Here is a 72089-nt window from a genome sequence, read left to right as displayed (position 1 = left end):
CATTATTTTTCTAGTTTGTACCATCAATTTTTTTTGTAAATGCATCAGAACAGTGCAAATTTTAAGCCTGCAGCCCAAATTCGCATTGTTTTGGCACAACTTCCCCAGCCCTTCTCAGGAGCAATTCCGATGCATTGGATGACAAACAATGTATTGTTACACATGATTAAAGGTGTTTTTATCTTATAAGTTATTGTTTTTCATAATCAATGTACTCAACTTTACTATAGAGCCCAAATTCGCATTGTTATGGCATAGCTTCCCCAGCCCTCTCCGGGAGCAATTCTGATGCATTGGATGACAAATAATGTATTTTTACACATGATTAAAGGTAGTTTTATCTTGTAAATTATTGTTTTTCATAATCAATGTACTCAACTTCATTATATTGCATCATAAATAATCCTGAGTGGCTGGGGAAGCAGTGCTAGAACAATGCAAATTTTGAGCGTGCACCGCCGCTGTAGAGCCTAAATTTGCATTATTCTTTCTTAGCTTCCCCAGTCCTCCAGGAGCAATTTTGATGCATTAGATGACAAAAAATGTATTTTTACACATGATTAAAGGTGTTTTTATCTGTTTCTCACAATTAGTGTACTTAACTTTCGTTATAAATGCATCAAAAAAGATCCTGAGTGGCTAGGAGAGAAGTGCCAGAAGAGTGCAAATTTTGAGCCTACACCGCCGCCGCTACAGAGCCTAAATTTGCATTGTTCTGGCAAAGCTTTCGAGTCCTCCAGGAGCAATCCTGATGCATTGGATAATAAACAATGTATTTTTACACATGATTAAAGGTGTTTTTATCTTGTAAACTATTGTTTCTCACAACAATTAGTGTACTCAAATTCATTATAAATGCCAAAACAGTGCGTTTTTTTAGCCTACATCGCCATTGCAGAGGCCAAATTTGCAGTGTTTTGGCACAGTTTTCTAAGTCCTCCAGGAGCATTTCTGATGCCTTGGGTGACAAACTAGCACATGATAGACACTCTATGTTAAACAAACATGATGACACTGAGACATTGTAAGAGAAACTTAAAATTTTACTTATCAGAAAGTTACAAATGAAAGCCGGATGATAGGCTTGTTACAAAGGGGGGTTTGAAATAAAAGAGTTGCTTCAAAAAGAAGGTTAACATCTAAGATCTCTAGATCATGTCTCGCTCGCCTCGAATATGCTGAGCTAGTTGCATGTCCTTGGGCAGAAATGGTCATCCTCTTTGCAGGTATTGCAAGGAGGTTGGTGTCTTCGAAAATCCCAACAAGGTAAGCCTGGGAGGCTTCTTGCAATGCTTCAAGGGCAATCCCCTGCACACAGAACTCTGTTCTATAACGTTGGAGAATCTCCTTCACTGTGTGAGCGAAAGGGGCTCTTCTTAGCACACGGAACTCTGTTCTATAACATTGGAGAATCTCCTTCACTATGTGAGCGAAAGGGGCAACTCAATGTTCCTTTGATAAAACTTGATTTCTTGTAGAGCCCTATGCCCCTCGTGCATCCTTCTCCTTGGAGCTCTCTCTGTGTTGTGCTGGTGCATTGACGAGGTTGGGACTTCCTTGGTTTGAAGAGCTTGATCTTTCTACGCTTGCACGCACTTGCAGGAACCTCCTCTTGGTCTCTCTCATAGTCTGAATCCTCCTCCTCATGGTTTTGTGGTACCTGTGTATCAAGTTTATCCCGGGTAGGTAGGGGACCCTATCCTGGTAGTAGGGTCTTGCCACCTGTGGTGCTGCGCAATGTAGGAATGTGTTCACCAACCCAGTCGAACTGCTCATTATCGGCCTCTCTGTCTTGATCTCTGGGGTGGCTGCATTGTGGGGTCTTCTTCACATGCTTGCTCCCACTAGAAGAAGGGCCTGCATGTGTGTGCATTGGTGTTGCTGTGGGAGGAGGGTTGGACTCTGGTGATCCCATTGGGTGTGTCCTAGAATCAAGGGGGTCACTCTCTTCCGTGGTGTCGCTAGTATATGGTCATTGGGTTGTTTTGTGAAGGCATGGTAACACGTGCAGTGTTCTTGGTGCGTGCCATATCCATGTATGACTATGCCTATTGTACTAACGTGGTGATGTGTCGGTGTCCTTAAGTGGGTGCCTACGTAGATCTTGAGCTCAAGCGCTCTAAAAAAGTGAAATGAAAATGAAGTGAGAGAGAAGAAACTATTAATAGTTTTTTTTAGGGCAAAAAAAAAACCTAACTAAACTTATTTGCTTAGCCTTATTACATCTAGATTTGTGTTGGTGCATGCACAACCCAATGCCTCCCTTGTCTCCTCATTCGTGCGCACCAAGCACCATGCCTATGGGGAGCATTCGTCTGCAACCATTCAAGCCGAGCATTCGTCTGCAACCATTCAAGCACCGTGCCTATGGGGAGCATTCGTCTGCAACCATTCAAGCCAAGCATGACTTTTTGTAGCCTTATGTGCCTCTTGCACAAGCTTAGATTGTTGGGCCCGCTCCCTAACCAATACCCTTTCAAAGGTTGTGAAATAAAACCAATTGAACATCTCTTTGTACGTGTTCCTCCTCCACAAGCTCCACCTCCATGTCTTGAATTTTTAAAATAAACCCCTCTTGCTTTATAATGTGATTTCTCCATCCCTTGGGTACTCCACATGTCCAGTGATCCATACTTGTTCATAAAATATGCACCATGCGCATAAACTATGTGTTGTACACATGACAATAGAATTTAATTAGAAAAAGTCCAGGTTAAAACACGAGTTTATTTTTGTATTGTACCACTTACCATATAGTGTGTTACTTTACTCTCTCCCCAAGCACCTACGATATGTTGTTGGTGAATTCTACGATATGTTGTTGGAATGATGCTCGTTCTTGGGCAGTTGTGCTACTTTGATTCATAATGCAAACCATGTTATTGAAATTTATCCAAAGCCGTTTGCACATATTTACAAGAGCTGGCATTGGACAATCTACAATTGTGGTGATTGCACACTGGTCTCTCTAGAGTCCCAAAGTCTTGTTTGAATTCTCTATGTTTGCTGGCTTCTCCAAAAATCTCCTTGCCTTTGCTCTAGTCATGGGAGACCTTTTGAGCTACCTTGTATGACATACTAGAGGTCTGCTTATTCACTTCAATTTTCACGTTTCCACCATGGCAGCCCAGAGAATTCAAAAGATGCTCTAATTTACCAAGGGCTGTAACTTTCCTCTCTTGTGTAGGCATTGGAAATGCATAATCGATATGGCACTTAAACAATCGATCCAAGATTCTCATCATGAATGCATGAAGTGTGCAAAAGTGAATATTCTTTAGTGGAAAATTGATGAGGCTCCAATTTGAATTCCTGTTTGGTTCTCCTAGCATACCAGGAGACATGACACCTTCCACCCATCTTGCATTTGGTTATTCCTCATCTTCATCATCACTTGACTTGGTTGGATCTACTACATCTTCATGTTGCTTCTTCCCTTTCTTGGGACCTTTCGCGGCATCCTTCCCAATAGAACTAACCTTCTGCATACCTTTTTCATTTGCCTTTTTCTGCCTAGGAATATCAATCTGAGCATTGCAGTATGGACAAGGCCATCTTGATGTCGCGCCTTGAGCACAACCCATCATGAATTTAATTGTCTTCAAATCTCCCCCAAGATGCCAATCCACCTTGAACTTTCGGATGTTTTCTACATCTAAAAGTTGACCATCAATTTTCTTTTTGATTACATCTGTTATCCACGGAGTCCTTTTAAACATCTTTGTCAATACATCATGTGTCTCCTTTGGTACCTCGAATGCACCAAGCCACCAGACCTCTTTCTTAGATTGCACACTAAAACTTGGTTTGGTAGTCTTTTCTCATGCACATATCATGGCCTCATTCATGAGCGTAATGCTCATACGTTCTAGCTTCCTGTTACCATATTATAGTAGTGATGTGTGTGAACACACTTAGGACCGCCGGGGCACTTTTTCCCTCACTAGGAGGTTTTTTCCCCCGTGCATTGTATATACGCCCATTATCTTCTAGGGCTTGTTATCTTTCATTTTTGGCACTCATAATACACTACTGTGTTGTGCTCAAGCTTCCTCATCTTCTTGAAGTTGTGTGTGCATTCCTGCAACCCTAATTCCAACAATTGGTATCAGAGCAGGCTTCCTCCTCCCGGGCAGCATCACCGGCACCTGCCGCTTCATCTCCTCCGATTGCGACGAGGTTTCACGAGCGTCTGCAGGTTAGTATATGCCGTGGGTGAGCCCATAGGGCTCGTTCGTTTCAGAATTTTGATCTGAAGTCATTTCGCCCTCCGTTTTTGCATTCCAAGTACTGCGCAGGCAAAATCGTCCTACTGTGCAGATTTTCTGTCAAGATTAAAATCTGCAAGACAGGTGCCCATTCGTCTGTTTTGGGCTGTGCTACATAGCACAAATCGATTTTATACAGGTTTACCTCTTACAGACAGCATTTACATCTAGTAGTACAGTCATTGGCCATGGCTGACAACAATGATGTATTCCGCATGTTGGCTGCTGAGGATAAGTTGGATGGCACCAACTATCCATTGTGGGCATATATGATGCGACATGTATTGGTAGCAAAGGGGTTATGGAACATTGTGCAGGGTATTGATGCACGTCCTATTGTGGCTGGGAATGCTGCAAACACATCAGAAACAGGTACTGTTGATGATGGTGCAGGCACAAGTGCTGTAGCAGCTGTTCGAGAACCACCACTTTCAGCAGAGCAGATTCGTTGGGATGGTAGAGATGCGCAGGCTCATGCCTTGATTGCGCTGTCTGTCAAACGTACCATTATCCCACATATTCGCTCCTGCAGGACTTCTAAGGATGCTTGGGATGTACTTGCCACATTGTATCAGGCAAGAAATGAGGCTCGTGTTGCTTACCTCCGAAAACAGTTGGAGAGTGAGCATATGAACGAAGGTGATTCTATGGATAGCTTTTTGACAAAGATCAAGGATTTCAAAGAGCAGCTCATTTCTGCAGATGAAATCCTGTCAGACAGTTCACTTGTGCAGACTGTTTTGAATGGTCTACCAGATTCTTATCAGGGTTTTGCTTCCACTCTTCGCTTGATGATGAAAGGCAATCCCAATGCCTTATCATTTGAGGAGTTAGTTTCTGTTTTGCTGCAAGAAGACCAGTCAAGGCAAAACAGGAATATTATGCGTGTCGCAGATCAAGCTTTCGTTGCTAGTCAGAGAAGCGGGAAAGGTAAAGCTGGCTTTTCTTCTAGTAAGCAGAAATCTGCAAATGCTGCGCAACCAAAGAAGGAAGACAAAGATGAGAAGAAGGGTGACAAACAGAAGACATTTTGCAAGTACTGTAAGGGAAATGATCATGTCATCAAAGCGTGTCCTAAGCTGGCTGCGAAAGAGGCTAAGAAGAAAGAGGCTGGTATGGCTGTTGCAGATGCCTCTCCTTCTAACAATGAATCTGCTAATGTTGTTCAAGATACAGAATGGGCATTCAATGCGCAGTGCAGTTATGACCCATCTTTGCATGACACGTATGTCTGCAGTAGATTCAGATGTATGGTACTTTGACAGTGGTGCCACTAAGCATATCACCTCGCAGCGCAGTTTATTCACTTTCCTTGAGTCTGCTCCCACAGGGAATACTGTCACTTGTGCCAATAACTCCTCTTATCCCGTTAAAGGAGTTGGACAGATTGTGCTGAATGTTGCAAATTGCAACACCTTTACACTTTTTGATGCATTGTATGTGCCAGGGATCAAAAAGAATCTGCTGTCAGTCTCCGCATTTGCCAAAACAGGTTTGGTTGTAAAATTTGTGGATGACAGATGTACTGTTCATGATCTCTCTTGTGGTGACATCATTGTAGCATCTGGTTCACTATGTCGAGGGCTGTATAAGCTCAATATGGATGGCAAATGTGTAGAGGATTCAGCATGTGCTATTATGGATACGCAGGCTATTTCAAATGCAAAACTGTGGCATGCACGTTTTGGTCATCTGAATTTTGCAAGTTTGCTGCGCCTGCAGAAATCTGAAATGGTGTCTTCTTTGCCTAAGCTTGAGGCACCTGTCAAGCATGTTTGTGAGGGCTGCATATTGGGTAAAATGCAGCGTGCTTCCTTTCCCAAAGATGGATCAGTGAGAGCTGAACGCAGATTGCAGCTTGTTCACAGTGATGTTTGTGGTCCCATGCAAACTCCATCATTTGGAAACTACCTTTACTTCGTGACTTTCATTGATGATTTTACCAGGCATACATGGGTATATCCTTTGAAGGCAAAGTCCGAAGTGTTTTTGTGCTTCAAACAGTTTTTGGTTATGGCTGAAAATGTGTCAGAAAGTAAGATGGGCACCCTCCGTTCAGATCGAGGGGGGGAGTATATGTCTTCAGAATTTAATGCATTTCTGGCTGAGCGTGGGATAAAACACCAATGTACAGTGCCGTATACACCACAGCAAAATGGTGTGGCTGAGAGAAAAAACAGGTCTCTCATGGAAATGGCAAGATGTATGGTTAAGAGTCAAAGTCTACCACATGGTTTTTGGCTTGAGGCTGTCATGTGTGCCACTTATGTACTAAACAGGTGTCCCACCAAAGCATTACAGGTTGTCACTCCATATGAGGCTTGGCATAGCCGCAAGCCATCTGTTGGCCATTTACGTGTTTTTGGTTGCCTGGCATATGCATTAGTGCCTGTGCAACATCGCAGAAAATTGGATGACAAAGCTGTCAAATGTATTTTTGTTGGATATAGTGCTGAGAGCAAAGGCTATCGTTTGTATCATCCACAGACAAAGCGCATTTTGGTTAGCCGTGATGTTGTATTTGTGGAAGATGCAGTTCAGCCCTTGGTTTCATGTACTAAGGAGACAGATATCAGCTCACGTGATGTCTATGATACATTGTTGCCTCTTTTTAGTGGTGCACAGTCAAGTGCAATACCTCATGAGGCAGTTTTTCAGCCTATGCAGGTTTTAAATGATGGCACAGATCAGCCTATATCTGATGCAGATGTGCATGATGCACTTGAGGATGAGAGACAAGAGATTGAGGGCTCTAGGAACATGCCTAGATGGCTGGTGCAGACTTTGCGTGACAGCAAGTTGGATGCCCCTTTGTCTAGTCGCACTCGTTCTGGCTCTCATGGTGCCTCTTATGCGTCAGATTGTTATGCATTGGCTGTTTCTAGTATGTGCGATGAAAGTGAGCCTGTTTCATTTGATGAGGCACAAAGTTCAGAAAATTGGATGGCTGCTATGCAAGCAGAATACGATGCTATTATGAAGAATAGTACATGGTCTTTATGTGACTTGCCCCCTGGCAAGAAAGCCATTGGCACTAAGTGGGTATACAAATTGAAGCGTAAGCCTGATGGCACAGTGGATCGCCATAAGGCTAGGCTTGTTGCAAAAGGTTATGCTCAAGAGAAGGGCATTGATTTTGATGAGACTTTTGCTCCCACATGTCGTATGACCACTGTTCGTAGCATCTGTGCATTAGCAGCTCATAATGGTTGGAATGTACATCAGCTGGACATAAAGACTGCGTTCTTAAATGGAGATTTGCATGAGGAGGTGTATGTATCGCAGCCTCGTGGTTTTGTTCAAAGAGGGCAGGAAAACAAAGTGTGCAGGTTAAAAAAGGCTTTATATGGTTTAAAGCAAGCTCCACGAGCTTGGTATGAAAAAATACATGCATATTTGACTGCACATGGGTTTCAGAATAGTCCAACAGAAAGCACTTTGTATGTTAAACGTGTGGATGGTGTACATCTAATCATTGCTCTCTATGTCGATGACATGCTGCTCACAGGACCAAATGAGAGTCATATTGCTGATTTTAAGGCTGATTTGAATGCCTCTTTTGAGATGTCAGATTTGGGGCATTTGCATCATTATTTGGGGATACAATTTAAGCAGTGTGATGGAGGTATTGCTTTGTGTCAGACAAAGTATATTGAAACATTGTTGCGGAGATTTGGCCTTGAAGACTGCAAGCCTATTGCTACTCCAATGGAGACAGGTTTGAAGTTGAGTCTTCATGATGCTGGAGATCACTTTGATGTCACACTCTATCAGACAGCTGTTGGTTGCCTCATTTATGTATGCATTACGAGGCCAGACATTCAGTTTGCAGTCTCACAGGTGAGCAGATTTATGCATAGCCCAGGCATTAAGCATTGGCAGGCAGTGAAGCGTATCTTTCGCTATTTGAGTGGTACTCGGCATCTTGGGTTGTTTTATCCCAAGGGGGGATCATTGCCGCCAGATTTACATGTTTTTTCAGATTCTGACTGGGCTGGTTGTTATGACACACGCGTGTCCACGAGTGGTTTTTGCTTCATGCTTGGAAGCTCATGCATATCATGGTTGAGCAAGAAGCAGCCTACTGTGGCCACTTCTAGTTGTGAAGCTGAGTACAGGGCAGCTTTCACAGCTACGGTTGAGTGTGTGTGGCTCAGACGCCTTATGGCTGATTTGGGTGTTGGGCAGCCATCTGCCACCACCATCTTCACTGACAGTCAGAGCGCATTGGCAGTTGCGCGGAACCCAGTGTTCCATGCTCGTACGAAGCACATTGAGGTGCACTACCATTATGTCAGGGAGAGACTCTCTGCAGGAGAGATCAGTTTGGCTTATGTGCCAACACAGGATAACCTTGCAGACCTTTTCACAAAGGCTCTGCCTCGTGAGAAGTTCGAAGCTTTTCGCAAAGCTTTGGGCTTACTCCCTTTTGTGGATTCGTCCACATAGCTAGACACTTCCCTATACATGAGTGCTAGCTCTTGTTCACCGCATCACTCCAGGGGGGATTTGTTACCATATTATAGTAGTGATGTGTGTGAACACACTTAGGACCGCCGGGGCACTTTTTCCCTCACTAGGAGGTTTTTTCCCCCGTGCATTGTATATACGCCCATTATCTTCTAGGGCTTGTTATCTTTCATTTTTGGCACTCATAATACACTACTGTGTTGTGCTCAAGCTTCCTCATCTTCTTGAAGTTGTGTGTGCATTCCTGCAACCCTAATTCCAACACTTCCGACCTTTCACAATTTGGCACTCATCTAGCTTGAGCACAAATGAAAGTGTGCTCCCCAAAACTGTAAATAAATGATAATTCACAATATTCAAAATAAAATAATCGTCTTCATTTTCTACTGAAAAACATGAATAGTAGCAGTTGCAAGTTCTCATCTTCTGGTGAAAGACCATAGAAATACACCATATCTTGTTGTAGTCTCTCAATATGAATAAAGATGTTATTGTAAACATCATAGAGAAATTATATACTTGTTGTCTTGATTTTTTTCTGCTCAACCTTGTGTGCTCAACCTTGTGTCTAATGCTAGTGTGCCCTCAAAGTAATAAAATTGTCCTATAGGTTGCTACACATCATCATTATTGATACGCTTGACATTGTGAATCACCAAATAAAGTGCCAGTGATTCCTTGTCTTATAAATGCATCTTTTACAACCTGATAGATTGCTTGGTACCCTTTTATGCTGATTCTAGCCGCATCACAAGCATGTTGAATTAATGAAGAAACGATGGAGGTGGTAATCTCGCTCACCACATTGCTGCCAACAGCTTGGCGTATTTTAGGACGATGATGGTTAGTAATAATTGAGAGAATATCCTTGGTATTCAAAATGGCTTTGACCAAATCCTTCCATCCCTCTTTGTTAGAACCACACACCTCTTGCAAAAAATTCCTGGTAGAATAAAAATCATGACTATTTTGTTTAAATCACTGAGTGCATAATGAAAGTTTATGTTACTTACTTTGTTGTACGAATCCTTTTCTTCCATGCTCCACCTTTAAACGCAAGAGATTCTATACTAGCCAATGTCTTTTTGTGTTCATGAGCACCATTTGGTGTTGCTTTGAGTCGTTGATAAGTTCCCCTAGCGTAAGTTCCTCTAGCCTTTGAGTCTTTGCATCCTTCTCCACATTCTCTGCGAGGATCTGTTTCATTTTATCTGATAATGTTTTAAGTCCTTCTTGACATTGAGAAAGGCCGAATTGTGATGCTTGCAATTGAGATTAGAGAATATGGGTTTTCCAAGCTCCACTTATAGTCAATCTTCTGTAGTATCCTAACAAGCCAAGCTCTCCTTCATCAACAAATTGCATAAAAGATGATAAATCGCAGAAAAGAGGGTTTGCTCTTAATGGAGGGTCAATTGGATAGAGACGTCCATCAATCGAAAGATCTACATTTTTCTCCTTAGCTATCCTACGAGCTTGGATAGATTGTGCATCAGTAGGATGGGTTTTTTTAGAGCTGCCATACTCTTGAGGAATACGAATGTGTAAATCAACCTTCCATTTTTTAGCTTCACAAGGGGCTACACACACAGCTTGCAAAAAGGCTCCATAGCTAAGCAAAGGAAGAAGCTAAAGCAGGGAGATCCTCAGAGGGAGGGAGAGAGAGAGAGAGAGAGAGAGAGAGAGAGTGAGAGAGACTGTTAAAACTTTGCTATTGGAGGTTTGTTGTTGGAGGTTTAACACAAATCCATTTTTCTAAGTAGAAAATGATATTTTTGATATACAAATATACTAACATGGAGTTTTTCATCAATAAATTACATTTATGAGAAAAATTTAAAAAACAATTTAGGGTCCCCACAAATTTGGGATCTCATGGAATGAAGTGGTTCCTGACAATTAGTTATGTTTATGGGGTTGTGGGGACCTGACAGTTAGTTATTAGATGTACTGGCGCCTGACAGGCTTCTGACGTGACCCTTGAACTACAAGATTTTTAGAGGAAAAATTTTATTTTCATCATACATATTCATTGCGTGGTATTTTTTCCACCTCAAAATGTAAAAATTTAAAAAAAATAAAAATTTCACTTTTTGGGGCCCACCTAAATACGAGAATGTTTTGCTGATGTGGAAGGGAGATATGGTGGGAGTTAATGAGAAAGGAGATTTCAAACTGACAAAAGAAAGATTCAATTTGTAGAGAGTGAAGATAAAAAATTTCAAAAAGTAAGAGAGAAAGTATGAGAAAAGTCAAAAAGTAAGAGAGAGAGAGAGTATGAGAATATTCCCTTTAAAAAGTGAAACTAGGGAGGTATGGCTGATGTAGCAAGGCAAAAAATAAGGGTCATCATAGCCTTTGTCTCCCTTAAGCCCAGCTTTTTAAGTTCTAATCTCTTAAAATTAGGAATCCTTAGGAAGCCCTTTTTGGGTCCAAAAAATTCATAATGGACAATGCGCGCTTCAACAATGACGAACCAGTGGATATCCGGCGTGAACAATGGAGACCAACAAGAGTAGCCACAAATGAGGTGATACAACAACCCGAGGAACTTGAGGCGGACTCGAAGAAAATACTAGAACATGACATGGATGACATGATAAATGCCTTACACGATGGAACAGAAGATCAAGGTTTGGAACAAGAAGGGGTAGAAGAAAATACACGACGTGTGGAATATGCTTCCCAAGAAGATAAACAGCTATGCAGGCTTGCTCGTCTTCCACTATATTATGGAGCACATGTGTCTGTTTTACGCACTTGCCTATCCATATTGAACTTGCAATCGATTTTTGGATGGTCTGATATACGAGCGTATCAAAACTTTTTGCGAAGTGATAATATCATATGCAATTAGTGAGTTATGTACCTTTATATGCATCTTCTTAGCCTGACTATTTTGTGTAATAGCTTATTGAAACATCAAATATTGCCAGAAGATAATGAGATGCCAGTGGACCGTAGTCGAGCAAAAGCAATGTTGCACTCAATTGGCATGGACTACAACACACACCACGCTTGTACAAATGATTGTATTCTTTATCGACAAGAATATAACAATGCAGTACAATGTCCGCATTATGGTACATCGAGATAGAGAGAAGATGTGCAAGGAGAAAGGGTACCAGCAAAAGTTTTACGATACTTTTCCATCATCCCTCATACTAAAATAATGTTCAAGTACAAATCCATTGTAGGATTGATGACTTGGCACCGTAACACTAGGTCCATGGATGGAGTTATGCGTGTGCCAGTAGATTCCCCTGGATGGAAGCACATTGAAGAGAAGTGAGTAGCCTTTCAGGAGGAGGCTCACCATATTCGACTCGCACTAGTCGACTCGCACTAGCGATGGATGGAGTGAATCCATTTGGTCTACAAAGTTCATCATGGAGTACATGGCTTGTTTGTCTAGTTAACTATAATCTTCCACCATGGCTAGCGATAAAAAAAGGGCATCTTTTATTGTCTTTGTATGCATAAGGCTTATGCATAAAGCTTATGCAAGCCACACTGGCCTAAACTAAACCATACCCCGGCACTATGCATTAAGCATGCATGCATAGAGCTTAATTTATGCATAGTTTAAGCTCTATGCATAAAGCTTAATACATGCATAGAGGTCTATTCATAGAGCTTAATCTATGCATAGATCTCTATGCATTATGAATGCATGCATAGAGCTTAATATATGTATGCATAAAGCTTAATCTATGCATTATGCATAAAGCTTATGTGCAAACCTACAAAATAAATCCCCAGCACCCAAGGGTGTAATAATAATAGAGGAAAGAGAGGAAAGATAGAAAAGCTCTTACCTCTTTTTTGTGATGCTAAAAGAGAGGATATGAGGACCTACAAAACCAACAAAAGGGTGAGAAAAGGATTAGTAATGCATACATACAAAAGCTTATGCAAGCTATGCCGCTATTATGCAAGCCTTATGCAAACTATGCCGCTATGCAAGCCTTATGCAAGCTGCTAAAGCTTATGCATAAAGCCTTATGCATAAAGCTTTAAGCATAAAGCTATGCATAAGGTCTTATGCATAAAGCATGCATGAGACCTTATGCATAAAGCTATGCATGAGGCCTTATGCATGAAGCACTATGCAAGCCACGCTAGCCTAAACTAAACCGTACCCCAACACTATGCATTAAGCATGCATGCATAGAGCTTAATTCATGCATAGATTAAGCTCTATGCATGCATAGAGATTTAAGCATAGAGCTTAATCTATGCATAGATCCTCTACATTATGAATGCATGCATAGAGCTTAATCTATGCATTAAGCTCTACGAATAGAGCTTAATGCATAGATTAAGCTCTATGTTTAGAGGTCTATTTATAGATTGATCTCTATGATTAGAGCTCTATTCATACATTAAGATCTATGCATAGAAGACTTACAAAACAAAACCCCTCTTTTTGGTAAATAAAAATAGAGGAAAGAGAAGATAAAAAGATAGGAAAGAGAGGAAAGATAGGAAAGCACTTACCTCTTTTTGGTGATGTTGAAAGAGAAGATTAGAAGACCTACAAAACCAATAAAAGGGTGAGGAAAGAATTAGTAATGCATACATACAAAAGCCCTAAGAACCTAATGCATACATACAAAATTGAAAAGAGAGGAAAGAGAAAAAAACATTTACCTCTTTTTGGTGAAGTTGAAAGAGAGGATTATAAGACCTACAAAACAAAACAAAAAGTTGAGAAAAGAATTAGTAATACAAAATCGTAAAAGTGTGAATAGCATGGATACACAAGGAGGCTTAAGCCTTATGCATAAGGAGGTTTAAGTATAATCCTCTTATGCATAAGAGGTCTCTTATGCATAAGCCTCCTCTTTGGCTTATGCATAAGAAAGAGAGAGAGAGAGAGATAGGGAAAATAATACCATTCAAAAATTTTATACATAAGAAGCTTATGCATTGAAAAGATGCAGGGGGGAAGAGAGCTTGAGCTCTTACAAGCACACACACACACTCACAAAACCCTAATAGAGAACACACAAGGTGAGAGGCTAAAAATCTTCTTCTTCTTCACTCAACACTCAACACACCATATACAAGAATAAGAGTACACATAATATAAAAGGTACTCAACCAATACATACACGGGTTCTCTATAGTGTGAACCCAACTAAATAAGCTGGCGCTATAACTAGGCCAGTCTCTAAAATGGCTGTCACACAGCCTGTCATCCCACTGGCCGCATATTACCCAAGATCTCACCAACCATGCCAGTGGTGTAAGTGTGGGGCCTATCCCCGAGGCGGGTCATCAGTGTCCACCGAATCACTAGATAAGCTCGATATCTCAACATGCATGAGAGAGAGAGAAAGAGAGAGTGAAGAGAATACCAATCAAAAACCCTAATTCTAAACATACCATTTAAAAACCATAAATATATGAAGAGGGAGAGATAAGTGGGATAGAGATTACCTGTGAGGAATCGTCCTTGGGAGGAGACTTGGGAGAAGACTTGAGAGGAGACTTTGTGAGGAGAGGACAAAGCGTGAGGTGCAGCCATCATGAGGAAGAGGTACAGCACAGGGAGTAGAGGGAAGGGAAGCAAAGTGAAAATAGTTGCGGCGTCAACATGGGCAGCATTATTTGATTTTAAAAAAAAATAGAGTGTCTATACTCGCGTCTATAGGAGCATCTATAGACGCATATATAAGTGTGTCTATATCATATAGACACGTTTATAGATGCACCTATAGACGCGAGTATAGACGCACCTATAAACGCACATATAGTCGCGTAAACCCCGCCAAATCACAAATTCTCCCATGGCCCTTCTCTCACTTTCATCTCTCTCTAGTTTGCATGTCTAGTTTGCACGTCTATGTTCTCATTCTCTTGTAGTGGTGGTGCGCTAACATTGAGAGGAATACTTATGTGGACTATGCATGATTGGCCTGGCTATGGAGAGTGCTCAGGTAATACTGTAGCTTGTTAACATATTATGTTAGGTCATGATTTTCATCCAAACTTACCGGCTACAATCTTTTTGATGTTCTACAGGATTTTCAGTGGTGTTAGGGTATAATGGATGTCCATTATTTGGGCCATAACTTGAGGCTCGATACTCAAAGTCTATGAAGAAGATAGTATACAAGGGCCACAAGAAGTATCTCCCAATGGACCATCCTTTGGATGAGGGATTTCTAGGGAGGTCTCCTCGCATATGGAAGAGCAGTGATTGGAGGACCTTATGGGAGCTGGATCCAACTGGTACACCTCTAGGAATGAAGCGTGTCTATCCATTTTCCATCAACTTCCATACTAGAATGACCTTCTAGTGAACCCTCTTCTTGACCCAATGCACATTTTCAAGAATATAGCCGAGGTGCTTTGGAAAACTGCAAAGAAGAGCAAGGCACATTGAGATGATTTACAAGAGGTTCAATGCTTGCACCACTTATGGGGCCAAAATAGAGCAGATGGAAAGGTGAAGCTACCAAAAACACCTTGGGTCATGACAAAGGAAGAGCAACGACGTGTAAAGAAGTGCATTAGTGAGTTTTATACCCCTATAGGATGCATGCATTGCTTGAAGGGAGCATTTACAAAGAACGATAAGCTTAGTGGCTTGAAGAGTCATGATTGGCACAAATTCTTGCAATTCGTGCTTCCTATAGCTATCAAGGATTGCCTCAACGATGACATTAGAGCAACAATTTACAAAATTCGTGCAGTGGTGCGTTAGATATCAAGGAAAGAGATTAGTAGAGACACATTGGAAGCATCACAGTTAAACTCCATCGAGGTTGTTACAATGGTTGAGAAATACTTTCCAACAAGTATTTTAACCATTCAATTAAAGGCCTCGGATCAACCCCCAAATGTTTTTGGGGTGTCCCTCAAGCCCAGATCTATGCACACATCAAATTTCGTAGCATTCTGCCAAAGTTGGTTTGTCATCATATTTTGATGCTATTCCTAGGGCCAAACAAAATTTTGGCTGTAGAAGTGTGATTTTTGTATAAATATATTATAGCAATCATGGGTGTAATTTTTTGATAATATCCAAAAATTATTATGTCAAAATTAAAAAAAACCAATATCATATGAAATGTGATAATAATATTGATATTTGAGTTGAAATGTTATCTATACTATACAGAGCTTAATTGCACTTAAGTGTTATCCAAATTTCTTCATAGGATCGATACCAAAAATAATTACTATCACACAAAAATCATGTCTATGAGACAAGTTAAAATTTTCATAAAGTACAAGGTACAAATTTCATCAAACAAAGTACTTAATTGAAATCTGAGTACAAGGTATGAGGGACAAACTCAATTCCCAAAAGTGCTAAAAAAGTAAGGAGTTCAAAGCTTGATTAAGTATGCATAATGTTCGTCACACTAAAATATCTCCTAGCACCACAGGTCCTCATATCATGTTAGGGTTGAGAGTGAAGGCATCGTCATTGTTGCAGGATCATATGACCCAACCATAAATCCTTATCTTTGACAATGATATTCTTGGCATGGATAGCTGCCAATTGTCCATCATGCAATAAATCAACCAGATAATGTTCAGCTGCTTGTTTAAATTGCCATCAATGCTTGGGCTGACCAACGATCAACAAAATTACTGTAATCTTATGCATAGTACCTCCTTGTAGATGTCTTTTGAAGATCTTGCATCACTTCCCTAACTAGCCTTGCACAAGAGGCCTTTGGTATAAGAAACTCCACTTCCTTTTGATACTTCCTTTATCTCTTAGAGGGCAAGAATTCTTGGTCTCCATCATCTCTTTCTGTGAGGTTGACGTGGTGAAGGACCCATTGGAGCTGAAGTTGGAGAAGATCTTGCATTTGCAAAACCTAACGGTGGTGGAGCGGCAACACCATTGTAAGATAGTGTAAGTTCACTATCAATTTTGTTGTTAGGATTAGGAGGTGGTTGTGGTCGTACTTTAATTGGGGTTTTAGGAGCAAACTTCTTCATGCATGACATACTACTTCTAGAGAGTGAAGTGGAGTGAAGTGAGATGACTTTTTATATTCACAAGTTTGATAAGAGATACTAAAGACAATATACACACGTATATATGTGTGTGTGTGTGTGTGTATATATACACACATATATGCATGTGTAAACACACACACACACACACAAATATAAAAAAATAAAGTATCATTATCACAATTTAATATGAATACTAACATTAGCATTATTAAATTTTTATTCAATCGTTGTACCAACAAAGTTTTGCATTTAATAAAGAATACCATAATTAGATTATTCTATACATTTCCATTGACTACCAATCCTTTCTTGAGACTTGAATCAATTTGCATGGTGTGCTTTTTTAATTAGATGTCTCGCTCTATGGACCACTTCTGACTCATTAGGTATGGACTTTCAAAGATCCCTGCCCTCTCCGTGCAACGAATTCAAGGGTGCTAGCAGTGGAAGTAGCACTTCTTGCGCAGGGCAGAGCCTCACACTCGGGGCCTCACCCATGGATATCCGGACAAGAGACTAATTCCTCGATTCTTCCAAAACCAAACCCGGAAAAACTTCCCTCGCCCAGAAAGCACAGGTGATTCCTCCAGGATATTTTTATTCTAACGTAGTCAAGAGCCTTAAGTAACCGAACAGATCCGACCGAGCCCGTAAGTCACATGGTCAGATCAAGGAAAAGACTTGCACTTGGATCATAGAGACCAACGCATTTTTCCTCATCGAGAGGCATAACCGTCGCTGATTATTTTCCATAGAACAAGGACTGTCTTGGATTTACTTCATCTATCATACCATAATAGAATTGAGTCTCATTTTAGGGATCCATCAGTCCAGCAGCCTAACCCCATCCAATCCCATGGGTTAGCCAACCGTCCAACCACTGTAGTGATAGGATCCATTTAGGAATTTGGCTATGTTTTGTCCCGGCGGGTACCAAGGAAAAGAGTTCCCAGGCCCCCTAGCTAGCGCTTCATGCAACTTCAAGATAGTCACACCACTTACACGCCCAATATGAAATTACCTTTTTCCACATATTCAGCTATCTTTAAAATAATCTTTTAATGAAACCATAGTATCAGTGATCATAATCCTCCAAAATATCCGGTTGAATTCTGATTTTTGATCATTCCTTCATCGGTGTATCTATGGCATTATACAAGAACGCTCACCACCTGTCCACTTAGGCGCCTTTTCAATAGTTCCTAGCTCATAGTACCCGGAAATATATTCACTTAGTAAAAATCTAGATGTACTCTCCATTGAAGATCAGCAAGATCAACCAACAGATCCATATAAAAGAGCCATGGACTCATCCGCTGAGGACCAGCAAGGTCAATCAACCAGATCCATGCCCGAGTTCAGAAAACAACTCTAACTCCTTGTTCCATTATCTTTCTCGACGCACGCTGTCGTGACGTGGGCGGTGTTGCTGGGAAAGCACGAGGCTTCTGGCTGTGAGAGTAAGTGGTTGAACTTCAAGGGGCATCACCAGCAAAAGCTAGAACCATCATAAATTTAAGACTCAACCATACATGGGTAGTCAAAGCAAACGAAAGCCTCATGATCCAAGCCAAAAACTGGCATTAACATAGCTTGATTCATAAAACTCAACACATCAAACCCCAGAAAAACATCTCATAGGTATATACATCCAAGATTCACGGCCAGCATTGGCACCATAGTTCATATCAAAGACAAGGCTGACATCATCATAACATGTCATAAACATAGGACCTCAGCTTTATGAACCATCACATCATATTCACAATACTGAGCCTTCAAGGCTTATGCATTCACTTTGCATTCCCTCAGCACTTCCACATCAACCCGGGACAGCCCTTAACAGTAAACAGTCGTGGACTGTTTTCAAGTCATTTTTCCGCGCTGCTTTCAGTAGCATATGCTGTAGGTGCATGGAATCCAGCAGCTCAGAGTGCCCATTCTCACGTGCCACATCATGGGGTGTCTTCTTTTCATGGTTTCTGACATTGATGTCGGCACCTTCTTTGAGAAGAAACTGTACAATTTCTTCAAAACCTGCAGCTGCAGCAATGTGTAGAGGTGTGCAGCCGTCCTGGCACTGTCTATTGAAATCGGCCCCACCTTGAACCAGCCTCACAAGCACCTTAGAATGCCCAACTGTCGCAGCCTCATGCAAAGGTGTCCTCCCTCTTTCATCAACAGCATTCTTATTGGCTCCTGCATCAAGTAACAGCTTCACAATGTTGGGGCGATTCCAAGCTGTAGCCGCATGAAGCCATGTCCAGCCGCGCCACGTTCACAAGGTGGCTCACCTTCTCTTTTCCACTCGTTCCTCTTCACAAGGGAGGCCTACGCCAATCAATCAGAGCCCCTCCTTCTTCACACGGCTGCCTTCCATATCCAGTTGCAGCCCGTCACCAAGTCGACCCAGGCGGCCCTTCCTACCTATCTGCAGAGCTGCGCTGCTCTTCACTGTCGTTTTAGAAGCCCCCGCCTTTTCACTTTCCCGTCTGCAGAATTCCCCTTGGCTCTTCCTTTCTGCTGTGCCAGAGAGCTCCCGCTCTATCACCCGCACCTGTGGCTACACACTCCTCTGCTCCCGAGAATCACCAAGCGGCCATCCTCTCACAACTGGCGCCCTCAGCTGCGCCTGGCTACGAGGCGGCGTCTTCTCTGTGTATGCCCCCACAAGGCGATTCTTCTCTGTATACCTGCAGCTGCACTGCTCCTCTCCTCCCGTCACACACACGGCTTCCTTCACGTGCCCAACGGCCGCTCTCCTCTGCGCCAGCTCGCCACCCTCTAGAACATCACGCTGGCCGGCTTCCACAAGTATGCGCTGGCAGCTGTGTTTATCTCCCAAGTGATTATCTTATAAGTGGCCATATTTTCCATCATTTATTTTATTAAAGCCACCAGTTTTTCCATTTCACACTAAATACCCAAGCCTACCTTGGCCACTTCATCTTTATTTGCCCATGCACCTCATACCTCTTCAAATAGCAACCTTGAGTGCTCATTGTATTATTGATGCGCCCACACATATCAAACGGCCGCGCACACATACGAGCCATCGAACAGCTGACATTATCTCCATCATCTGACCTCTCACCCGACAGGCCTGCAACAAGCTCAAAGCCAATACCGTCAACCCTTAACACCTGGCGACGCCCTTAAAAGCAAAACTCTCCACATGCCATACATCCCATATGTACACAGGCACTTAATCCCATGCATCTGGATTTGCATTTAATAGCCTCACATGCATGGTTTCACACCATAGAGGTGCTGTGGCATGACATCCACCCCCTCTAAACCTGCACATCCTCTGGTATGTGCCACACAGGTCCTGTATCTTAGCAATCACATCTGAATGGTTCTGCTTTCCCACCTGGATCAAATACCAATCGCTTTTGGCATATGTGCCATATCCTTTGCTCATATGAAGCCCTATCCTCACTTAGATTCCCTGCATATGCATAATTACCCTCATCATTCAAAGTGGGATGCTCTTCAAAATGATTTGCTTCAAAATTTTCCTCAGGCCATGTTTGAAGCCTTTGCACCACATATTGTATGGCCACACCAAATAACAACTGCATTAACAGCATGGAACACACACTTGGTAACATCCCATCCAAATCTACTGTGCCCGGATCCAGCTCACCCACTGATAAACATTCATTCTTCTCATCCAAAGACGGAAAAGCATCAACACATACAAAGTCCAACAAGGCATCATCGAGAATAGCCTCCAGATCTGAATCAATCTCATCACAATCATTTGGCTTACATAACACCTGCACATCCTCACTTGCAACCAACAGTTGACTAGCATCAAGCATAGAAGAGCCCAAAGCTGATGGGGATCTATTATATACCATGAAATCATCCAATGCATCATCTAAGATAGCATCCAATCCAGGATCAATCGCATTGAAACCATTATCATCTTGCAATCCCACATGTTGATTATCATGAACATTCATACCCCCATAGCTATATCCATTTGGTTGCTCATATGCAGCCTCTTGAGGCTCTGTGACCACACTTTGCATATCCTGCATGTTATCTCCCAGTATTTCTTGATACCTGTCTGCAGATGGGCTTAGAATTATGGGTCCCTCACCCAAGTACCCTTGAATCTGTATGTCATTGAACCCTGTATGATTCAAAAAGACAGATTCAATTTCCCTCTCCAAATCATCATCATAAACAGGCTTCCAAGCTCGAGATTGTTGCTCACAAATGTGGTTGCAAGGTAACCCTGACACTGATGACATAGCATCACCCTGTTTATTGTTGGAACACCCTGTTAGCATTCCAGAATAACCCAAATCCAAAGAACCTTGGCAACCAGCTTCAGAAGCAACATCACTGTTGGAATCACCCATATCACTCACCCCCTCTAAATCAATCACACATACTTGTGGCCCGTCTGCATATTCATGTACATCATCCTGCTTATAAGCATCGTAACCAGATAAGAATGCAGTAATGATAGCATCTTCTTCTTGTCTTAGATCTTCAAACTCTGCAATCATGCTTTCAGCAAGAAGCATTGGTTCCTGCTGTTCTTCACACATATGATACGACACCTGAGGAATACCCTTCAAATGAGCACTTTCGTCATGAGAATCCTCAAGTTTACACAGCTTACATGCTTCACAGCCCAAGAGGAAACTATTAGCAATGTCCTCTTCCTCGTGTACTGGGTCTTGAGCACCTGTCCTGAAGCTCTCTGAATCAAGTGTCTCCTCAAGCATAGGCATACACACATCATTTGGTATGATCATAGGACCCTGTATGTCTGCACCCTCAAACAAGGAAGACAGATTATACTTGCAGAGTTCACCCATTGCATCTTTATGAGGCTGTAGCAAAGCATCCCTTTTGGCACTGTGAAGGCCTTGTTGCTCACTAATGGCTTTTTGCAGTCCCAATTTAGCATAAACAGCCTCCACAATCTCTGTATCAGCCTTGAATAGCAATTGATTGTCCTCCATAAGACATGCATCGACAACCGCTTCTAAATTGGCTCGGATTGTTGCTGGAACACTATCACAGCTCACATTATACCTGGAACTCGCATAAATAAGTGCATCTGCAAAATCACTCCATCGTTTGGAGTGATACTCTGCTAGTTCCAGCACTTCATCTTTTAAATCAGGACTTACAAGGTATGCAAAAGATGCAATCATCATGTTTTCTGGAACCCCTTGATTCTTCATCTCTGTCTCGTAACACCTTAGATAGCTTTCTGGATCGTAACCATCAAATATATTGACCCTGTCATATACCAATTGCACCGCAATTTCCACCGCTTCCTGATTTCGCTTTTCTTCTTCAATCTTCCTGAACCGCTCTTCAAGCTCTTTCATCTCTGCATATAAATGCTCCATTTTGCTAGCCATCTCTACGTACTCTCACCCCAGCGGTTTCACGTCGGGTTCACCAAAGCTGTCGTGACGTGGGCGGTGTCGCTGGGAAAGCGCGAGGCTTCTGGCTGTGAGAGTAAGTGGTTGAACTTCAAGGGGCATCACCAGCAAAAGCTAGAACCATCATAAATTTAAGACTCAACCATACATGGGTAGTCAAAGCAAACGAAAGCCTCATGATCCAAGCCAAAAACTGGCATTAACATAGCTTGATTCATAAAACTCAACACATCAAACCCCAGAAAAACATCTCATAGGTATATACATCCAAGATTCACGGCCAGCATTGGCACCATAGTTCATATCAAAGACAAGGCTGACATCATCATAACATGTCATAAACATAGGACCTCAGCTTTATGAACCATCACATCATATTCACAATACTGAGCCTTCAAGGCTTATGCATTCACTTTGCATTCCCTCAGCACTTCCACATCAACCCGGGACAGCCCTTAACAGTAAACAGTCGTGGACTGTTTTCAAGTCATTTTTTCGCGCTGCTTTCTGTAGCATATGCTGTAGGTGCATGGAATCCAGCAGCTCAGAGTGCCCATTCTCACGTGCCACATCATGGGGTGTCTTCTTTTCATGGTTTCTGACATTGATGTCGGCACCTTCTTTGAGAAGAAACTGTACAATTTCTTCAAAACCTTGCAGCAATGTGTAGAGGTGTGCAGCCGTCCTGGCACTGTCTATTGAAATCGGCCCCACCTTGAACCAGCCTCACAAGCACCTTAGAATGCCCAACTGTCGCAGCCTCATGCAAAGGTGTCCTCCCTCTTTCATCAACAGCATTCTTATTGGCTCCTGCATCAAGTAACAGCTTCACAATGTTGGGGCGATTCCAAGCTGCAGCTGCATGAAGGCATGTCCAGCCGCGCCACGTTCACAAGGTGGCTCGCCTTCTCTTTTCCACTCGTTCCTCTTCACAAGGGAGGCCTACGCCAATCAATCAGAGCCCCTCCTTCTTCACACGGCTGCCTTCCATATCGAGTTGCAGCCCGTCACCAAGTCGACCCAGGCGGCCCTTCCTACCTATCTGCAGCTGCGCTGCTCTTCACTGTCGTTTTAGAAGCCCCCGCCTTTTCACTTTCCCGTCTGCAGAATTCCCCTTGGCTCTTCCTTTCTGCTGTGCCAAAGAGCTCCCGCTCTATCACCCGCACCTGTGGCTACACACTCCTATGCTCCCGAGAATCACCAAGCGGCCATCCTCTCACAACTGGTGCCCTCAGCTGCGCCTGGCTACGAGGCGGCGTCTTCTCTGTGTATGCCCCCACAAGGCGATTCTTCTCTGTATACCTGCAGCTGCGCTGCTCCTCTCCTCCCGTCACACACACGGCTTCCTTCACGTGCCCAGCGGCCGCTCTCCTCTGCGCCAGCTCGCCACCCTCTAGAACATCACGATGGCCGGCTTCCAGAAGTATGCGCTGGCAGCTGTGTTTATCTCCCACGTGATTATCTTATAAGTGGCCATATTTTCCATCATTTATTTTATTAAAGCCACCAGTTTTTCCATTTCACACTAAATACCCAAGCCTACCTTGGCCACTTCATCTTTATTTGCCCATGCACCTCATACCTCTTCAAATAGCAACCTTGAGTGCTCATTGTATTATTGACGCGCCCACACATATCAAACGGCCACGCACACATACGAGCCATCGAACAGCTGACATCATCTCCATCATCTGACCTCTCACCCGACAGGCCTGCAACAAGCTCAAAGCCAATACCGTCAACCCTTAACACCTAGCGACGCCCTTAAAAGCAAAACTCTCCACACGCCATACATCCCATATGTACACAGGCACTTAATCCCATGCATCTGGATTTGCATTTAATAGCCTCACATGCATGGTTTCACACCATAGACGTGCTGTGGCACGACAACGCGTGGGTATCTTGGGCGACCCAGAGCCCAAGCATCGTATTGTCAACACCCTCTAGGATCCTTCGCACATCTCCTAGCACTTCACTCATAGGCCGCTTCCTTGGTCCCTCATCCATCGTACCGAAAGCTCACCATTTCAATTGAACCGAGACTGGTCAAAACCTCGGCCGACCTTGCTACGCGAGATGTCCTCCATTGACTCTCCGTTAGCTGTTGTGCAACTTTATCACTTAGGTCCCCACGACCTCATTCACAAGATGGTCAAAATGCTTCCCCAGCATTATTGACATAAAACACGTCATAAATACAATTTCTAACGAACTCTCATCTTTTCACATCGTTCCATATTAATCCACATTACTTAATCCACATCTAATCAAATGTATTCCCATCGTCCTTCATCCATTCTCATCTAATCACATCATATTCCATCTTCATCTAATCACATCATATTCCATCTCATCCAATCTATCTGAAAGCTCGCCATTTAAATCGAACCGAGGCTGGTCAAGACCTCGACCGACCTTGCTATGCGAGACGTCCTCCATTGACTCTCCGCCCGTCAACTGTTGTGCAACTTTATCACTTAGGTCCCCACGACCTCATTCGCAAAATGATCAAAATGCTTCCCCAGCATTATTGACATAAAACAGGTCATAAATACAGTTTCTAATGAACTCTCATCTTTTCACATCGTTCCACATCAATCCACATTACTTAATCCACATCTAATCAAATGTATTCCCATCGTCCTTCATCCATTCTCATCCAATCACATCATATTCCATCTCATCCAATCTATCCACATTTATCCTCATCACATCTCATCCATTTGCATCTACCCATATCCATATCTCATCACATCACATTCATTCACATTTCATCCATTCATATCTACCCCGATCCACATCACATCCATTTCACATCACGTCTCATTCATTCACATCTATCCCGATTCACATCTCATCCATTCACATCACATCACATCACATTCATTTCACATCACATCTCATCCATTCACATCACATTCATTTCACATCACATCTCTCCATTCACATCACATCACATCACATTCATTTCACATCACATCTCATTCATTCACATCTATCCCGATTCACATTGCATCGCATTCATTCACATCACATCTATCCCGATTCACATCACATCTGCTTCACATCACATCTCATGCATTCACATCTACCCGTCATTCACTTGCACGACTGTTCACATCCATCCATTCATTCACATTCACATCTCATCACATTCACATCCACATCTATTTACATCACATCACATCTTATCACATCCACATCCACATTCATTTACATCACATTCTTTCACATACACATCCACATATCCATTTACTTCACATCTCATCCACATTCATTTACATCACACCACATCCTATCACATCACATTCACATCTTATCACATCCATTCACATCTTATCACATCATCCTATCACATCTCATTCCCATTTAGTAGCTTCGATACTACCGACGAACGACGAGACTTTTTCTAAATTTTTTCCAATTGCTTGGCCTAGGTAAAGGTTCTTTTTCTCAACGGCTATTTCCATATTCTTTCTCAATTTTTCAAATGAATTATATTCAATATTCTTATTTTGACTAAAAGAAATCATGGGACTTACAAAAATCAATTCTACCCATATTTCTCAAGAATACTCAAAATTTCACTTTTGATAAATATTTATAAATTGAATTATACTAAAAATTTCTCTTTCTTCATTTAATTTCTTGGATCTCAATTATCATGGGAATTCCTCTTTTTGCATTTAATTAATTGCATTCCAAATGTCATGGGAATTCCTCTTTTATCATAAAACAAATTTATCTAAAAATCATTTTTTCTTTAATAAAAATATCCATTATCCAAATATTCCAAGAATTCCACTTTTACCATTTAAATGATTGAATTCCAAATGTCATGGGAATTCCTCTTTTATCATTTAAATTTCTTCATGCATTAAATAAATTTATCTAAAATAGAATATTCATTAATTCCAATATGCTAAGAATTCCACTTTTTTCATTTAAATGATTGAATTCTAAATGTCACGGGAATTCCTCTTTTATCATTTAAACAAAATTATCATAATTTCTTTTTTCTTAATTATTTAATTATACATAAATCTTAAAAATTAGTTTTCTAATGAATGTGATGAAAATTCTTTTAGCATAGGATAACCAATCCTAGAATATGGCAAGAAGTCCTCTTTTCACGTTATGCAGCATAAGAATGAATTATTTATCAATTTCTTCAAAATTTTACCATAGCTCTAAATAAACTTAGTAATACAATTATGATAGTATAACTATCGTCTAAACTTAAATCCAATTTATTGATTTAAATCATAAGATAATCATAATTTTACCATAGCTCTAAATAAACTTAGTAATACAATTATGATAGTATAACTATCTTCTAAACTTAAATCCAATTTATTGATTTAAATCATAAGATAATCATAATTTTAGAAGCATAAAAGTTTAAAAAGCCACTTTCTTAACCTCAAGCTTCACAAGCCTAGAGTTTGATTTGTGAATTGAGAATTTATCAATGAGGACCATAATCCAAAATTTTCAGAAAATCTTGACCCTTAGGCTAAGGTCCTTTATACACATTTTTAATTAATTCCAAATGCACATTGGAAAGTTCTTTTTGGATTTTTGTTTCAGGGGAAACCGTTTTAGACACTATGAGGATTTTAATATTCAAAAATATCTCAATTTTGGATTACCTCTCTTTTTAGACATTTTCTCTCTCCAAGTCAAAACAGGGTAAAACAAGATCTTTCTTTTATCCCACAGAGGGGAATAATTTCAAGAACAGAAGGGGAGGTTCTTACTCCTTTACACCTAAAAAGCTAGAGGGAGGAATCTTACATCCTATCCCACTTAAAAAACACGATATGTCCTCATCTCGCACAGCAGGTGGAGTATGATCTCTTTCATCTTCTTCTTCTTCTTCAATCGCTTCCAGCGTTACTCCCTTGGGAGTGGACGGCCAATTCGGAAACATCTCTCTTTGACTTCCCTTATTCTAAGGTGGAGGTCTTGCATTACTTTGGATTGAAACTCAGGGTTGGTTAGAGGGTCTACCACTGGGATTTCACTGATTTTGACGGAAAGGAATCTGATTACTCTGGAAGGAAGGAGCTGGAGTCTAGAATCTTGGTCCCTGATTTCCCCACCCCAAAAAACCTTGATCCAAAAGGAGTTGGGCAATCCATATTGCGATGTCCAAATCCTTGATAGTTATAGCATTTTACTTCCTTATTCAAGGGTGGAACTTCTAAAGTTGAATTCCAGGGGATTGAGTTCCGGGAAAGGACCTTTCTTCCATTCTGGAACTTTCCATATCTTGAGCTTGACATTGTTGTCTCTTAGGCGGTGGAAGGTTTTGGAATCACCTTTAGGAGCTAGAAATCTTTTGAAAGATGATGGTGCTGGCTTTGGCGAGACCTTAACATCAAAGGCCTTGGCGAACATCGAAGTACTCTTCCATTGCTTCAATCCACTTCTCCACAACCTCTCCCAAGTTTTCCCCTTCACCCTTGAAAGGTCTAGGCTGCGATCTATGAGATGAAGAGTTTTACTAATATCCAAGTCGAGCTCTTCCTCATCAAGTTGGGGTTTATCTATCCTACCGTGACGACCTCGATCCATGATCCTACCAATACGAAAATTCTTGTTAAGTCCCTTTATTTATAATTCAAATCCGACTTTAGATCCAATTGATTCTGGGGTTCTTTAGATTGGTCAGCCCCCCCACAGAATCATGGGAAAAAGATCCCTTCTAACAGAAGAACACATAGAACTCATTATCAGAGAATAATTAATTCATATTCTTAACACAATAATGGTCCATCAGACCGAAAATTCCATTTGAACATCCCTCCATGGGAATTTTAGTTATGTAGGTTCTCATTTGTCATCCCTTAATTAGAGTCACTGGGTCAAGGTCAACAGTAGCAATCTGTCAGCACAATCCACTAATCTCATAGTGATTTGCTGAGGTCACAATCATCATTCCAGTTATTATCATCATCACTGGGATTCGTCCCATTCATCCTTATTGTGGCTTTGTTAAACTTATCTTCTTTCAACTAGAATTCAGGAATCATTATCTTTCAATCAGAATCCAAATCAACTCATTAATTCTCAACCAAAATTCTAAAATCATATAACCCAGCATTCGAATTCATCATCTAGATAGCATTTTTGCTTATAATTTCAAGGTCTTAGATTTACTCGTATATCCTACCAGTAAAGAGCTGCAGTTTTACCTCGATATATACGGGTAGTCACGGTCCTTGGAATTATAAGGTAAACACCATCATGTCTAGGCCTCAAGCAAGTCAGGGATTCAATACAATTGCAGTACTTCCATCTGAAGACCAAATTATAAATTTATGAATCTTCATTCTGAATATCAATTTGTATGAATTTCATCACAATTACAAGCTTTTACTGCTACTTCATAAATTTTTGACATTTCTAGCTTCTCGGTTGATCCACTTTAGCCAATTCGCTCTGATACGTGCTAAAAGATCCCTGCCTCCTCCGCACAACGAATTCAGGGGTTCTAGCAGCGGAAGTAGCACTTATTGCGCAGGGCAGAGCCTCTCCGTCAGGGCCTCACCCGCGGATATCTGGACAAGAGACTAATCCCTCGGTTCTTCCAAAACCAAACCCGAAAAAACTTCCCTCACCCAGAAAGCACAGGCGATTTCTCGAGGATATTTTTATTCTAACGTAGTCAAGAGCCTTAACTAACTGAAAACTGATCCGACTGAACCCGTAAGTCACATGGTCAGATCAAGGAAAAGACTTGCACTTGGATCATAGAGACCAATGCTTTTTTCCTCATCGACAGGCATAGCCATTGATTCTTTTCCATGGAACAAGGATTGTCCTGGATTTACTTCATCTATCGTACCATAACAGAATTGAGTCTCATTTTAGGGATCCATCAGTCCAGCCTACCCCATCAAGTCCCATGGGTTAGCCAACTGCCCAACCACTGTAGTGATAGGATCCATTTAGGAATTTGGTTATGTTTTGTCCCAAGTACTAGGGAAAAGAGTTCCCATCCGACGCTTCATGCAACTTCAAGATAGTCACACCACTTACACACCCAATATGAAATTACCTTTTTCCATAGATTCAACTGTCTTTAAAACAATCTTTTAATGAAACCATAGTATCACTAATCATAATCCTCCAAAATATCTGGTTGAATTCTAATTTCTGATCATTCCTTCATCGGTGTACCTATGGTATCATTGGAAACCAGAACGCTCACCACCTGTCCACTCATGGGCCTTTTCAATAGTTCCTAGCTCATAGTACCTAGAGATATATTCACTTATAAAAATCCAAATGGACTCTCTGTTGAAGATCAGCAAGATCAACAAACAGATCCATATAAAAGAGCCATGGACTCATGCGTTAAAAATGACCAGCAAGGTCAATCAACCAGATCCATGCCTGAGTTCAGAAAACAACTCTAACTCCTTGTTCCATTATCTTCCTCGACGCATGCATGGGTATCTTTGGCGACCCAGAGCGCGAGCACCATATGGTCACCACTCTCTAGGATGCTTTGCAGATCACCTACTAGCGCTTCACTCATAGGCGGCTTCCTTGGTCCCTCATCCACCGTACCGGAAGCTCACCATTTAAATCGAACCAAGGCTGGTCAAGACCTCGGCCGACCTTGCTACGCGAGATGTCCTCCATTGACTCTCTGTCAGCTGTTGCAACTTTATCACTTAGGTCTCCAACGGCCTCATTCACAAGATGGTCAAAATGCTTCCCTAACATTATTGACACAAAACAATCATTTAAAAATAGGTCATAAATACAGTTTCTAATAACGAACTCTCATCTTTTCATATCGTTCCACATCAATCCACATTACTTAACCCACATCTTATCATATGTATTACCATCTTTCCTTCATCCAATCACATCATATTCCATCTCATCATATCTATCCACATTTATCCTCATCACATCTCATCCATTCGCATTTACCCATATCCACATCTCATCCATTCGCATTTACCCATATCCACATCTCATCACATCACATTTTATCCATTTATATCTACCCTGATCGACATCACATCCCATCACATCACATCCATTTCATATCACATCTCATTCATTCACATCTATCCTGATTCACATCACATCACATCACATCTCATGTAAGATTCCTCCCCAACCTTCGAGGTATACTGGAGTACGAATCTTCCTTTCTGATCTTATAATTATTCCCTCTCTAAAATAAAAGAAAATTTCTGTTTAAAAAAGGAAGACCCTTTTCCTAAAATACTTCTCAGGAGTCACGCCTGTTTTAAGGATTTAGAACAATGAGTTTAGAAGTGAGAATCGGTGTTTTGGATACCAAGGTTTTGGTTTTCATTCGAGTACGGCCCAAAAGAAGTTCTTTATCTCTTGGGGAGTATAAGAAGTTATCCCCCAGATATTGTGATCCTTATATCTGAATTCAATGAAAGTAGGTGACTTAGCCTACAAGTTTCTTTTATCTCCTCATCTCAAAATTCTTAATGCCTTCTATAGAAAAATGTGTCAAACCCAAATCATGGAAAGACGGTAAAACTTCAGTGGCAAGTTACCGTTGGCTTCTAGGTTACGCTAGCTCCTTCCTTTATATAAGTCGTAACTTTTACTTGTCGCTCACAGTAATCTTACTCCCATCAATCTCCTTTCTTTCTTAATCTCCTTCATGGCTTGGCAATAGGAATTAGTTTTATCCCTGATGATTTCTCACCTTCAAGACGCAAGAGAGTCTGTGAAGAAAGACTTTATAGAACAGTATGAGCGCTCACTTTTTCCTCACCTAGGAACTTCTGTAGCGCAGACCAAATGGCGGACCTATCAAAACATAACTAGGGTAACACCCTGGGGTCAGCAGCACTTTCGTAACAATGTCCACTTGGCCATGGTTATCGAAGCCTTGGGTTTGGGTCCCCGATACTACTGCGTCATGAGATCAAGGCATCTTGGGTTTTCTGAGCGGGTCTTCTTACTGGCGTGTTTTCTTCCTCATGAGAAGATATGCCTTTACCCCGTTTTTGGCTTGCCTCTTAGAGGTCCTTTTGTTAGATCACCTCATACCACTGAGATAGGTGCGGCAATAACCAGCAGAATCATTCCCATAGATGAGTTACCCTATACTTGTGCAGCTTGTGAGGACTGCTTTTGTGACCATATGATGGACGGGCTTATGGAAGTGTAAAGAGTTCTTCTATCTTTACTGTATAAGTCCCGTGAATGAATAAAGTTTAAATCTTGTTCTTATTTTGAATCTTGCTCTCTTTAAGACTTTTCTTGGTGGTTAATCGTGATTAAATTTTTTCTCTAAGTCTCATATTCGTGCATCTTGCGAAATTATTCCAAGTTGCGAGATGAGGACATCTCGCGTTTTTTAAGTGGGGTAGAATGTAAGATTCCTCCCCCAACCCCCTTTTTGATGTCTAGTATCTTCCCCTATAATCAATTCCTTTTCTGAAATATAAGAGATCTTGTTTGTGACTGTTTTAACCTAGAGAGAGAAAATATTCTAGAGAGAGAATATTCAGATTTTGAATATTTTTGGATAGAAAAATATCTCTTATAATTCAGATGAGTTCCCCTGAAACAGAAATTTTAAAAAAAATTTCCAATGTGCAATTGGAATTAATTGGAAATAGGTATAAAGAACCTTAGCCTAAGGGTCTAGATTTTCATAAATCTTTAGACTATGGTCCAATTAAGGTTCCTATGGGCCAATAGCATCAATCCATGTGTAGGGAGGAGATAAATCCAAATTGTAAAAGAAGATACCCAAAAATGAGTAAATGCTCACATAAGATGAAGAGTTGAAAATGTACAAGGTTTATTAGTAAATAAACACATATGTAAGGAAGGGGAGTTCTTTAAAGGAGGTGCATATTTCACATAAGATGAAGAGTTGAAAATGTACAAGGTTTATTAGTAAATAAACACATATGTAAGGAAGGGGAGTTCTTTAAAGGAGGTGCATATTTCACATAAGATGAAGAGTTGAAAATGTACAAGGTTTATTAGTAAATAAACACATATGTAAGGAAGGGGAGTTCTTTAAAGGAGGTGCATATTTCACATAAGATGAAGAGTTGAAAATGTACAAGGCTTATTAGTAAAAAAACTATGACACATGTGTAAGGAAGAGGAGTTCTTTAAAGGAGGTGCATATTTCACATAAGATGAAGAGTTGAAAATGTACAAGGTTTATTAGTAAAAAACTATGAGCAATACAATTTTGACACATATGTAAGGAAGGGGAATTCTTTAAAGGAGGTGCATATTTCACATGCTTGAATGAGTTTTAAACTCATAAAAATTGAGATATTTTATCTCTCCTCTCTCCTAATTCAAGTCTAGTTCCAAAAAGTTAGCTTAAGTGACCTAAAAATGGTCAAAAAGTGACCAAACTGACTTGGAAAATTCTAGAATCAGTTTGTTTGGTTAGGAGCTCAAATTTTCCTATAAATAGAGCCTCCTCTTGTTGAAAAAAACATAGTCTCTTATGCTTTGTTACTCTACTCCACCTAAGCCAAAATATATAGTCTCTTATGCTTGTTACTCTACTCCACCTAAGCCAAATTAGATAGAGTCTTATGCTTTGTTACTCTACTCCACCTAAGCCAAATTAGATAGTGTCTTATGCTTTGTTACTCTACTCCACCTAAGCTAAAATATATAGTGTCTTATGCCTTGTTACTCTACTCTACCTAAGCCAAGAACTGTGAATTCTTTAATAATTCACTAGTTTTTGATACTTCTCTCTTTCTTCAATCCCCATTGGTGGCTCCATCAACATACTAAACCAATTGATTGGTTGGGGGCCTCTACCGTGAATAAAGAATCAAGCAAATCATAAGGTAAGTATATTGAATTTTGATCTTTTCTATGATTTCTCAATGATTCTCTCTTCTCAACCCCTCTCAAGCTTGAGAAGTTTAATTGGTATGGTTTTTTTTAAATGCTATTGAAGTTAATTGGTGAATAGTAGTGAAGAGTTACATAATTTAATAAATGCTATAGAAGTTAATTTCCACTTGTATTTAAATTCTAATGGTTTTTTATAATTTCTCTCTCTCACTCAAGAAATGGTCATACTCATGACCCATTCTCAATCCAAATGAAGCTTTTCATAAAGCTTTTCCTTAATCCAAGATTAAGCTATGCTTGAGGCCAAATTAATGGCTTTTTGCTATGCTTTTAGTTTATGCACATTGATGATTCAATCCATTATGGATTGATGACCCAATTAGAGACCATTCTAATTGTTTTCTTAATGATCCAATTAGAGACCATTATGGATTGATGATCCAATTAGAGACCATTATGGATTGATGATCCAATTAGAGACCATTCTAATTGTTTTCTTAATGATCCAATTAGAGACCATTATGGTTTGATGATCCAATTAGAGACCATTCTAATTATTTCTTTAATAATGAGCTTTATCCCTTAGAAAAGAAAAATTGAGATTTATCAGTCATAGTAGCGGAGCTATGGCAAAATTTTTATAGAAATTACGCATAAAATAAATTCATTCAAAGCATAAAAAGAGGACTTCCTACCATATTCTAGGAACTATCATCCTAGATTAATTAAAAGAATTTTATTATGCATGGAGATGTGGATGTTTGCATGTAGATGTAGATGTATAGATGTAGATGTGGATGTGGAGGTGGATGGATGCATGTAGATGTAGATGTATAGATGTAGATGTGAATGGAGATGTGGATGTATGCATGTAGATGTAGATGTATAGATGTGGATGTGGATGTATACATGTAGATGTAGATGTATCGCTACGGATGTGGATGTGGAGGTGGATGTATACATGTAGATGTAGATGTATAGATGTAGATGTGGATGTGGAGGTAGATGGATGCATGTAGATGTAGATGTATAGATGTAGATGGGAATGGAGATATGGATGTATGCATGTAGATGTAGATGTATAGATGTAGATGTGGATGTGGAGGTGGATGGATGCATGTAGATGTAGATGTATAGATGTAGATGTGAATGGAGATGTGGATGTATGCATGTAGATGTAGATGTATGGAGGTGAATGTGAATGTGGATGTGGATGTATGCATAGAGATGTAGATGTATGCATGTAGATGTGAATGTACGCATATAGATGTGGATGTATGGATGTGAATATACGATATGCGATGTGAGGGAATCTGAAGTGATGAGATAGAAATGATGTGATGGGATGAGTATACATATAAATGGAATATGGAATAAGTAATGTAGATTGATGAAGGATAATGTGGAAAAATGAAAGTTAAAATAGAAATTGTGTTGTAAACTGTTTGTAAATACTGTTTGTAAATGCTGTTTGTAAATGATTGTTTTATGTCAAGAATGCTGGGGGGAGCATTTTGACCGTCTTGTGAATAAAGTCGTGATGGTAAAGTTACAACTGCTAACGGGGAGTCAATGAAGGACGTCTCGCGTAGCAAGGTCGGCCGAGGTCTTGACCAGCCTCGGTGCGATTAAAATGGTGAGCTTCCGGTACGGTGGATGAGGGGCCAAGGAAGCGGCCTATGCGTGAAGCGCTAGGTTACCTGCGAAGGATCCTAGAGGGTGCTGACCATACGGTGCTCGGGCTCTGGGTTGCCTAGGATACCCACGCGTGCGTCGAGGAAGATATTAGAACAGAGTTGGAGTTGTTTTCTGAAATCGAGCATGGATCTGGTTGATTGACCTTGCTGGTCTTCAATGGATGAGTCCATGGCTCCTTATATGGATCTGTTGGTTGATCTTGCTGATCTTCAACGAGAGTCCATCTTGTTAAGTGATTATATTGCCAAGTATTATGGGCTAGGAACTATCGAAACGGCTCCTGAGCGTTCTAGTTGCCAATGATGCCATAGATACTCTGATGAAGGAATGATGGGAAATTAAGAATCAACTGGATAAATTGGAAGATGGTGATCAATGATACTATGGTTTTATTAAAGGATTGTTTTAAACTGGTTGAATCTGGTTGAAAAAAGGCAATTTCATATTGGGTGTGTGAGTGGTGTGACTAGTTTTATTTTGCATGAACATCCGGCTAGGGGGCCTTGGAACTCTTTTCCTTGGTACCCGGGACAAAACCTAACCAAATTTTTAATTGGATCCCATCACTACAGTGGTTGGGCGGTTGGCTAACCCATGGGATTGGATGGGGTTAGGCTGGACTGATGGATCCGTAAATCGAGACTCAAACTTTTGTTTTTACGATAGAAAAAAAAAATCAAAAATCCCGGACAGTAACTGTTCTATGGATAGGAATCAACGGCTGTGCCTCTTGAATGGGGAAAAAAGCGTTGATCCCAATGATCCAAGTGCAAGTTTCTTCCTTGAACTGACTAAGTATCTTATAGATGTAATTGGATCATCTCGATCAGAAATGATCTTGACTACGTTAGAGTAAAAAGTTATCCTGGTGGAATCGCCCGTGCTTCCGGTTAAGAAAGTTTTTCCGGGTTCGGTTTTGGAACAACCGACGGATTAGTCTCTTATCCGGATATCCGTGGGCGAGGCCCCGAGTGTGGGACCCCTGTCCCGCGCGAGAAGCGCTACTTCCGCTGCCAGTACCCCAAATTCGTTGCTCGGTGGGAACAGGGATCTTACATCTCATCCATTCACATCTATCCCGATTCACATTACATCTCATTCATTCACATCACATCTCATCCATTCACATCTATCCTGATTCACATCACATCACATCACATCCATTTCACATCACATCTCATCCATTCACATCTATCTCGTCATTCACATGCACGACTATTCACATCTATCCATTCATTCACATTCACATCTCATCACATTCACATCCACATCCATTTACATCACATCCACATCCACATCACATCCATTCACATCCACATTCATTTACATCACATTCTTTCACATACACATCCACATCCATTTACTTCACATCTCATCCACATTAATTTACATCACACCACATCCTATCACATCCCATTCACATCTTATCACATCCATTCACATCCTATCACATCTTATCACATCTATTTACATCCTATCACATCTAATTCCCATTTAGTAGCTTCACCGACGATGGGACTTTTTCTAAATTTTTGTCAATTTCTTGGCCTAGGTAAACGTTCTTTTTCTCGACGACTATTTCCATATTCTTTCTCAATTTCTCAAATGAATTATATTCAATATTCTTCTTTTGAATAAAAGAATTCATGAGATTTACAAAAATCAATTCTATCCATATTTCTCAATAATACTCAAAATTCCACTTTTGATAAATATTCATAAATTAAATTATACAAAAAATTCTCCTTTTTCCATTTAATTTCTTGGATCTCAATTATCATGGGAATTCCTCTTTTTGCATTTAATTAATTGCAATCCAAATGTCATGGGAATTCCTCTTTCATCATAAAACAAATTTATCTAAAATTTCTCTTTTCTTTAATAAAAATATCCATTATCCAAATATTCCAAGAATTCCACTTTTACCATTTACATGATTGAATTACAAATGTCATGGGAATTCCTCTTTTATCATTTAAATTTCTTTATGCATAAAATAAATTTATCTAAAATAAAATATCCATTAATTCCAATATGCTAAGAATTTCACTTTTCCCATTTAAATGATTGAATTCCAAATGTCATGGGAATTACTCTTTTATCATTTAAATAAATTTACCATAATTTCTCTTTTCTTAATTATTTAAATATGCATAAATCTTAATTATTTAAATATGCATAAACCTTAAAAATTAGTTTTCCATTGAATGTGATGAAAATCATTCTTTTAGCATAGGATGACCAATCCTAGAATGTGGCAGGAAGTCCTCTTTTCACGTTATGCATAAGAATGAATTATGTATCAATTTCTTAAAAATTTTGCCATAGCTCCGCTGCTATTACTGTGATAATTTTTAATATTTTTGAAAAGAATAAACTTAGTAACACAATTATGATAGTATAACTATCTTCTAAACTTAAATCCAATTTATGGATTTAAATCATAAGATTATCATAATTTTAGAAGCATAAAAGTATAAAAATCCACTTTCTTAACCTCTAACTTCACAAGCCTAGAGTTTGATTTGTGAATTGATAATTTATCAATGATAAGCATCATTTGAATAGAGGATTGGTCATAGGAATGACCATTCTTTTGTGGAGAGAGCAATAAACATAAAAAGCATCCGAATTTAAGCATAAATGTAAACTTTTCTTAATTATTCATTTTAACTCTTAAGAAAAGCTTCACAAGCCTAGAGTTTGATTTGTGAATTGAGAATTTATCAATGAGAAGCATCATTTGAATAGAGGATTGGTCATAGGAATGACCATTCTTTTGCGGAGAGAGAGATAAACATAAAAAGCATCCGAATTTTAACTCTTAAGAAAAGCTGGATTTGCATTATAAGCACTTAATTTAGAAACTTCTCAAGCTTGAGAGGGGTTGAGAAGTGAAAACATTGAGAATAGTACAGAAAAATCATGAAATTACACCTTATCTCTTGATTTTGCTTGCTTCTCTATCTTAGAAGAAGTCCCCAACCAATCAATTGGTTAGTGTGTTGAGAGGAAAGCTCCAAGGATGGTTGAAGAGAGAGAGAAGCTCCACTCTCTCCAAAAGTAGAGGATTTTTAAGGGATAATAGAAAATATCATTATTTTAATGTAATACTGGCATGGTATAGTTAACAGACTATAGTTAACAGACGAGAATACAAAAGAATGAGGGTCTATTTATAGGTGAGGGAGGCCACTAACTGAGAATTTTAATGTAATACTGGCATGGTATAGTTAACAGACGAGAATACAAAAGAATGAGGGTCTATTTATAGGTGAGGGAGGCCACTAACTGAGTCCAAATAAGTTCTAGAATTTTCCAGCTTCAGTTTAGCTGAATTCAGTTTAGCTGAATTTGGACAAGATTTGGATCAGTTTGGCTTCCTTTTTTATTTGGTTTGATCCAAGAGAGAGGAGAGATGAAAATATCTTAATATTTTTTATTTAAAAACTCATTCACATGTGTGAAATAGGCATCTCCTTAAAGTCTCCACCCCTCCTTATCAAGGTGTTAAAAATGTATCATTATACCAAAATATCTCATTTTTTAGTAATATCGCATAGTTTTTAACTAATTACTCATTTTTGGGTATTTTTTTTTATTCTTTGGATTTATGTCATGCCCACACTTGGAGTGATCCAATTGTTCCATAGGAACCTTAATTGGACCATAATCCAAAATTTTCAAAAAATCTTGACCCTTAGGCTAAGGTCCTTTATACACATTTTCAATTAATTCCAAATGCACATTGGAAAGTTCTTTTTGAATTTTTGTTTCAGGGGAAACCATTTTTTTGGACACTAGGAGGATTTTTATATCAAAACATATCTCAATTTTGGATTACCTCTCTCTAGATATTTTTTCTCTCTCCAAGTTAAAACATGGTAAAACAAGATCTTTCTTTTATTCCAGAGAGGGAAATAATTTCAAGAACAGAAGGGGAGGTTCTTACTCCTTTACACCTCAAAAGTTGGAGGGAGGAATCTTACAGACTTTCTAACTCATTAGGTATGGACTTTAGCATCTTCTTGTCATACAATATCTCTATCTTCATATACCACCATTCAAGAAATTGTCTCATGGGATTAGCATCATGTATTCCACCTCCATGAGTTGTTGCCTTTTGAAATCTACATTGGACTTGCCAATGTGATTGCTCCATGCCTTGTGTAGATCATATTGCCAAATTATGGTTCTTGATCCTTCAAGATATGTTACATTCCCAATCAACATATGCATACTCAAAACATTGAGCATCACTGGGGGTGTGAAAGACTTGCTCACCTCCTGCAAACACTTTATGGTTATGTTCTTAGAGACTAATTTAAATTTGGAAGATTGGAGTGCATACTTTACCATTCCTTTTTTGACTACTTTTGAAATTTCCATATCGACTTCATCATCTGGATTGGTAAACATTCGTCCAATGTTCTTGCATGATCTGATTTGACGCTTCCATTGACCACCTCCAATGACCTATTTATCAATTGATTTTAGATGTTTCACATGGTCATGTGGCCCTAATGGAGTCAACTTCTCTAGCATAGTTTGTATCTTTCTATTCCTTTTTTCTAAACTTTTAACATTAATAGACAATTCAGCATTTTCTATTTGAACAACATGCACTACATCCTGCAATTTATTACTACACATAGTTTCCTTCTCAATCAACGCATTTGAGAGCTACATAATCCTTGATTCCTTGTTTTTTAGTAGGGGCTGAGTAGATGCATAAACACTATATATTTGGTTGAGAAGTCTTTTTGTGTATCCTAGCAAACCAGCATGACCCTCACATATACATACTTAATGAGAGATGTTAATCCTGAAATTTGAGGAGGTTGTTAAGTAAGAGGATCAAGTGGATATATTGGTCCCTCTACCCAAAGATCAACATGTTTTTTACGTGTATCTCTTTGATGTTGCATCATTGTTTGTTGCACATTTGCTTCTTTCCTCTTATGTAAAGGTGCATACTCAACATCTAATTGAAAGTGTATATCTCTTTTCATGTACCTTCCTACATCCTGTATTGAAAATATACAGAAAATTAACCAAAAAACTTATAATACAAAAATTTAATCATTGAATCTTAATTAAAAAACATGACATTAATTCTTAAATAGCAAACTAGATAAATATAACATATTAAAAGTTAAATTAACATAGTAAACCATAACAATAGCAATAACAACATATTAAATCATAATATTAAGCACACCAATTCAAGCATAACATAAAGATTAACTATAAAACATTTTAAGAAATTTAATATAACAATTTACATAACATTGAATCATGTCAAATAAAGTAGAGTAAAATATTAAACTTAAATGTTGTACCATTACATTAAACATTAATTGAAAAGAAAACTATATTAGAAAACCATAAGAAGATATTAAAACAAAAAAATGACCAAATCTCCATAGCTTTCTTCTCCTTTGAAGTTGCAACACAGTGGGTATCTCTGAATAGAAAGCTTAATGAAGGGAAAGCTAAGTTTTTGGTTCCAACCAAATGGCACCAAAAAATCAACACACCCTTCATCATCAATCTTGATTTGTACATCATGTTTTGTAATCAGTCTCATGCTTGAGAAGATTAGTGCCATAAATGTGGGAATGGAGTTTAAAAATATACACGCAAGGTACATAATTTGAAGGCCTTACACAGAGATTCGAATTTCTCCATTAAAAAGCATGGAAACTCAAAGCAATACCCTAATCCCTCATATCTCTACAAAAAAGAACCCTAAAAAAATAATGGTTAAGTAAAACAATATAGACTAAGTCTTGAAGTAAAAAAAAGACTTGTAAACAAAATAGAAATTGGGAAAAATCTACAGACACGCTCTTTAGGACATAATGTAGGCATGGAAAATGTACAAACACGCTCTTTAGGACCTAATCTACGCTCTTTAGGACCTAATCTAGGCATGGATTCGACATGTAGATATATGAAATTTCTTAATGGAAATGTAAAAAGAGCTTAAATCTATTAAATCTCATGGAATTTGAGATGAGAAAGCTAGGAGGTTAATCCAGAGAGTCACATCAACAAGCTGCACTTTTAAGTTCAAATAAAAAAACACTTTTTGTTATCTTCAAAATCTAGTCCCAATTTTAGACAAAGATACTGTCTGAATAAAAAAATAGGTGAATCTATTATAATATAACCAAAACATGATCTTTTAGATCCTAAAAGAAGAGAGAGAGAGAGAGAGAGAGAGAGAGAGAGAGAGAGAGAGAGAGAGAGAGAGAGAGAGAGAGAGAGAGAGAGAGAGATAATATTTTATAGTTCTTTTTGCACTCTTTCTTGATTCATGGAAGAGAGAGAGAGAGCCCTTACAGGGCCCCTTTTTGAGTCCATATTTCTCCTAATCATCTCCTGGTTAACTGTTCATAAAATAATTTATCATTGTCTGATTGATTCTTTCTATTGCTTATTAACATGGTTCTAGGCATTAGTTCTCCTATTACTCCTTGCTCTCCATAAGCCTACACTCCTCGCTTGGTGCACCTTCTCTCAATGATATGATGATGAATCCATCATCGCTGTGCATGTATGATACAGGTGCTATTGTCTTGATGTGTATGTGTAAAGTATAGTTTAACTACTATATCCTCAAGAAGTTATAGGATGAGGTATCCATCGAGGATGATGCAGGAGTTGTTACCTTGACATGTATACAGTGTCAACTTGTGTTGGTATAGTTTAGTCATGATATCCTCATGAAGTGGAAGGGCCAACCTAAGGAGAAGAAGAATTACATCCTTGACAAATTCTATTAAGAGTTCTCGAAGCCCAACAAAGATGTCGAGTTTCATAGAGAGTGGATACTCAAGAGGATGGCAATTACAATGAGCCATTGAAGGTAAGAAGTGCAAGACGCAATTAAAGAGGGAAAAAAAATACCCTGTATATTGATACAAATTATTGGAGGAAAGCCAGGGATGAGATAATTGACACCCCTGATAAGTATAAGCAATAACAGGAGGAAGGTAGGGCATATCCTAAAGTTCGGAGTCTTCTCATCTCGACAGTGGGACATGCTTCTGTGCATCCTTCATAAGTGAATCCCTCAAAAGTCACTTCACGTGTTTATACATAGACTTGTACCATATATGCACATTTACCTTTCATGAATATGTGTAGAAGGAAGGAGCTAGATGTTCCTATATGCAATAAAAGTGCAGCTATGCATGAAGACACATAACAACTACATTGCTTGAGAAGTTGGATGACTATGCATGGAGGCTTAGAAGAACTGCATTACTTGTTCAAAAGTTAGAACGAGAATGTCATCAAATTAATTGGTCCCATGTTGTCAAGTACGTAAGTGTAATGATCTACTAATTAAGATTGCAAGCATGTAACTTATGGTTTGGTAGCATCTACTTATGCATGGGAATCTAGAAGAGGCTTGTAAATGACAAGGAAGGAGAAGGAGACAATGGGAATGATGATGATGAGTAGATAGCAGGGATTTCATTAATGTCTTCACAATTTCGTGATCACGTTAACAAAACCTATTGTTAACATATTAAAACTTGTGATCACATTGTATATTCACATGACCTGAGCAATGACCTGCCAGAACCCACTAGTCCCGTAACACCTCCGGGCTTTTGGTTTTCCCGACGGGCCCGCCGGGAAAACTAATTATCCCGGCGGGCCCGCCGGGAAAAAGAAAGAACACTGACGGGGTACTATTCTGTATATAAACACTGCCCGACACCCATCGTACAACTTTTGGGGAGATAGTCCTTGTTTTGGGGGCGTGATATCTCTCCTCAAAGTACTTGTAGAGCTCTCGAGTTGCTAGAAGTCTCCTCTTGGGAAGAACGCCCTTATCTTAGGGACTGTCGTCTTTCCTTGTAGGCACTCCTAAGGCTATTGAGCCACTCGTCCTTAGTTCTTTGAACTGGGGGCAGGGTGTGGTTCGTAGCTAATACTTGCAGAGATTTAGGGACAAATTTGGAGTCATTCAGCTTTGCATTTGAGCCACGTACGTAATCTACCTCATTATGCTTTATGAATGGTTTGATGGAGCCAAGAGTCCTGCTTAGGGGCTTGTATTGGTTCTTGATACTTGATATAGTTTAGAGTAGACAAGGGTCTATTGTCCTATACTAGAGTATTGGGCAAGCATAGATCTTTGATTTTCTTTGTGAATGTTAGAGAAGGTCTATTGTCCTATACTAGAGTATTGGGCAAGCATAGATCTTTGATTGTGTAAAGTATCCTTAATTGGGTACAAAAGGCATCCTTCATTGGGGGTGCAATGTGCATGATAGTTTCGAAGTAGTTTTGTAGTAAGACTTTGCAAGATAGTTTGAAGTAGTTTTGTGTTATGTGATGATCTTTTGTATTTGTCAAGATAGTTTCGAGGTATTTTGTCTGCTAATGTATGTTTTGTAATACGTGAGTGATTTGTTGTTTTTTCATTTGTGTATTCATTGTTATATGCTTGGTTGAATAGGTTATTTGTTGAGATGGAGGACAATGTTGGATCTAGTGATACCTCCAATAGAGTCCAAATTTCAAATAGCAGGAAAAAAAAGGCACTTGGGATAGAGTGGCAATATGCAATTAACGTTGGTGATCGATTCATAGATTGGGAGTGTAAGCTATGCCATGTAGTAAAATCAGGTGGGGCACCTCGACTAAGAGAACACTTTTTAGGCGGACCGAAGAAAAAGTCATGTACCCACCCCTCTGCACCTATAGTGGCATAAGAGAAGAAATTCAAAAGAAAGATTCAAGAAAACATGACACTCCTACCGTTAATGTATCAAGGCAGCAAGAAAACTGTTGTTCTAATCATCAAACTCCCGCTACATCGCCTACTTATACCCCGAACGGCAATGTGCAACCAGAAAGTAATCTACCCACCAGTGCATCTTCTTGCAAGCAAAACTTTGACATAGGAAATATACCCATGCGTCAAACTTCATTGCTTGCAAGAAAGCCTACGTCAAGGTCGACTCGATGATGCACAACTCGCCCTTGCTGAAGCGATTTACTTTTCTGGGACGGCTCAACTAGGGTGTGCGCAGCTTAGAATGAGAAAGAGAAGAACATGCTTGCATATAATTCAAAAAACTTTGCATGCCTCATTGACATGTTATTAACAAAAAAAAAATTGTGATCACGTGAATATAAAATCATTGATTATAATTGAAACATGTTGTATATCCTATTTAGAATAGGCTTCAAGCACAATACTACAAGCATAAATGCATATGTCACGTCATGCACTCTTATTCTCCATTTATTAGTTATATAAGATATTTGTATATCTACAATCTCTTCACAACCATCACCATACTAACTAACCATTATATCAATTTTCAGGACATAACTATATTTTGTATTTAACATCACTAAAAGAAAAATTGTTTCTCATTTAAAAAATGTAGCAAAAATATTTAGGCAGGATTTTAACAAGCGTGCTTTGCATCATTCTTATGAATTGGGAAACTTAAGCATCAATACATAAGTAATAGAACTAGATAAGAAGCTAGATACATTTTTTGCCACTCAAAAAGCTAAGGTATAAACTTGCCATTGTTGAGTCACTTTATGCTTTGCATCATTCTTATGAATTGAGAAATTAAAGCATCAACGTGCACAAGTAATAGAACTAGATAAGAAACTAGATACATGTTTTGCCATTCAAAAAGCTAAGGTAGAAGCTTACCATTGTTGAGTCACCTTATATTTTAACACTTAAAGCTAGCTAGAATGGAGCTCCTTTGTCTATTTTGTAGATGTGTACTTTAAGGGTCAAGGTCTTATTGTCAATCATCTCAAAGACGCAAATATCGCCTTCTTGAATCGATGATCAATGCAATAGCGTTTCCATCCCTCCTCAAGTGTTACTCCCTCCTCAAGTGTTACTCTTGTGCGTGAATAAGACGAATGAACTATCCACTTTCCTTTAGAGGCATCAACAAGAGAGACAATGCATGGTCCCTTGGGCATGTGTTTGGCGAACTCACGGGGGATGTCCTACAAAAGGAGGACACAAACATTAGAAAAATGAAAACATAAACACTAGAGACAATGAACTACAGGAAGGTAAAAGGATTGATCGTGTAGCCCAAATGAAGAGAGAAGAAAGGCTACTTACAATGATGAAGGGCTTTCTGACGTTAGAAGCCTTTAGTTTTATGTAGCATAGGGGATGTCTTTTTGAGATGATGGGTGCCGTTGCCAACTCCGAGCTTTGAGCAACTTCTACACCTTCCTCCTTATGGGCGCTTGGATGGGAGGGTGGTCGTTTTTCTCTTGAGTTGTATTTTGCATTATGGGCTGTTGTTGGATTGGAGAGTCGTGCTGGTCCTCTTAAGTTGTATATTGACGGCCGCATGCAGGTGGTGGCGTTATGAGGGGGTCACTTGATCTGCACTAAGATTCGATGCTGGCTCACTATCTTCATCTTCACGATATCCCCCACTTGGAGCTTGTAGTAGCGGGCAAACTTTTTCCATCCTTTGCAAATGAAGCTCCCACTGCTCGGATGTTTTAGCCCTACATTCCACACCTGCTCGGTCTCTTCCTCCAACTCAATGTCTCCGCCCATACCCAGATCCAGGCAAGCTTTAGTGACAGAGAGCTGCAACCGCTGTAAGACATCAAACAGCACGACCTTAATGCAAGCAAAATGGAAGTGGGAAAACTAGTCTGCAAAAATGGCAGCCGGAGGGTTTACCAAATAGGGCGCATTGTGAGACCCTCTTCTTGTGTCTGTTTAAGTCAACACTTTTTCGAAACAGTAAGGAAATTCTCTCTTCTTTCCCGTAGAAGTTTGACACAACTTACCGACCAGAGACGGTGGCTTGTCAACGACAGTTGGGGGAAATTCAACATCCGCCATCGTCATCGCCGCGCACACAACTTTGGCTGGTTCAATTCAATGAGAAACTTCGCTCTTGTAAAAGGAAAGCCCACTCGAGTCTCGCACATCAGTAGGGGGCCCTAAAGTGGACAGTACTGGGAATGAGCTCTGTGGGCTTCCCAATGTGCATGGTAGCCCTTTGTATAGAGACAACTCAACTAAAACCTAAGCCTGACAATGTGATGTAGTAACTGCACAGGCGCACACACTGAAATTTGAAGCCTCCACAGGGCATCAAAGCCCTTTAAACCTTAAAACCCACATGTGACATCACAGAAGAACCCCATAACCCATTGCAGGCTTAGCCTTGAGTGGGAACATGGTCAACACTCCATGGGCAATGGGCATTGCCGCCCGGGCATAAATAATCATTCGATCTAGATATTCGTCAATGAAAAGATCTTGCGAGACATTTCGACAACCTGCATGCTGTTCTTGTAGCTTCGCGGGCTGTCAGGCCATGTGCAAGGGCCTTCATTCGCTCATATGCCTTCTTGGCTAACTCTTGATGCTCGTTTGCTTGCGCCTCTGCCATATCTGCATGAACATAAATGACTTTAGGATTTTAATGAACTGTAAAGATCAACGTAAGATAAATTGACCATTACTCTCAAAAACTTAAAGTTAAACACCACGAGACGAGATATGTATTGCAAAGACTCAATGAGAAATATCCACTTGACTCCAAAAATACTTCAAACAATGCGCGCACATCAAATTTTGAAGAGAAAACATAAACTTAGACACCATAAGAGGAGAGAGATATTGCAAAGACTCAATGAGATAATATTTCAAACAATGGACACATCAAATTTTGAAGAGAGAAACAAAATGCCATTCCTGAAACTTAATCTCCTGATACTGTATCATTACAAAATTGGGGTGAATGACACCGATGGCTCTACAAGAGGACGTTGTGCCCTCGTTGGGTCAGTATTTAGTGATCTAAAAAATTCAACTACTTGCAAAATTGATTTTCGCTCATCGCGATTAGGCAGAAACATCCAATTTTTGACTCTATGAATAATAGTATCCATGGTAACTTTATCATAGGAACTATTATCCATCCACAACTCTTGTACTTTCTGCCAAAAGTCATATAAAGTTTGTAATAAATATCCCAAGGCAAGAACATCAGATGCAGGAGTGTATGCATCTGCCAAAAACGGATCATAAAGCTCCGGGGCTATCCACGGCCGTTTATTTCGCTCTCTGTCTGCGTAGGAGACCGCCTGTGTCACCTTCTCAGGGTTCTTGTCTGCTTCAAATACAAAATTGAGAGACACCCGTTTTTTGGGCGCTCTCAGCAGTAACCCCCAATCGATAATACCTATGCGTGGCTTCAACTCTTTTGTAAAATCCAACACTACATTGAATGGATGTAGGTCGGTATGTACAATTCCTGCCAGATGTGCTGCCGCTAGGCCTTCCACCCAGGGCATGCATAATATGTGGCATGGTTATTACTATTTGTTTTATTTTAGAAAGTTCTAGATGACTTAAAGGAATATTATCATGTGGGGGTTGTCTCCATCCTCGATCCAAACGGAAAATTGCTCTGGTGAACTCACTGAATCTGAAGGGAACCTTCAGAAGAGTATCACCAAGAGAGCCGCCATTATAGTACGGGAAAATAGTGATCCAAGGAGTTTCTTTTGTAAAGGCAATACACCTGACAATCGATGGGTGTAGAACTTGCATGCCCTGCTCTGTCTGGAAGCTCTCGAACTTGGCGCTGCCTTCTCCTTTGTAGTGCTTTCCGTAAAAAGTAATGTGCTCTGGTAAAAATAATATACCTTTAACTGTATACTCTTTTACTGTGCCAAAAACACCAGAGCCAATTGTTCGCCCTTCGAACAGAGCCTCGTGCGGGATGCCAATGAGATGTGTGCACATAGAATTGTAGATGGTACGATTAATGACACCTGTACCACTTGCATCTGCCTGGTTGGACGTTGCAGCGACGTCCTGGGCAATGCGCACTCCTTTGGGGAGGGACTCTGCATCCAACGCCTTCATGCGCTTGCTCTTGGCTCTTTGCTCGCTCCATACAACGTCCCATAACTGTAGACGTTCCATGAAATACTCATGTCCCGTTAGCAACCAAGTATCGCATGGATCAAACACAATAAAAACAATACAAGTCAAATCAAACAAATTAACGACATTTTTTCGACCGCGTTAACGATCATATGCCGTAATATGCAAGCAAATTTACGACATTTTTTCAACCACGTTAACGATCAAATGCTGCAATATGCAAAAAACAATTTATGCACTAGCGGACGACACCAACTTGCCGCGTTAACGACAAAATGCCGCCCGATTCTATGGAAATACGAATAGGATACGAACATACACTGGCCGCGTTACCGACCATATGTCCGCATTTGACAAAGGGAAGGGAAGGGAAGGTGACATCTCCACAACGATACTATGCTTACCGCGTTACCGACGACTAGTACCGCTACGGCGTGCCATACTTACCATAGGACACAGACTAGCCGCGTTACCGACTAAGTGCCCCATGGTAAGCACCATTCCGAAGAATGGCCTTACACACACACCTGTTGTGTGGCGGACCACCCACATCCTGCCGCGCATTGCGACAATGGGCGGCTTCCTGCACGAACACACACCCACACACACATCCCTCGTGTGACGGACCACCCACATCCTGCCGCGCATTGCGACAGTGGGCGGCTGCCCGCACGAACACACACCCACATACACACACACACACACACACACACAAGTTTCATTACCTGTGTATGCTGTCAGCAATGAACTCCCAAAGGGCCCCCCAGGCCCATATATATAGGAAATTGTACCCCGCTGGGCTGGATACGACCCCGCCGGGATCCGCCGGGGTTTAGGTTTCCCCGGCGGGACCGCCGGGTATAGCAAAAGCCCGGCGGGATTTTATCCGGTTACCACTTGCCACCGGCTTTTTTGAGAACATGTTAACACATGTTATTAACAAAAAATAATTTGTGATCACGTGAATATAAAATCATTGGTAGATAGGCCACTGTATAATATGTAGGTTTTTTTTTAAACTCATGACTTTCATAAGAGCTTGGCTATAAATTTTTGTAAGTCTTACTCCAATGTTTTGTAGCACAATAGACTGTGCACCACTCATTTATATCAATGTAACTGATGTTAATAATGCGAATCTTAATATCAATCTATAATAGAGCCGGTATAAGCATCAATAATTTACCATAGTTAGTATAAGAATTGGTATATCTCATTTACCAACACCTATATGGACACTATTATCAGTGCTTATGCATATCCTGATGCTTATTCATACTTTTCCATACCGATGCTTTTTACTGAACATGGGAGGAAAAAATCCTTAGGTCTAAGATATTAATATGGGCATCGATATGGGGTCATTCATTTGTAGTAGCAGTTAATATACTGTGCATTAGAGAGCATAATTCTATGCATAAGACTATACACGACTCTATGTGTAGTCTTATGTATAGATTGTATTGCATAGACTCTATCGCGTAGTTATATATATAGAGTTTATAAAACATCTTATGCACAAGACTCTATGCTCCAAGTCTATGCTGCAAAGATTCTATACATAAGATTCCATACATAGAGTCTATTGCATGGTCTTACGCATAGAGTCTGAGCATAGGCTACACACACACAAAATACTTCAAGGTTATTTTAGAATTATTTTTAATAAACATAAGAACATGATATTCTTTCTTCAATCACTTTTTGGGAGGTTTATGTACGTGTAACGAAGTAGATTTGGTGTCACGTGCACATGGGGGATGGAGCCTAGCCCCATCCCCCATGTGTATGTGTGACACCATATCTACTTCATTACACGTACGAGATATTTTGGTATTCGCCATGGTATTTAGACTCTTGCATGGTTGATTTTCAGGGTAAATATTCTTAATATTGAAGTATATGTTTTCCTATGTCGATGGGTAGATGTTTGAGAGTTAGAGATTAAACATGGGCTCACAATGTTAGTGATATATATATATATATATATATATCCCATAGAAATATGATAAAAATTACGACACAAGAGTGAGAGAGATTTATCGTCTGTGAGTTGTACAATACTCTTAGTAGATATTTAGGTACTTTCAAAGTAGCCTTTTTGGTTGTCAAATTGCTCTTGGGAATTAAAGACGAGGTTTTCTCCAGTGTTCCAAAAAAAACCCGCAAACATTAACAACAAAACTATAAATATTTGGAGTTCACTTGTAAAAATTAAATTTGTAATTTTTAAAAACCACATTATTTGAGACCTAAGTGAATCTTGTACAAGAATAGCTAAGTTCAAGGTTTTTCATAACACAAAATTTAACTACAAAGGTTGTACATTGTATAATATTTTTAAAAGAGGGTTTTTTAACATTTGATATTATCTTTAATACCCGTTTGGTAGCTCAACAAGACATAAATATCATATCTTGTGAATGAGAGTGGTGTTTTAGCATTTTTCTTCTAAGGCATGTCTTCACGAATGTGGCAACCTTAGAGAATCATTAAAAAGATAAAAAATAAACTTAAATATAATTGATAAATCATCATAATAGAGGTATAGCTAGCATTATAATCTAAACAGGTTACAAATTTACAAATTAGGTTTCTACATGCAAGAGAAAAATGCTCTCGACTCCTTATAAATTTATCCTAAACCTTACATAGTATTTAAGAGATGACACATAGATTTCTCATGAAAAATAATTATTACATTAATGATTAATTAAATTAAATTTCCTTCTTAGAATCTCTTTTTCGTTGTTGAGTCTTTGACACCCAAAATATGATAATAGTGTGAGCTTATATAATGATTTACTTTAGTTATACTAAAAAATCAATGTCTCCACTAAAGTAATCAGTCAAGAGTTCATATCTAAACATTTCAATTTAGTTAGAAAACAAGATGATGGTCTCAACTTTTGAAACTACATTGATAAAAAAATAGTGTATATTAATCCTTGCTTATATTTGAGTCATCTAGTGAGAAACTTATGAAAATAATGTTTACTATTATAAGTTTTTTTTAAATGCATGAAGTATTCTCTTATTCTATAGTAATGAATATGGTTCAGAATTTGTAAACTTTTGTTTAAAGGATAGGTGTATATGTGATTGGCTCTCGCAAAATGTACCAACAAAGCATAACACTATTACAGAACATGTGTGCAAGATCTGGTCCTAGTCTATGATTGTTTGATTAGCTATAAAAATATGTAAAGTTAATTTTAATTAGAGATTTTATTAAGACCTTAGAGGTTTTTAAGACCAAAATTTTAGAGTTCTAATAATTGATTTGTGAGTCTAAGATTAATTGTATTACACCGTAGATATGTTTGTGAAGCAATGCACAGCCAAAAACTTTAAAAAGCAATGAGAAATTAGATAATTAAATACTTAATCCAAAAATACTCAAAATATCTTTGCATTATGGCGATAATTTGGCCTATGAATTCTTATGGAATTAAAAATCCTAGGGGTAACCAATGTGATCCCAAAAAATCTCAATTTGCCTTCACTATGTACCTGATGATATGAAAAAAGGAAACCTTTGATTTTCACTATCCATGTGTTCCAAATAACTCCCTAAAGTTGATTAGTAATGAGGACATAAATATGTCTACAAACACATTTTGTCCTATTACCAAACTAGTGTTAAGGGTTTAAGGATTCCTAGTTCATATCCTTAGTACTTAATTTTTTGTTAATTATCATTCAAGGGTCGAGTCTTGCCAAAGATCATACATGCAGCATTCATTGTTGTTCCCAAGGGGGTATGGGCTAATATGATCCCTACTCATCAGGGGAACCCTTTCTCAAAACCCTAGATAATTGTTTGTTGTAACTTTTGTTCCATTTGGGGGTCAAGAGTCTAAGCCCAAGAACTCCAATGGATGAGTAGATATTTGTAGAATAAACAATACTCTTGTTTGTCCATTATTTACATCATAGAAGGTTGTCAGTGTTTTTAAAAACATCTTTATCAATGTGTAAGCCAAACTAGGGCTTTGATATGTCGGTCATATTTTTATTTTCATAAATTATTTCTCTTTTTTTGGTAAATGCTAAAGTGTTGAACCTCGTTAAGTTAAATTATGTTGTTGTAGCAAATCTTGGAGAAGAATTGCAACCCGAGAGAGAGAGAGAGAGAGAGAGAGAGAGAGAGAGAGAGAGAGAGAGAGAGAGAGAGAGAGAGAGAGATTTATTATTATGTGTACTTATTTATTTAATAATTAATTACACATGGTCCTCCACCCACCGAGTATAGTTTGGCATTGAGATTTAAATTTTAATTTTGTTTTATTATTTAAGTTTTAAATTAAAATTAAAATCATATGGAGTGTCAAATGTGAAAATGTAAAGTTTTTTTTAAAATCACAGTTACTATAGTAAAGGCTTAATTTTTAATGATAATATATGTAATTTAAACATAATCTCTAGGCTCATATATTTTATTTATGTGTAAAAATGTTAGTCATAATGCATGTAATTAATTATTCATGCTAGTTAGCTTGCAGGTCTTGTTTTTAATTTTTTTCCTACAATTGTTTGTAGATAAATATGGCACGCAGACAATCAACTCTTTTAGCAGTTCCTGGTTTCACATGTGTTGTTAAACTAACAAAGAAAAAGGCTAAATTAGTTTGTGAACAAAGCAAAGGAAAAGTTTTGAATGTCGAGGATATATCCAGTAATACTCAGGAAGACAAGGAGTTAAGGATACATAATGCTTGTGTAGGTGGAATGATGCACGGAATTTGTCCTTTGAGTGGGCATACTTTGATGCAAGTGAAGGGGGTATATTTTGTACTATTTGTTAGAAAATGAAAAACTGTAGAAGTGAGTTTGGAACATGTGGATCTATAAATATTCACTTGATCTAGGTTTAGAGTGTATGTAGCTTCCAATCAACATAGGTTAGTAGCATATTATGCCAATTATGATTCTAAAGCCTTAAAAGATGGGATTCAAAGATTCAAAAGCAATTGAGAGATATTGATCTCGGTTTATTAAACTTGTTTCAAAGTGCTTATTACATTGTAAAAGAAGATCTTGCCTTTATCAAGTTTCCAACGCTTCTTGATTACTATCAATGTGTGGTGGGCAATCACCAAAAGATTTATACAAGAATGACAAGGCTGCTGCCTTGTTTGCCTCTTATATAAGTGAATCAATATGCAACTATGTTATTGAGAATGTGAAGTTTTTTCCTTTTATGGATTTTGGTGGACGAGTCAACTGATATTTCAGTTGTTAAACATTTGATTATATACAGGAGGCTACATGATTGACTCAAAGCCATGCATATCTTTCTTGGGTTTGTTGGAAATCAAGTATTGTACTACTGCAAAGGGATTAGAGTCTTCGCTTGTGTTGCCTTTTTGAATGGTTATGGTCTTGATCCTTCAAAGCTTGTTAGCTTTGGAACAAATTATGCAAGTGTTACAAATGAGCTTGCAATATTACTCGGTAAAAGAAGTCCTCTCATGACTACTATACATTGTGTTGCATTATAAATAGGACACATTTGTGTGTGCTTGATGTCTTTATAGGAGCTGCATATGCCAAGTTTATTGACTCCACATTAAATGCGATTGCTAACATGTTTAGGAAAAGAGCTAAGAGGACAGCAAGGTTAGCACAATTGCAAGAAGAGTTAGATTGTCCACATCTTAGAATGGAGAAAATTCAAAAGCTAAGCTGGATTAGTAGACACAAAATCATGGTAAAGGTATGTGAGGTCTTGGAGCCTTTTCTCTTGTGCATTAAAGAAGAGAATGAAAGGCTATATAAGATGGTTGCAAATTTCAAGTTTCTATACATGTTGCACTTTTTGGCTGATATGCTTGATCACTTAGCTACTCTATCTCTTGTTTTCCAAAAAGCTTTGCTGATGTGACAAACATCCCTAGTTTGATAGGGTCCACATTTGCAATGTTGGATGTGGAGTTTGGTGTCGGTCCTTTAGATATCAATGTGAATATTTGGGAAAATGATGGATTTAGATTTCCATCTATACTAGAGTTTGGTTGGGCAACATGGTTGGTTATAAACATTGCGAAAGGCAATGAAGGGAAATATGCAATATGGTGTTCAGATAGAAAGGTGTGCAATTGGTAGTGATTTATCAGAAGATCTTGATTTTTAAACACAGTTATGCTTGGAAGTTAAATAAATCAAGTTTGTTGATTCATCCATTTTCAAGAATTTTAATATCCTCAGTCCTCTTGGATCTCCTTCTTCTATAGAGTTAAAGAGCTATGGGGCACTTAAATTAGATACATTGGTTAAACATTCTGGGAATGCTATCACTTTATCACTTTACAAGAAGGCACTCAGATTGACGCATGAATGATAGATGAAAGATCTTTAAGAAAGGAGTTCCATGTCTTTAAGGTACAAGGTGTATCTGATTGGAAAGGGAAATCTCTCCAAGACACATGGAGTTTAATTGGTAGAAATGAAGTTGGCGTGTGAAGTATCCTAAGTTGTAATGTTACAATGCTATGGCACTTTAGTATGTGAAAGAGGTTTTAGTGTGCAAAACATCATTAAAAAACAAGTTGGAAACCGTTTGGAGACTAAAATTATGGATGATGTTCTCATGCAGATATCCAAGGTCCTCTACTCATGTCTTTTGATTTTATAGATGCCATTGGATTATGCAGAGCTAAAGTAAAGACATCAAGACATGCTTATACGCATGTAGATTGAATGAAGGCTTTCTTTGGACTTGGAAGTTAAGAATTATGTTGGACTTAATTTTTTGTAACTCAGGTCTCTGATGTATATATCATCGAAATTACTCAAGATTTTCAGACTAGTATCTTTGAAAGTTTTATATTTGATAAATTTAAGTCTTTATAATATCTTATGAATTTTTTATTTTAAAAGTGACTTATTGTTGTATCACATCTTAAAAAGTTTTTTTAATTTCACTTTTTGCATGAATTTTTTTTCACATGATGTATTTGAACATTTGTTAATTTGTACATATAACCCTGAACTTCAAGTCCAGATTAACATATAACCCTGAACTGTCAGTTAGCAATTTTTATAGCTTGCTTTATTTTAGATGTTCCGTGAACAATGCACAGGACTCTGTAGAGGAGAACAGTAGTGAACCCCCCCCCCCCCCCCCCCCCCCCCGCCCCCCCAAAAAAAAACAATGATGCGGCTGGCGAGACTGATGCAAAGAAAGGTGCGCACTGCGCAAAAGGTGTGTTGTATATATGCCTCCGCCTCTTCATGGGGCGGGAGGTCTCAAGCACATGGCGGGGCGCGGGCCCTGAGGCTTGAAGATGCGTGTGGTGTGGACACGGTCTGGTCACTTTGGGGCCTGGGCTTTACACTCACATCAAGCGGTGTTATAAAATTTACGCGTCGTCTAATTTCTAGCTCCGGTTGGGACTATGGAGAAGAAACTCAAACTTGGTTCAAACATACGCCTAGAACGGTAGTCAACCAGTCCCCCAAAAAAAAAACAATGATGCAGCAACTGATGCAAACAAAGGTGCGCTATGCGCGTGGAGTACACAGGCGGGGCCTGGAAAGGTATCTTTACCAGTGCTCACCAAAAATGATTTTTTAAGCAAGTGGAAAAAACCCCTACTTCTAATTCAAGCAGAGATTTCTATTATAGGTTGGTTTTCAAATGGCGCCATGTCAAGTATTCCAGTTTTTCAAAGCCAAAACAACAATCATTTTAGTTTTTAAAAGAGAAGCTCTTAGCTAACCAAAAACCATTTAAAAAACACAACTCTAAAACTAATCCTCTTTTAGTATGTTGTCAAACAAAGCTTTTTGCATAAAATAACTGCTCACAGTAGTAGAGACCAACTCAAATTTCCTCCCGCTTTCCCATTTTGTAGCCATTGAGAATACCTCCAAGAGTCCAATGCGAGTCCAATGCATGTTGACACATAGTACTACAAAAAGTAGGCAAGTATGGACTATAGAAAACATCAATGAACCTTGCAAACAATGAAGATTATTAGTTTTTTTTGGCCTTAGACATGGTAGGGGGTACTTATTTACAAGCTCAAAAAGTAAGGAAAAAAAAAGAACGTTAACACCACACCCACCACATCTAGAAAAGAAAAAATATACAAATGGACTGAAAAATCAAAGAGAGAGTAGAACAATGACAAAAAGATATTTGAGAGAGAGAGAGAGAGAGGAGTCAAAAATACCCTTGACTCACTGAGAATTTAACTAGGTAGAAACAATTCAAAAATATGTAGTATATACTATGTAACTATAGTATTATTAATATTATATATTTTTTAAAAGTTATATATATTCCATATACTTTAAAGTAAGGACATACTTACACATAACCTTTGAAAAAGAGGGAAGACTTTTGTCCTACACATTACCCTTGAAAAAGAGGGAAAACTTTTGTCCTACAGTAAATATCAAATTTCCTTTTTTTTAAAAGATGACATTTTTTTCCTTTAGTTCCAAAGTTTGCCTGAATAAAATACACTAAAGGGCGGTTTTTCGTGAGCACTGGTCTTCACTATCTAGCGTACGGCTATTACGGTAGTCCGTGCGTTGCAAAGCCAGTGATGCGGCGACGGCGGTCCGTTCATGATTAACGCATTTCCTGCTGCCACTAGCTGGAGCCTGGGACGCGACGTCAAGTACTATCACTAACGGTGGGGAGCATTTAAAAGGAGGTCGTCGCATACAGAGATCGACGTGCAGCGCTTTCTCTGCGCTGGGTGTTCTCTGCTGCTCTCGCTCCGGCTGCCCTTAAATAAGGGTTGGTATCCGCCAGGCCTCGGATCGGACACTCGAGGCATCGAGTTGAGTGCACTAAGAGGGAGACTGTTCACTCGCTGTTCTCATTCCATGGCCGAGCAGAAGACCTCCAACATCGGGAGCGACGTGGACGGTGGTGGGCGATGCCGGGATGTCCTTGCACGGCGTGACACGACGTGAGCCCACCTTCGCTCTCTCTGCGCTCTCCCTGGCCAGCAGCAGATCAGGCCCCCAGTCGAAGCATCAGCAAGATGATGACGAGGGCCGTAGCCCCTTCGTGTTGCCCGTCGACTCGGAGCACAAAGCCAAGAAGATCAAACTGTGGTCCGTGGCGAAGCCGCACATGCGAGCCTTCCACCTTCTTCACCTGCTTCGTCTCAAGCTTCGCCGCCGCGCCTCTGCTGCCCGTAATCCGCGACAACCTGGACCTCACGAAGCAACACATCGGCGATGCCGGCATCGCCTCGGTGTCCGGCTCCATTCCTGTCCCGACTGCTCATGGGCGCCCTCTGCGACCTGGTAGGCCCCCGCTACGGCTGTGCCTTCCTTGTCATGCTCACGGCGCCCGCCGTGTTTTGCATGGCCACCGTCCCCACCCCTGTCGGATTCCTCCTGGCACGGTTTTTCATCGGCTTCTCGCTGGCAACCTTCGTGTCCTGTCAGTTCTGGATGAGCACCATGTTCACCGCCGATATCGTGGGCACCGTCAACGGCACCACCGCCGGCTGGGGAAACTTGGGCGGCGGGGCCACGCACCTCATCATGCCCTTCGTCTTCGACCTCATCCGTGGCCCCATCGGATCTCCGAGCTTCACAGCCTGGCGCCTCGCATTCTTCGTGCCCGGCGTGATGCATATCCAGATCGGGCTATTGGTTTTGACCTTGGGACAAGATCTTCCCGACGGCGACCAAGTCCCTCTTCAAGGTAAAGTTTTTTTTGAGAGCGCCGCCTGTTGTCGTCAGCCAAAAAAGCACACTCGCTTTACAGAAATTAGGCATTTTGAATCTTGATCAACTTAAGTAAATGGTCTTTTCCGTGGGCACCGGTGTTCCTCTACGCCATCACCAACTACAAGACCTGGGTGTTCGCTCTCTCCTAAGGCTACTGCTTCAGAGTAGAGCTCACTGTGGACAACATCATAGGCCAGTACTTCTATGACAGGTTCAACCTCCCCCTGCACACCGCCGGCATCGTGGCGTCGGTGTTCGGCATGGCGAACCTCGTGACTCGCCCCTTTGGAGGCATCCTCTCCGATTGGACGGCTCGGAGGCTTGGAATGAGGGGTCGCATCTGGACGTTGTGGATCGTGCAGACGCTGGGCGGCCTCCTGCATCCTGCTGGGCCACCTCGGGAACCTGCCTGCGGCCATAGTGGTGATGATCATCTTCTCGTCCTTCGCAGAGGCGGCCGCAGGAGCCACCTTAGGAATCATCCCCTTCGTGTCCAGCAGGTACGTCGATGATAAAATCATTAAAGCGAACCCCTGCATTCACATTCGCTGCATTGGCAGCTTTAATCATGCCTGGTCTGCTGCAGATCGCTGGGCGTCATCTCCGGGATCATCGGTGCCGGCAGGACCGTGGGGGCTATGCTTACGCAGCTCATCTTCTTCACCAACTCCAGCTACTCCACCGAGACGGGCATCAGCCTCATGGGCATCATGATCGTGTGCTGCACGATCCCTGTGGTGGGCGTCTACTTCCCGCAGTGGGGCGGGATGCTATGGCTCCCCTCCAAGAAGAGGCCTACTACGCCAAGGAGTGGTCCCGCGCGGAGCAGGACAAGGGAATGCACCAGGCCAGTCTAAAGTTCGCAGACAACAGCGGAGGAGAGAGGGGAAGACGGGTCACCTCCGCGCCACCCCGCCGCCTCGGGCGTCGCATAGTGTAGCGCTAAAAATCCCATACAATAATCAAAGTCGTTTGAAACACTTTATTACGATGTAAAATTTCTAGTACATATAATATAGCAAGCAATCATAATCAAACTTCTATCTTGTTCAGTACATCTAATATAGCAAAGCAATCATAATCAAACTTCTATCTTGTTCAGTACATCTAATATAGCAAAGCAACCATAATCAAACTTCTATCTTGTTCCCTCATTCTGCATCTCTTCCACTAATAAGAGGCACAAGTGATTCAACGAGCAAACCAACACCGTGCATGTGTATCGATGAACCCAACAAAGGAAGCAATCTGGTGGATCGACTAGCAAGTCCCCCTCTAACGTAGAACATGCTCTAAAATGTAGTATCAAGTCACTGTGGAGCAGTACACATAAGGAAATGAGAAATACAAGATTCATTTAGTACTACATTGTGATCAAGTAGCAAGAAGTTATATCAATCATGGGACTTTAGTCTCGATAACTTGTCATTCTTTGAGGTGAAAAGGCTTTGACATGAAGTCCTGGATATGGTTGGTATTCAAAATTGTCTAATTTATTCTAACATTGTTACATGATCTCGGTTCAAAAGAACCTATTAGGAAACACGATATAAGCACCCAGTCCCTTTAGAGTTGTTTTGAGGCTATAGATGAGGTTTACTTTTCGAGTTGACAAGATCTTTCTTGAGTACGAGCGACTTCTATTATGAGACCACAATTGATATATATCATGTGGATGTTACACTACATACATAAACACAGTGAAATTCAAGATAATCATGAATGGTTCATGTGAGTATACCTCGTAGAAGGAAATTTTGATGCTCCTCAGATCTACATCTATCATGCATCTTGAAACCCCGCCATGTGTTCATGTTCGATACTTGGCACTTCCCTAATATATCACGAGTATTGACAAGCTAATGTTATGCTATTTAGCATCTCGATTTACAGAAAAGAAAGAGATCATCCATAAAAACAATGAATCAAAAGACTATGAATCAAGTGTTTCTTTTACCATGAAAGATAGAATAATACAGTTAACCAACACAATAGGCCATGTTTGCTATTTGGATGATTGTATAGAGAAAAAGTGGATCCCATCAAGTGCTATTCTAAGTCATTGATCAAAGGGTTCCCTTTTGAAGACTCACCCTTCTCATTTAATGTGTTGAGATGCTTCACAATCTGTAGGGATTCTAAACGTTTCATTAATGCTAAATTATGAAAGTTATGGAAATCCCAAAATAATACTATATTATGAGGTTTAAGAGGGTAATGTCATAGGTTTTTTCTTGGCACTTTTCTAATTGTAGACTCGTCTTTAAATCATGTCTCATTGCACTTAAGATAATGCATGCTTTCTTTATATTCTCCTCTATACAAAATAGTATCATTGATGCCCAAAGTGGTACAACACCAATGCCTTTGAACTATAATTTTATTTGTCTCGAGGATATGTATCATTGGTTTTCACATTGGCGTTTTCGTCAGCATCATAACAACATGTTGCGGGGATGTAGGAGCACTTTGGAAAGCAAGGATGCCGGGGCTCATACGTTAGCCATAACAGTGTTTCTTCACTGCTAGTAGAGCTGCTCAATAACATTTTTTCAGTAATAGTAGTGAAAAAATTATGGTATTGTACTGGGAAAAAAATCTAGAGAGTAAATAAAAAATGCATTTAAGTTATGCAAGGTACAAATTTCATTGAACAAAGTACTTAATTGAAATCTGAGTACAAGGTATGAGGGACAAACTCAATACCAAATAGTGCAAAAATAGTAAGGAGTACAAAGCTTGATTAATTATGCATAATGTTTCGCACTCACGATAAAATATCTCCTAGCACCACAAGTTCTCATATCATGTTAGGGTTGAGATTGAAGGCATCACTATTGTTGCAGATCCTATGACCCAACCATAAATCCTTATCTTTGATGGTGATACACTTGGCATGGATAGCTGCCAATTGTCCATCATGCAATAAATCAACCAGATAATGTTCAGCTTGTTGTTTGAATTCCCATCAATGCTTGGGCTGACCAGTGATCAATGAAATTACAATAATATTATGTATACATCTCCTTCTAGATGTCTTTTGAAGATCTTGCATCACTTCCCTAACCAGCCTTGCACAAGGGGCCTTTGGTATAAGCAAATCCATTTCCTTTTAATACTTGCTTATCGCTTGGAGGGTAACAATGCTTGGTCTTCATCTTCTCTTTCTGTGAGGTGGATGTGGTGGAGGACCCATTGGAGCTCAAGTTGGAGGAGATCTTGCATTTGCAAAACCTAATGGTGGGGGAGCAGCAGCACAATTGTCGGATAGTGTACGTTCACTATCAGTTTTGTGGTTAGGATTAAGAAGGGGGTTGTGGTCGTACTTTAACTGGGGTTTTAGAATCAGACTTCTTCATGCATGACATACTACTTCTCGAGAGTGAAGTGGAGTGAAGTGAAGTGAACTTAGATGACTTTTTATATTCACAATTTTGATAAGACATACTAAAGAAAATATACATACGTATATGTGTGTGTGTGTGTACATATATACACAAATATATGTATGTGTACACACACGCACACACACAAATAAAAACTAAATAAAGTATCCTTATCACAGATTAATATGAATACTAACATTAGCATTATTAATTTTTTATTCGATTGTTGCATCAACAAAGTTCTGCATTTACTAAAGACTACCATAATTAGATTGTTCTATACATTTCCATTGACTACCAATCCTTTCCTGAGACCTCAAGAAGTTTCCGTGGTGTTCTTTTTTTATTAGACGTCTCAATCTATACTCTTCTCATTGTATGTCATTTTAAAAGTTCACTAGTTTCATGAAATATACAAAGGTAGAGATGCTACCATGAGAAAAGAACGCACAAGTTTTTGGTTTATCGACTCATCAAGGTTAATTTGTAACACCAAAGAACCCTATGTTCATCTGGAGCACTGTCAAACAAGCATTTTTTTTCAAGGATCCAAATGGGAATGCATGGTGGTAGATAGTGCATGTAAATCCACGTGGTCAATGAATTTTAACGACACTACCTTTCTCCCTTGGGTGTGGGAAATATAAATCCTCGAGATGTCTAGCGAGTCTGGCTCGACTCGTCTGAGTTGTAGCACTTGGATATCAAAAAACGACGTAGGCAATTCTCTTTCCATTAGACATACGAGCTCTATACATTCCAATTTTTTGCGTGATATCTCTTGGGTGTCTATCTCCTTTGATGTGATCCATCTAGTCAATGATAATTAGAGATTTCGTTAAGGAATATCAAGAATAAATAAATAAAAAGCGATAAATGAAAATACATGAAATAGGGACTTACCTAATAAATGAACCTAGACGATATGTTGTATCTCGAATGGCCTCCATTAAGCATCCATTAAGCATCCATCAACAATGAGAAGGGGTAACACATGCTATAACATAACCATAATACATATTAGTATATATACAAAATTTAAAAGGTGTTGAATATCACAATAGAGAATGCTTACCTTAAGAAAGTTATGCTAATCATGCATCTTTAGTCCAAACAAAGAATTATCATATGTAGTAAACATGTTTCAAAGGGAAGTGCCATAGCTTGTAGGTGTATGGATTGATCTCATCCCAGAATTAATAGTGTTTATCTCTTCCTATGTAAGCACCCAGGGTGCTACATGATATGTTGTCTTTCCTGTACTTTTATCTACAATAGGCCATAAAAATGGTTTGACTCTTTGTTCTTTCAAATCCATTCTTGCAGCTTCAGTATATTTAAGTCCCATGGGATGTTTCCATAGTGAGTGTCCAACATTTTTAAAGATATGAATTGGATCAAGAAGATGCATAATTTTAAAGTCCTTCCAATACTCTAGTTGATACCAAATAGAAATATTTGGTGCCATTGATTTTTTCTCTCTATCTCTGTGAGATTTGTCATCTTCTTCATTGCTTGTCAACTTTGAATTGGGATCTATAATAGGACCAACATCCATTTTCTATACCAATCTGCAGGAGTCATCTATGCGGGGACATCCTTGTCTCAACCTTTCCATTAAAACGTCTTGCTTGTTGCAACGATCTCAATATGTTTCCCTCGCGTAGAAATCTTCTATGTGGAAGATATATGTTCTTCTTCAATTTTTCTCTATACTTTGATTGTAACTGATCGCTACAAGGTGGACATGCCTTATATCCCTTTGTTAATAGACTTGTGGTGAGTGAACAAAGTGATTACGTAGGCGTTATTCAATCACCTTTTTTTATTGTTAAATGTATGAAGAAATGACATGTGGTGGTTGTTATGATATACTTGACCAACATCCATAACTAGGAAAATCATGAATTGTGTATGTAATAATGCCTCGTAGTATAAAGTTGTGTTTGCCTTTGGTCTTGGACATGTCAAACACATTTATTCCTTTCCATAGCTCTTGCATATCATCAATGAGCGGAACCAAGTATACATTGATATCTTTTACTTATCGTTTTCTTGAATTTTTATGCATCCTTTATTAAGCACTAGGAAATATACATAAATAGTAAAATAAAAAAACACTAAATAACACATATCCCTTGAATTATCAAGCTTAATATCAAGTTCTCTTTTTTGATGGATAAGAATGGTTGTACGTTATAGTTGATAAGAACTACTGGCCAAGTTGACCATCTTGTGGATTGATTTGAGAAGGGATTGGTTCCATCAAGTCCAACATCGAGCTTTAAGTGATGAGGTTCTTCTCTAAACTCTGGCTAGGTTCTATCAATGTGTTTGAAAGCTTCCCAATAAGATGGAACTCGTAGGAATCCATCCATGCTCTTATTGCTTTATGCCCAATCTATAAGCTTTGCTAACTCTATGCTTTGAAATATGTATTTCACACACGCACTAAAAGAGGTGGGGCCATTATTGACACATTTTTTGACGCTTTAGAACTAAGCTCAAAAACCCCAAAACATCGAAATACTCGTGGAAATACGCATCGAAATGGAAACGTCAAACTCTGTGTCAAAATACGCGTTGGAGTATGTGTCGAAATAAGTGTCTTTTTCCACTCTTATTTCGACCACATTTTTGATGGTTATTTCGACTGTTATTTTAACACTTATGTCGACACATGCAGGAAAGATTCGACGGATGCAGGAAAATGCAAGAAAATATCGACGCTTATTTTGACGTGTGTAGGTATAAATGTTTTTTTGGCATAATGGTACATCCAGCTACAATCTAGTAGGCCGGATGCACCATTATGCCAAACTTATAGAGTACCAAAGTCAACTGTACTCTGATGTGAAGAACAGTGAATTTGTTGGAAAAGTTGGAGTGCCAGAACGTTTTTGACATTACAAAGTATGTACATTGTACACAAGTACAAACAATGGCCAAATTATATTGCAAGATATGAAATTTACATATCAAAGACCATATTACAAGCTCTGATGAGATGAGTCGACAAAAGACCATAGTATGATATGGAAAGCCAAAATGGTTTTTATACTCGATGACCAAAATTGCATAAAGTAGTTGCATACAAGCTCAAACAAAGATGTGAGCTGAACAAAATATGTATGTACAACAGGAAAGACATGGGCAAGGCCACTCTATGTGGAGCCCCCCTCACTCAGGGTCAGGTAGTATTTGTCCCTGCAAAAACCATACAAGACGCTTTTTTTGGTATACAAAACAACGAGCTAACATGCAATGGAAAAGAAAGTATACAAATCATAAGGTTAAGGCTTTCCGCACTTACCATATCTACAACATTCCCCCAATTGAGGTTGACGTCTTCTCGCGCAACCTTCTCCAAAAAAAGAAAGTACGTGTTATGGCCGCGAGCAATGTCCTCCTCTTCTCCCATTGCTGGCCAACTAACCACTTCATTCTAAAAGTACCATAACATAAAAACAATAAACATAACATAACATCAAATGAAACTTAGAAGATAAGCATCGATACTTACAAAGTAGACATGGAATGTGTCCCAACCACTGCTTCCAAAGTGAGAGCTTCCTACGCTCTCCATTCAGGCTTTCACCCCGCATCTTCTTGTTACTTGTAACATTGGAGATTTTTTGCATACTTTTGCTTCTCCTCATTCCAATCCTCGATGTTGATGCACCAAGGCTTCTCACCCCCTACCTTCACTCTCCTGGTCACATCTCACCACCAATGTTTCATGACATCCACCATGTGGTCCTGTATCCACCTTATGAGGATGACATGACTACGGACGGCCGGCTTGTACTCATCCTTGATTTGATTAATGATTATTTCTTTCTTACCTTTATCCAAATTTGGCCATAAAGTCATAAAGTCATTAGTAAAGACAATGTGGAAAAGCTCGCGAATGCGGCTCTTCATCTCTTGCCCGACATCATCCAAAACCACATTGTTATTAAGAATTTTATAATATTTTTTCCCATTGGGTGTGGGGTGTGTGTCTAAACATCGCCGAATGATCGTGAGCATGGAGTGCTTCTAGCGTTAGATATGGAAGGATGCTCATGTGGGGGCATAGACCCATCCATGCCTGCACTTGGACAACAACTGCCTCCACCTCCACCACTCGAGCGTTGTCCTCTGTGAGCATTGGATGAGGTGAAAGCTCCAACCTCTTCTCTACCAGCATTGTAGAACCCCTAAGTTCCTCTCTTTTTTCTTTGTACACAAAGACAATGTCATGGAGAGAAGATTGCATCTCTTAGCATCCTTCGCATGTCCTCCAAATAACTATAACCAGAGTTCATTCTACACTACCCTTAGACATACCCTTAGACAGTGTCGTGGAGAGAAGATTGCATCTCTCAGCATCCTTCGCATGTCCTCCAAATAATTATAACCAGAGTTCATTCTACACTACCCTTAGACATACTATCTCTCAACATCCTTCACATGTACTCTAAATAATTATAACTAAAGCTCATTCCTACACTACTCTTAGATATAGCATCACCTACATTCATGATAATGACTATCATGATCAAACATCAACATACACATACTATGAATTTTTGCCACCACCACATATGTACATGATATAGGCTACAATTTCTTCCCCCGCCACCCTTATCCATATTGTATAACAAGAATTTCCTTCATGAAAACAAATGCCTATGTGGTTAGAAATTTTCACCCATAGGCTATATGATGTCTACCTCTAATATTATCCCGCCGAAAAATATTTCAATTTTCTACTCGTTTAACATGTTGAGGTTTACTCAAGCCTCCATAGTTACCATCTTTGAAGTCTACCTTTACACACCTATAAGTTGACCTCTTTAAATTCTTAACATTGGTTGTATATCATGCTGCCCGCTATCTGCTTATAAATAATAGAGTAAATAATTATGTTATGCAAACAGTCAAGGTATGTATATAATAAAGGCTTTGTTATTTGGGTCTAGAAATAGACTCAAGGATGTTTGTAGAATTTTTTATAAATTATGGAGCTTATGTTGTTATGTATTCTAATAATTTTTGAGTGCTTGTCAAATAATGTGCATACTTATACATAGTGGTAGAATTTGTCCCAAGAAAGTCCATTAAAAAAGTGTCTTACGGTCATGAAATTTATAAAATAAATTTTTATTTGAAAAAGATTGATATTTCTTTAAGTTTTGTAGACTCCTATGTCATTTTGTAAGTCAAGCTTATTTTTATGTCACAAACAACAATAGTTTATAAATCTACGAAGGTCACACGTGTTCTCAATCTTGAAAAAATTACAAAATTCATGTAATTTTTAAATTTATACATGGAATTCTAGATGTATTTTCAAAAGACTATGTTTTTATACCATTTTTGAGATTTCACACATTTAGGGAGGGAATCTTTTTAGGTAACCCTTGTCAGTTACCTATTTTTCTCGCAAAATAGTGTTTTAATAGAAAGCTAGAATTATCTCATTTAAGTGTATTTGGTTTGCTTGCATATGCCCTCATTCCTCCACACCATGTCAAAATAATAAACTAAAACTTGAGCAAATCTTTGAAATTTTCTATCTTATATGGTAGTATGTAGTGTACTTTTTTAGCGAATTTATCTCTAGAACCCAACTAAAACTAGAACATTTTGGCGATTTATACTAAAAATATTTTTGGTGAAATAGCTCGACAATATCAAAGACCCCTCTAAAAAAACCCTTAGTCAAAAAATTGCCCCTATTTTTTCCTTGCTCACTGGCTACATTTCTCAAACTAGAAACTATGTATTCCATGGGCATTACAACATCCACCCCATAGGTTAACCAAAACGAGTTATACCAAGTTCCAAATTTGTATTATGTTTGGTATGGCCATAGTGCACATGTAAGCTTATCGTCCTGATCCATTCTATTGGCTTGAACTGTCTTTGTTAAAATGCCACATAAGATTTTGATCATTCTCATTAGTTAAGGGTAATAAGGTGATAATTTTCTATCATAAAGCCCTTCATGAGGTAATCAATCACCTCATTGACAAAATGTGACCCCCAATGGGCCTATCTTCGGCCCACTTGGTGAAATAACCTCTTGTTATAATGATGTAGTAGGCTTGGGTTGAACGGACTAATGAGTCCTCCAAAGATTACTGGACTACTAGGGTGAGGGGCATCATGTCCCTATTTTGTGGTCATAACCTTTCATAAATTACGTCACATTTTCAAACAATGTTAGCCACCATAGTCTTGCTTGGAGAACTTTTTGTGTGGCACTTATCTAGCAAAGTGTCCTTTATATAACTCATATAATTATCCTGCTACTATTAGTCGATATGGTGCCACTAGCTTGATAAGCCACCATATCTTTTCAGGGATCGATATTGCAAAAATCCATAAGCAAGGTATACTAATATTTTATCACTTCAAAGATGCATCATGTCAATGTTGAACAAGAATAGATCATCATCTATTCTAGTGGGAGAATTTTCCATTAGGAATTCGTGACTTATGTTTGATCAGCTAGAACATGTTATGTTGCTTTTCTTTACACAAAACAGTGATTGTAAAGTCAATCTCTAAGATTAGGAGCAACCATCGTGCAATCCATCCCCCATGGTGCAAGGTTTCTTGATAAGATACAACATGGCCTAATAGTCCACAAAGAATATAAATTCATTGGCCAAGAGATAGTGTCTATACTATTCTAACGCATAACCATGGCCAACCCTTGTCTTTCTATGATTGTGTAATTCATTTTAGCTTCATTGAATTTCCTACTCCTAAAATAAACAAGGCAGTCTAATTTATGCTCCCTTGTTGGTTATGCTAGAACACACCCAATGGAAAACTTTGATGCATTAATATGCATAGGGAAGATTATCTCCCAATTTGGGGATCTTAAGATAGGTGCACTTACTAAGGCCTTGTTAAGCTCATCATATGTTTGTTGACATTTGTCGGTCCATTTAAATACCAAGTTAGTAGTCTATATAATGGCCTTGTAATTCTCACATAGAATACAATGAATCTTCTATGGTACATAACATATTCCATAAATATTTCTATTTCTTTAAAATTAGTAGTAGAGTTAATTCCAAAATCAATTATAAGAAATTTTACTTTGCTTTCATCCATTAAGATACTATTTTTTAGACATAATGTGTCCTAGTATAACCCCATGCTTTATAACAAATTTGGTATTTTAATGGGTTTAAGGATATTTGCTTTTATTAAAACCTTAGAAATACTTTTCTTAAACAATCTAGGTGGAGTGAACACACAAATAGTCAATGGAAACTTCTAACTACTGCAAATAGTCCTTAAAAGCTGTGTACATGAGCCATTGAAATGTTGCAGGGGCATTGATAAGTCCAAGGGGCATAACCCAATAGGAAAGAATATGGTGCCATAGTGGGTGAATGTGATCTTATGATTATTCTCATGAGCGATGGAACACTTGGTTAGCTAGAGAAACCTTCCAAGAAGCTGTAGTCTTCCTCATCAAAAACTCTTTCTAAAACGTGCTCAGTTTATATGATAATAGGTAATGATCTGTTCGCGTGGCCGTATTAACTTTTTTCAAGTCCGAACACACTTAGTAGCTTTCCATTTTTCTTCAGCATAATGACTGTTGTGGTGCATGGTACCCAGTCAGTGTGCTTGATTTCACATGAATTCAGCAGAGCAATAAGTTGGGATGGTAGAATACTTGGGATTCACATGATAAAGTCTTTGCCTTATTCGTCTTGTTCCTTCTATGATAGAGAATTTGTGTTTTATCACCTCAAGTGGTAGTTCCTTCATGTCTATTTATTTTTAGGCAAATCAATCCTTAATGTAACATACCCATTGTAAATAACAATGTACTTGCTTCAGAGTTGAAAAATATAACTTAGTTTGTCATTTTTACGATCAAAAAACTTCTATTTTTGGAAAATGAGCCATTTTTGTTTAGAAATTTGTAATTTTGAATCCAAATTTGGAATCTACGCGTAATTTTACGCTTAAAATAGTTTTTTCTGAACTAAAAACGGGTACCCGGAATGGGTTTAATTAAGCTTTTAAGCCTTTAATCTGCGAACTTCCGACCAAAAATAGTAACTATCCAGGCGTCTAATCAACGAACGGAATACGCCCCCATGGTCACGGGGCAAGGCCGGACATTTCCGTCAAAAAATATTTTTTGACCCCCCGGACGACGGCGGGCGGCCGGCGTGGGCCCCACACGGGCGCCGCCCGTGAAAAAAACCGACAATCCGCCCGGGACACCCAAGCGTGTACACGACCTAGACGCACCCTCCAGCACACCCCTACACGTACCCCCTCCTCCCAGAACCCTCTATCCACAGGTGTCGCGCTCTCTCTCTCTTGGGGACACCTCCACCCCCATGTGTCACACTTTCTCTCTCCTCGAGACACCTCCACCCCCAGGTGTCTCACGCCCACACCCTCTCCCGGACACCTACACCACCCAGGTGTCACCTTCCCGTACCCGGACGTCCACCCTCCAGCACCTATAAAAGGACCCTCCCAGCCCCCTTCTCCAGACAAGCCCCCAGCAAGCCCCTACGCGCAAGCTCTCTCTCAAGCTCTAGGACATGTCCTACACTCTTCTCCCCCCCCCCCCCCCCCGTGTGAATAGACTTTAAGTGTGCCTCTCCTTCAACCCTTGCCTTGCTCTTCCCTAGGCCTCCCTAGACGTACACTCTTCTCAAGAGCTCTCCAGGTTAAGGACACCCTCTCAATTCCCCCCCCCCCCCCCCATATGCGGCGACTTAAACTTAGGCTAAGAGGTCGTTCCTGCCCATAAGCCCAACAAGCTTTTCCTACCCCAAACGAACTCCGTTTTCGAATCCGTTTGAACCAATAGAATTCTCTCTTTTCTCTCCACGCTCCCAACCTCTTATATTCACCTCGTTTTCTCTCTATCCTCTTAAAAACTCTAGTGCTCCTATGGCGCCGAAACGCCGCCGAATTGAAGAACCGCGCGCTGCCCAAGGAGGGAATGAAGCAAATCGCGTCCCTGCAATCGACTTCGCCCCTCTTGAAGTGAATAGGCATGAAAACGATAACCAGGTTGGTCATTTAAACAGTTTTAAGTAAAATTCTCTCTTATGAAGCTTAATGCAAAGATTCGTAATAATAGGAAAGGAACCAAGGTTAAGCCCCTAGTATAGATGGCCTAAAGTACCTTATGGTTACTCTTAAGTAAAGTTATAGGAAAGTAATCTTGCTTTTAAATCATTGTCTTTCCGAAACGATGGGTTTTTGTTAATGCGTGAATTCATTGAATAAAGGCTATGTCTCTTTTTATTGGATATACTGTTGCTTTATTGCTAACATGCAGGTACAGCTTCTCCCCCCCTTAGCTAACTCCGTGCTTGCCTGTGTAGCCGGGCGGAGGATATAGCGAGGCCGGGAGTCGGCCCAGGGCAATCCCCTCCTATGCCACTGGGAATTGGTTTTCACCATCAGGGTGATGTATATATGCTGCCTAGTTCTGTGGGTCCAGGCTAGTGCGGTGACTTAACCCCCACCTCATGAGGAGACGTCCCCTCCGAAGAGCGAGAGGGTTTGGTACAAGCGTCAGTACCTGAGGGGGTGACAGGACGGCTTGGCCCTCATCGGCTGGCTGACGACGAGGGGAGACGGTCCGTGAGGTTTACCCAGCTGGTTGAGGCTGGAAGATCGAATTCTAGATTATCGATGTAGTTGTGGTTATGGTTATGGTTTGGACATGAGTTTGGATTGGAATATCGGCCCGGTTTCAGGGTCTTTGTAAATATTTTTTCACTGTAAGTATGTTCGTTGATTTCAATGTTATGCTAAGGAAGATTTCCTTTAAGGAATCAAGTGTAATTAATTAACAAAGGAATTTGTTTTTAAGTGTTTCACAGTGTGGTAGGACTTAATTAGAAAATAATTGAATGGGTGAGTGCGTGGAAAGTGGGAGAATGGATGCCCTGACGGTACCATTCTAAGGATGGGTGGACCCGATCAGTCGGGTAGCTTTCTACTTGTCGTAACCTACGATACTTAGGGAATAGTAGAGTCACGAACAAGACTTGTTTTAGGGGACCGAGCCAGCGGCCGTGCCTCATGAATACGGGGGAAAAAGGCGTTGGCTTCCTTGAACCAAGTGTGGGTCTTGTTCCATCTCCACGCACATCTCGTGCTGGGGATTAGAATTTCCTTTAGGATGACTACGTTTCCCCTGCGAGATAGAGTTAGGTCCGTCCGTTTGCTCGTAACCTCGTATTTCTACGAGATCGAGGTGTCGTCGATCGGAAAATAACACGAGACTTGACCGCCTATCAAAAGGATTCCCCCGCCCTACGGGTCGGGGGGCCTTACACGTGGTATCAGAGCGCGTTTAGACTTGGGAGATTTTATATTGTATTCTCTTGTTGCTCTAGGAATTCTTGTTAAACTAATCTAGTTACTGCTGGATGCAGGAGGACGAGATGGATCCCTATTCTCGCTTCCTGGTATTCCAATGCATGTTCATGACTGCTTGTCGCTCTTCCGAATTCGAGTTCCGTGACACTATGATGCACATTGTAGACAAGCTAACCCTTCCTCTTTACACTCGCATCGAAAGGGGATGGAACAGAACTGAGTATTGGCATCGTCGATCTACCTACTTCATCATTCGAGCTGAGCACGTCGGCAATCTCACCAACGACTTGAGGCGGATCCGATATGCCGAGATGTTGCGGATGGTTCGCCTGTTCTGGTTTATTGGCACTCCTCGTAACACCTATGTCACTATCGATGGGAATCGCATGCTGCAGAATCGTTGGGTTTATGATAAGGTGACTCAAGTTGTACCCCCTGATAGAGTAGCCGTTACCCGTCTTTCTAGACGAGGTTTACCTCCCCTACCAGAGACTTATCGAGTTCTTGAAACCATGGGAGAACCCCCCTACTTTTTCAATGCTACCACCGCAGATCTTTATTAGGTTTCCTAGAGGACTACCATGTAAATAAATAAGATTGGATTTAGTCCAATCCTTGTAAATGGCTTGGTTTACTTGTAAATGGCTTGGTTTACTTGTAAATATTAAAGCTTGGAATAAAAAGTTTTGATTTTCACACTCATTGTCTTATGTGTATTAAACCGCCTAAGCGTCATAATTCTAAATTTAGCTTCTTATTGATAACCAGGATCGTCAACTTCTTGCTCCCAATGCATTATATACAGATACACAGGAGAAGAAGCTTCTCCTCAAACAAATGCAACCTCCCTCATTTAATGGGGCAGGTTCAAAGATTGAAAGGGATGCAGAAGTTTGGATAGAAGCCATGGACGATTACTTTTCGGCTGCTGGTACAGGAATTGGGAATCAATCCATGCTTGCTAGAT

At 39.7% G+C, this 72089-nt stretch overlaps 1 pseudogene across 1 annotated transcript; it reads left to right on the top strand.

The window, feature by feature from the left end:
• The first annotated feature begins 56384 nt into the window (after window positions 1-56384).
• On the top strand, window positions 56385-58296 carry LOC147628078 (high-affinity nitrate transporter 2.1-like; annotated as a pseudogene). Its single transcript, XR_015268221.1, has 3 exons — window positions 56385-57372; window positions 57441-57856; window positions 57943-58296. The product of XR_015268221.1 is annotated as a high-affinity nitrate transporter 2.1-like (transcript).
• The last annotated feature ends 13793 nt before the right edge of the window (window positions 58297-72089 follow it).

The sequence above is a fragment of the Cibotium barometz genome, chromosome 20 (assembly GCF_041138505.1).
Source record: "Cibotium barometz isolate CiBa-2024 chromosome 20, ASM4113850v1, whole genome shotgun sequence".
NCBI classification, from domain to species: Eukaryota; Viridiplantae; Streptophyta; class Polypodiopsida; order Cyatheales; family Cibotiaceae; genus Cibotium; species Cibotium barometz.
Note: the sequence above shows the minus strand (reverse complement) of the source record. Positions and strands in the feature narration are given on the sequence as shown.